The following is a 65671-nucleotide window of genomic DNA, read 5'->3' as shown; positions in this document are numbered from 1 at the left end:
ACAGGCCAGAATTGAGCACATGTGTTGGGGTGAACTGACCTCTTATACTCTTTTGCCCAGGAAGAGGCGGAACTAGTGAGTTTTAAGTTTCCTTTTTTCTAAATTCTCTGGAATTTCCCATGCTGGGCTTGGGGGTGCTGAGGTAATTAGTCAGCTCTTCTATTGTTCTACACCTTGGGACAATAGGAGTCAATTGGTCCTAGATTATATCAGGAAGCACAGACTGGCTTTAGGCAAAGTAACTCTTACAGTCTCTGCCTTCAGTATTCAGATTTGAATGAGGCTTGATTGATTCAGGATGAGGTAAGTGGTTTTAGGACAGTCATGACAAAAGGGAGGGAAATGCAGAGAAGCAACCCTTTGTTGCTTACTTGGCTTCCAGAAGAGATAGGGAAATGCAGAATCTGATACTGAGGTGGCTTTCCATATTCTTTGTCTTAACAGTATCTTTGCAAGGTGTGGTAATCAAGATCATGCCCACAAACAAAATGAGACCTCCAGGTATGCTGGAGTAACTCATTCTCTTGATTAGATTTTGTAAAGCAGACCTGTGACCTTTGGACATGCTGCTACCTACACCCATAGGAGTGCTTTTGGCAACTGGCTTTTGCCAATATGATTTTAAAGCAGAAATATATATAAATAATATTCTGGGGGTCCTTTGGGTCATTACAGAGGAGATGGCAAAATACTAACGGGGGATGGAGAAAAGGCAGAACTACTCAACACTTTCTTTGCTTCAGTCTTTTCTCAAAAAGGAAACGGTGCTCATCCAGAAGAAAATGAAACAGAAGATACAGTAGGAGAAATTCAGCACAAAATAAATAAAGAGGTAGTGCAGGAATACCTGGCTACTTTAAATGAATTCAAATCTCCAGGGCCTGATGAACTACATCCCAGGATATTAAAAGAACTGGTAGAAGTAATCTCAGAACCACTTGCTATAATCTTTGAGAACTCCTGGAGAACAAGAGAAGTCCCAGTGGACTGGAGGAGGACTAATGTTATCCCCATCTTTTAAAAGGGAGAAAAGGAGGACCCTAATAATTACCATCCAGTCACCCTGACATCAATACCAGGGAAGATTCTGGAGCAGATCGGTCTGCCAGCACTTAGAAGAAAATACTGTGATCACAAAAAATTTCTAAAAAACAAGTCATGTCAGACTAATCTTATCTCTTTTTTTGATAGAGTGACAAGCTTGGTAAATGAAGGGAATGCTGTGGACGTAGCATACCTTGATTTTAGTAAAACTTTTGACAAGGTGCCCCATAATATTCTCGCAAGTAAGTTAGTGAAATGTGGACTAGACAATGCTACTATTAGATGGATTTGTAATTGTCTGACTGATCGAACTCAAAGTGTGCTCATTAATGGCTCATCTTCATCCTGGAAAGAAGTGACTAGTGGGGTGCCACAGGGTTCTGTACTGGGCCCAGTGCTATTCAATATTTTCAATATTCAATATTTTTATCAATGACTTGGATGATGGAATAGAGGGCATGCTAATCAAATTTGCAGATGACACCAAAATGGGGAGGGGGGTAGCTCATATGCAAGAATCAGAATTAAAAATGACCTGGACAGATTAGAGAGCTGGGCCAAAACAAACAAAATGAATTTCAACAGAGATAAATGTAAGATACTATACTTAGGCAGAAAAAATTAAATTCACAGATAAGGGATGGGTGACACCTAGCTTGACAACACTACTTGCAAAAGGGATCTGGGAGTCTTAGTAGACCATAAACTAAACATGAGTCAGCAGTGTGATGCAGTGGCCAAGAAAGCCAATGTGATTTTGGCTGTATCAGTAGGAGTATAGTGTCAAAATCTAGAGATATAATTGTACGTCTCTGTTCTGGTTAGACCTCACTTGGAATATTGTGTACAGTTCTGGGCATCACAATTCAAGAAGGATATTGACAGGCTGGAACGGGTCCAGAGGAGGCAACCAAAATGGTAAAAGGTCTGGAATCCATGCCCTATGAAGAGAGGCTTAGGGAGCTGGGGATGTTTAGTCTGGAGAAATGAAGGTTAAGGGTGGGGGGACATGAGAGCTATGTTTAAATATTTGAAGGGATGCCATGTCGAAGAGGAAGCAAGCTTGTTTTCTGCTGCCTCAGAGACTAGGACACTGAGTAATGGATTCAAGGTGCAGGAAAAGAGTTTCCACCTAAAAATTAGGAAGAACTTCCTGACCGTCAGGGCTGTTTGAAAGTGGAATCCACTGCCTCGTAGAATTGTGGTGTCTCCTTTGCAGATTTTTAAACAGAAGCTGGATGAGCATATATCGGGAGTGCTTTGATTGTGTGTTCTTGCATTGCAGGGGTTGGACTTGATGGCCCTTGGGGTCTCTTCCAACTCTATGATTCTATGATTTCATGCCTATGACAAATTAGCGGTTACTCAGGGCAGCTGAAGACACAAAGATAATTAAAAGGTGAAGGCCTTCCTGTTATTTCAGCCCCAGTATAGCGGGGAGACTTCATCTCCTAAACGTCTCTGTGTGCAATGCAGCTATTAAAAATGCAGGAGATCCACCATAAAAAATGTCTATCTTATCCAGAATCTAAAATGCAGCCATAATGGTATACACAAAATAAGATTGCCAACAGTGATGTAGGCTCTAGCTTTTTGTGTACATGGTTGTAAAGCTTTTACCTGTAAACTGTGCCTATATTGTTAAATGCAAGAGAATATGGCAGTAATTATACCATCTTGTCCCCACCATCTTTTTCTTTCTTCTATACCTTAAGAGAACAGTGGAGTATACCAGGATTATCTCAAGCCGGTGAAGAAGAAAGGAGGTGACATAGCTCCAACTGCTCTCACTGCCTTACAGCCCAATGTGGTGACCAAGGATGGTGCTGCTACTGTGCCTCTTCCAGAGGAGAGCCAGACAGTGGAAGGAGATAGCAAAACAAACAAATAAATGCTGGCTGCTGGAGAATCCTCCTGTGACAGACCGCAGAGGAAAAGTTAATTTTAAAGTGCAGATCTGTCAGAAGCCATTGTTTACATTCAGAGTGAGACACAGAGGCCTGGGAACATGGAGGCCAGCTGATTGGCTGTGGCAACCCCGCTCTCTGATTGGGTAAAATTTTGATGATGCTCAGGAGGGAGTAGGATAGCTCCCTGTGGAAAACAATTTGAGAGGTTTTTGGAGTGTGAAGTTCCTGAAATAAAGACCTATCTGCCTTTGCTGTGACAAAACATAATAACTCTGAGGAAAGTAGTGGCAGTTAGTGTGTGATTCTGGCTAGCTCAACTGTGTGACAGCCCTGTGTACTGTGGTTTAAGCAATATTACACAGACTGGAGCGTGCTGGTGGTTAGGCTATTGAGGCCCCAGGCCAGTGGTAGGATTCAGCAGATTTGCACCACTTTGGCAGAACCGGTTGTTAAAATGGTGCTTGTAAACTGCCAGTTGTTAAATTATTTGAATCCCACCATCGGAACCGGTTGTTAAATTATTTGAATCCCACCACTGGCCCAGGCTGAGAGGTGTATGTGTGTGTGTGTGTGTGTGTGTGTGTGTGTGTGTGTGTGTGTGTGTGTGTGTGTGTGTGTGTGTGTGCAGATGGATGGATAGATAGATAGATAGATAGATAGATAGATAGATAGATAGATAGATAGATAGATAGATAGATAGATAGATAGATAGATAAGCAGCAAGGGATATATCTTCCAGAAAGAGGGAATAAGAATCCTAAAGACCAGTTAGTCTGCTATGTGGGGTTTTGCCTTATTTTCCTCTAAAGAGACTGTGTTATGTTTATTTTGGGATTGAAATTAATTTACGAAGCCTGGTGTTGAAGTTAATCTACCAAGCCTGATAGAACCCAGGGTGTATATCCTAGCCAGAGTACCATCTGAAGCATAAGGAACTGTACCATCTTAGGAAACATCTTATTACCATATAAGCTTACAGAAACTGAGAAAACTTGCACCTGAAAACAAATACTGCTTATCTGCTTAAGCTCTTTGTAAATATATATTTCTGCTGTCACCTCCATTCCTTCATACAAGTTATCCATCTCCCATTCACACATCCTGTCTGTTAAATAAATCTTTTATTCTGTTTAAGTTATCTCTGGCTTAGCATTATTATTTTGTCTTATGTAAATGGATTTGCCAGGAAAAGCTCTAACATAATGGGCATACTTCACCTTCTGAGAAGCATAACAGGGTTGAGAGAAAGTGTTTCTTATCACCAAATGCTACCATATTAAAAGCAGCTCAGTCACTAAGGTGAGAAAAACAGGAAAAATCTAACAAGCCTTGTCAGTGAGTAGTTTTCCTGCCTAGGTGATATTGGAAGGTGTGGGAGGTTCGTCACACCCTCATAGCCCAAAACAGATTTAAGTAACCCTTTCGGGTGGTGTAAGTCCGACTCCTGCACCAGGGCATTCTTGGGCTGAAAGCCCGGTGGAAGCCAACTAAGGTCGGCTCCACCCCCAATAGCACTGCTAGGCTGCCCCTAGCTATGCTGATGGCCAGGTTTAGGTCTCTGCATCTCCAGAGCTGGAACGTGCTTCCGGGCTGAGCGCCACAGAGCTCTGTGGCACCCACCCACCTCTCTGTTTGCCCTACCCACCAGCATAAGTGGTGGGGTGGGCAAACACATTTGGCCCCACGCTGGTTCCAAAAGCCGATCCCACCCCCCTTCACCCCCCCATAATGGGCTGCCTGACTCTCTAAATATAGTTTTTGCAATAAAGATCTGTAACATTACAAATGATTGAAATCTCAAAAGAGATCTAGCCAGCTATATGGTACAGCTTGTAAGTCTGAGCATTTATGTCACCATGAATTGCAGCACTAGTGGGTCACTTGGTTCTTCTTGCATACAGAACCCCAACCCTAAGTGGTGGATTACTCTTACTTAAGAAGTATGACAATAATTGGTAATGGACAAGGATTTTACATAACTACTTCTTTTGATCTATTTGAATTTCTAGTCAACCAGATTCTGTTTTTATATATTAGTAGCTGGTAAGGTTTTGAACATGTAGTAATAATGAGATTGATTGTTCTGAGATTAATTGCTGCTAATCACGTTTTATTTAAATTACTAATTATTTACTCACAGATCCTAAGTAGGACTGTTTTTATTTATTTAGATATGTATACCTTACTTTTCTCTCTAAAGGGGACCTAAACAGCCTGCATCATTATTCTTTTCTTCTCCATTTTATTTTCCCAACAACAAACCCGTAAAATAGGTTAAGCTGAGAGGCAATGATTGGCCAAGGTTGCCCAGTGAGCTTCTCAGACAGAGTGGGGATTCAATCCCAGGTGTCTCAGACCCTAGTCTGACACTCTAACCACTCTACATCATGCTGGATAAATGACAGAACTCCAGGATTGCTTCTGAGTTGGTGGCTTCTGCAGGGATGAGCGTCAACTAGAACTTAGCCTTGACCTATATAAACTGGTAATAAAAGAACTATAAGTATAGAAAAAAATCAAGTCATTATATAGTAAATGAAGTCCTGGATAGGTATATCCATTCAAATACTCTCTTAACGATTACTTTGAATGACTTTAAGGCAATTAGCATCTCCCAGCCTAACCTGTCTCTCAGGATTGAACCGATGATAAAATGATAGGTTATGTGGGGGGCTTGTACAGTAACGTGAAGCAATTTGACAAAGAGAATACAAATATGATTGATGGATTTTTTAAAAACAACCAACCTTGGTCTATTTTCATTCTTAAGGGAAGTTAGAGAAAATAATGCCATATTATTTTTTATTTATGTAGACCTTCATACTGGTAGGAGCCTACTTTTCAAAAAATAAAATCTGGCCTTTGAAAGATTGTGTTGCTAGGGCTGTGCTTCTTGCTCCCATTAGTGCTGACTACTGAAGATGACATGTATTTTTATTGTAAAATATATTTGCAAACTAACTTGTCACAGAGTAGAATCAAAATTTAGCTTTGCTGTGACTCATCTTTTTTCATTATTATCTCTCTGGAAGATAGCTCACAAAACAATACCTTTGGAAATATGCTGTCCTGCTTGGTAGTTCATTTTTTTATCGGGACATTGAGGCTCATATTTCAAACATTACCTTTTTAAAATTCCAGCCAATATCCAATGCAAATCATAAATGTAAAAATGTAAAAAGCATAGCAAGAAGAAATAAACAAATAAATGGACAAACTCAAAACATCATTCCCTGTTGTTGTAATCCCTTATCTAAAATAAAAAGCATCCTAAGAAAAACTGTATCATATTGCTCTGGAAAACTGTTTTCACAAACCAAGATTTGACAGTTATCTATTATGCCAGCAACTGCAACCCCAATCCACAGAACAGCAGCAAAGCAAATGCCATTAAAATTAATACCTGGATACATAAACTTGCAGAAAGTTGCAATCCTAAGCATCACTAGGAAAGCAAATCACAGTGAAATAAGTGGAATATACAAGTAACTATGTTAAAACCAAGATCTGTATCTCAGTGATTACAATTTTAAATTCTTAATCATGAAATAGAGTATGTAGTCTGATCTGTTTTACTTTAAAAACCCACTGTGCTCAATAAGGTTTGCTCCCAAGAAAATGGATATGGGATTGCTATTACCACAGTAAACGCTGGTAGAATAGCAGTCTACCCCAAACTCTCTTCTGATGCAAATGTGGATTCAGGTTCCCCTCAGTTTATTCCTCGTGGAAGGTTTTTGAGCATTTGGTTGTCCAGATAAGGCTGGCCACCACAGGTTCTCTAGATCATGGCCACTGTGTCTTCAGACCCAACTACGGTATTAAACCTGCACTTATGGCTTTTAACACTCTGCATTGAACTCAACAGGATGAGGTAATAGCCTATTAGTCCCTGGTCTGTGATGGTTCTGACAGTGACATGTCCATTACATAGCCAGTGGTAATGATCACAACTGAGCGGTTCCACTAGTTCTCCAGCAGAGATTTTGGAGGATGACAATTGTCAGTCACCTATTATCTCCACCTTCTTCGGTCTTTGTCTTTTTCTATTCAAAACCTATATGTGAGGCTGGCGGCAAGATTATACATAGATGCAGTCTCATACCATCATCCCTTTATTCTCTCACTTTTCATTGAGTCCACATCTTGTATTCTGTACAGATATGATATACAGCACTGATGGGTTCAGGCTTCCATGTCAAATCAGCTCAAGTCATGCATGTTCACTGTTTTGGAGCATCCATGGATTTTATTGCTGTTATCACAATACCTGAACTACAGCAAATTCACTTGGGATAGCTGTGTAACGTACTGCAAGGAAAAAGACTTATAGAATTTCACAATTAATAAATTGATGGAGGGAGATCTCATAACATGGCATATATAGCTCAAATAAGTCCAGGCTTTAATAAATCTTTTTAAAATTTTATTTTAAAAATTTTAAAAAATTTTATTTATTGAAGAATAAGTACATAAATATGCAATAAAACAAAGATTACAAATGTCTGACTGTTTTTCTTATAAGAAAATTGCAAAAACAATGTTACAATCACAATGTCTGACTATAGCATTTTGGGAATTTCAAAAATTACATAATGTTGACTGTTGGATTGGGAATGAATAAAAACCAGGTTTGTGAGACATAAAAGAGAGTGTATCGTATGTGAAAGGATAAGAAAGAAAGATTAGATAAAGGTGAAGGAAGAAGAAAGGAAGAGAAGAGGGTTTGATAAATCCATCAAGTCGGTAAGCTGCCACAGGACTCCCTTTTGTAGATGGTAGCAGACAGTAGGAGTACAATTTCATCCAGCAAGAAGGTTATTGAAAACAACCATATGCAGATAAGCAAGGGCTCCAGTACCTTTAAAGGCTGTCCAGAGAAAGGCATTGCAACAAATGTTGGTCATCACTAGGACTGCCAACAGACCTGGAGAAAAATGTCCTGTTCCTTTAATTCATTTATTGAAACATTATACCCTGCCTGTCTTCATGGTCCAAAATGGCTAATAATAATAAAGTATTTCCAGTTAAAACCAGAACATAACAACATACCCTGTATCTCTTTAACATGTGAAAAATTGCAGTGAAGCTTGAAATGGCATGGAGATAAATGGAATCCTATAAAGCCTCCATTAAGGAGTCAGGACAGGATTTTTTTTTCTATAGACAAATGGCAATACTGTTCATCATACAGAATGAGAAAACTTAAACCTAGATTGAGCCTCTGCTAAACAACTATTAAAGATGCAAGCATCATGGCGGCCTTCTTTATACCAAGCCCTATAGCCTATGGCTTTTACTTTAGGATTTGGACTTCAAAATTATGAAAGCTGGTGTGGTTGTGTGAAGGTCAATTACTATAATGTGCTTATTGTGGAACTAACACTGATTATTGTAGCACAGGGGGCAGGGCAGTTATTAGTTTAAATAGAAAATATCTTCCTATTAAGGGGTTTTTAACCCTAGTTTTCTTGTGCTTGTTGCTGTTTCCTGCATGGGACATTTTACCAAAATGGTCTTTGTTGCATTGGAGCTGGAATTCTAGGTGGTGTAATAATATACATAAGATTGGAGAAAACTCAAGGATAAACTGGCAGTATCTTCAATGGGAACGAGAAAGAAAAAATAATTTAAAAGTCAATGGGAGCTTATTGGCCCAGATTCAATTAATCTGTTTGAGAGGTGCAGCAGGGACAGTTTTTCCATTTAATTTTTTACACCACTCATTTATTTTTCTGTTACAAAAACACTACTTTGCTGCCAGATTACATTATCCATGTGGCAGAATAGGGATCCCCCCCCCTTTCATTTGTAAACCAAGAAGAAACATATACCAAGAGAACACAAGCATAACCTTAACGGCTACAAAGCTGTCTTTCTATAGAACAGAAAAAGGGCCAGCCTTCCTACTACCAAGGGTGAGATATCCCACTTCAAACATCAGTTTTCTGTATTGCAGATATATTTTATACAATGGATTGCTGTACAGAGATTAGTTAGTGATAAGTAAGGGTGATAATCTTTTACTGAGTAGCAACTTCCCACGCTGTATATATATCCACTTGATTATGCATGCTTTCTTCACCATTTTGCAGAACAACCTTTGGAATCCCTTTGTCCCCATCCCACCCCCCACCCCATTTCTAACAGGTGAAGAAGTATGGCAAAATTTTCTTTCCAGATGAACAACACAGCTAACCAGCTGAAGTAAGATGACACCTGGTCTTTATCTATATTAGTGCCAAATTCATCTCCACACCTGTGAAAATGTTCATCTCATTTCTGTTTTTAAAAGAGGCTGAGCTTTCTTGTTCCCGCTCTCAATCCTAGCAGAAGGGCAGCACATTATCAATTATTTAATGCAGTGTATTTTTATTACTATGATGTCATGTTGGCTTTTCTGCCTCGACATCATCTAGTTAAACAGGTATGTTCTGTCACTTTGTCACCTGACACACACAAAACCCACTTCTATTTAAAGCCACAAAATTTACGTTTATTTCTGCTGTAATAAACCAGCACAGCTACTCCTCTGGAATTATGTGGCACTGTTGCAACTGAATGGATGATGACTTGATTCATTTTGTGAGCTGCAGATTTAAAATCCTTTGGGGGCAGGTGCTGGCCCTTTAACATTCCAAGCACGTTAGGAATTTTATGGGGGAAACTTTCCTGATCCTTGCACATCCAAATTAGAACAAGTTCCACTTGCTGAATTTCTACCTACCAGTGAGCAGTAAAAGGCACAGAACCCTTGTGAGAAGTCACCTAGAAATCCTAGCAAAGTGACAACAGAAGTTAAGTCGATACACTTTAGACAATCATGATGGGGACAACTATTCACCTGATCACTCTGGTGGCCGTGTAGCAAAGAAAGGCACGACAGGCTCTATCTAGAAAAGCTGGCAAGCTAAACATTTGCAGAATCCCCAACAAGCCCAGTCACAATGAACGATCACAACTTGCGCATTCCCACCCTCCGGAAGCAGGCTGCTAAAAACCCTTCTTCCTGAAGAAAGACGTTTTCACCCACGAATCCGAAGCTGGCAGGATAGAGGGCGGGGTCACCGGTGGGCGGGTAGGAACGTACCACCACTCCAGGAAGGGGAGGCAGCCATCACGGTGCACGTCAGTCTTCGGCAAAATCGCTGTCCTTTCCACAAGGGTTCCTACGCTGAGTAGCAGCCAGACAACCATGCCGTGCTGAAAAGACTTTGGCTTCACCCGGAGGGCTTCAGCAAGTACATCGCTCCCCCCATTTGAAGACGCGGTGGTTCGGCCCAACGGGCAACCGCTTCCTCTTCCAGCTCGCTCGTCTCCCCAGATCTTTGCCGCCGCCGCCGCCTCAGAGGCGGAGGGAGGTTGGGGAAAGGAGTCTTTGGCGACGTGGAGGCCTTTTTCAGGCGGGCCCCAAGATGTCGGTGGCATTTGCAGCCCCCAGGCAGCGGGGGAAAGGGGAGATAACACCGGCTGCTATCCAAAAGGTGGGATTTGGGGCCTAGTCCAGGAGGCTGGTGGGTCCGGAGCGGGGGCTCAACTGCGCCCTCGTTTTTGCCCGGGGTGGGAGGGAGTAGGGCTGGGGAAAACAGTGTCCGGCAGGCCTGTCGTCATTGTGGGTCTCCACCCTACCCCGATGGTCTCGTGCGGAAGAAGGCGGAGATTGCTGGGAAGTTACATGCCCAGAGGTGGCAAAAGTAATACTTGCTGTTTCATGTCCCTTTTTCTCCTCCCCCCTCCCTCCCTTGAACGTGGTTAGATCCAAAGTGGTTAGATCCAAGTATTCCATGTATTTTATTCAAAATGTAATGGAACAGAAGCAGCTTTTAAAGAGTGGCAAAGTGTATTCTCTCAATACCGCTTGCAACAACCTTGGAAGGTAGTCCCACTTTATCATTCTTTCATCTCCTGCCATATTAAGGAGTGCGATTTCCAGTGGGGTGTCCTGGCTTTAAGCAAAACAGAAAACAGAGGACAATAATAAATGTTAGTCTGTGGGTTGGGAAGGAGAGTGGGTGGCCTGAGCCCAATCCCTTGAATTTATAGCTTCCTCCAGTTCTGTGTAGATTACTCATGTTAAAATGTAATTACTTGCTAAAAACAGTCCATCTTGCTTTTAACCTTTCGTCCAATAGAGGAAAAAAGAGAGATTGTATGAGGCTACTGGCTAAAGCAGTCAAATATTGGTAGAGGATGAAAAAGGATAACAGGGTACTGGGAAGTGAAGGCGTCAGTAGAATCCAGGTAATATAGGAATTGCTGCTTTAGATTAAAGAAAACTGCAAGAGTCCAGTGTCACGTAAAAAGACAAAAAAAATTCTGGCAGGCTACGAGCTTTCCTGAGTCGCAGCTCACTTCAGGTTTTTTCTAGACAGTAAAGAAATCTTTCCTCATGCACAGTGAAGGTGTCAGCGGTGACTCATATGACTTTTCTCTTGGTACAGAGAGGGAAAGGGGAGCTGTCTAAAAAAGGCATAATCTTCAACAAGGTGCCAGAAACAATTACTTTGTATTTTTTCCTTAAAATGCTACAAGTTCCTGTGTATTATGTATTTTGAGTGTTGGTGTACTCCTTAAAGTCTTAAGGTTATTGATAAAAGGTATAACTGTTGCTTTTCTTTCTTGTGTGCTGGCGATTTATGTCTCAAATAAGGACCCACTTGGAAGCCACTCAGAGATTAACTAGCAGCATTTAAACAAAAATATTTATTTATTGTATCTTTTTTGAGACCCCCTTGGAAAAAACTGGGTAAGAAATACCATCTTTTTTGTGAGAATATGAGACGTCCAGTTTTGCAAGGTTCCTTTGACTGCATAAGAAGCTTTTTAAATCTGAGTAACCTGTTGACTAGAGTAGAAATCTACCCCAAATAAAAACGTTAGAAGGTAAGATTCGTTGACAGAAACAACTGTTAGATGTCGTTTTTGGAACTTTGTTCATTTATGTTGAGAAACTGGCATTAAAGGGGGAATACTTTTTGATCCTTTACGTAAGTGGCTATCTGCTTAGAGTTGCTGTGTTAGAATTATGTTCTGTGTAAAGAGGAAGGGAAAAAATGCACTGTCTTGTCATAACTTGACAAACCTATTTAGAATGAAAGTTTAAGGCCATTATTTTATGTTTAATATAAATCAGTGTGATCTAGTGGTCAAGTCATTGGGCTACTAGGGTGTGGAAGATCTGTATTCACATCCCCACTCTGCCATAATGCTCCCTGAGCCTCTTAGGAGCCACCCCTTTCTCTCAGCCTAACTTGTCCCAGAGAGTTAAGATAATCCTGTACAGAGAAGGAAGAACTGTGTATATTGTTGGGCCCATTGGCAGAAGCTTTAGATAACAACATGCTATGTAGACAAAGGCATTGTATATTGGAAGCTAAGGAGGGTTGCCATGGTTAGTATTTGGATGGGAGACGATCAAGGAATACTGTTGTCATCCATTAAGGCAAGCAATGGCAAACCACCTCTGAACATCTCTTGCCTTGAACAAAGCCTGTGGGGTTGCCATAAGTAAGCTGTGGCGTATGGCAAAAAAGGTAGGAGATTTTTGGGATTGGAGTCCATATTTGAAGGCTGCATCTGTATTGTACAAGATTTGCTATTTGCAAGTAAAACCTGCCTGTAGCAATACTTGTATGACTGGAAATACTGCTGTAGAAAATGTGTAGGAGTTGTGGCTTTTGGTTTTGCTTAGTTCATGAAAGTATTTAATAGGTTGCCTTAAGAGGAATTCTTGTTGTTACATGTCACAAATCTTAGGACTGCTACTTTTGAACTTTACCCATTGAAGTGGGTAGCATTATTGCAGGGCTGTTTTTTGAACAACTGATTGAGAGAGGATTGTTCCTCAGAAGATAATTTTTATCCCTGGTACAGTATAATAGCTGAAAAATTGAGTTTGGAATCAGGAGGTATACAGCATCCTAACCTTTGTCATGACCTAAGTGGCTTTAGTCATTTTATCAGCCTAAGTGTTTATGCTGCCCCTTTCCCCTTCCATCTGCTAGAGGTGTACTAATAACGGCCAGTGTTATAGCTTGTAGTAAGGATTTCAATCAGGTAATATACATGTGGTACTTGAAACAGACTAAAATTCTGCGTAAGCGCTAACTGTTAAAGCTCAATCCAGACACTGGGGCGGCTGAGAACAGTCCTGCTGCTGTACTGTCTTCAGCGGTCATCCTGGTGTCATGGGGAGGCAGCAAGAAGCTGAAAAATCCCAATAGCCTGAAAGTCCTCCATAGGGCTTAACAGAGTTATGCCACCCAAATGGTTGACTCATGTCTGTTGACCATCCCACAAACTTTCCTGGAGCCAAATCCTGGTGGAAGCCAACTAGTGACACCTCAGCCTCCGGGAATGTCCCCGGAATGCCCCCTGCTGCACTGGCTTTCATGTAAGGCCGGTGCAACTGTGAAAGCGGCTGCTGCAAATGGGTCAGATGCTGTGGAACTCTACATGCCCACCTGCCTCGCTGTTTTCCCTACTGGCTGGCATAAGTTCTACTTATGCCAGCCAGGAGAGCAGATGCGTTGGTGTGAGCTTGCCCCACCTCCTATGACCATTATGCTCCCCTGATCTGGATTGGGCTGCCCACTCTAACAGATGCCTACATAAAAATAACAGAGGAAGTGATGCCATAAGCAGTTTTATGGTATAAACCTGTTTCCACAAAAATATGACAGGAGATGTGTGAATTAATACGCCACATTTTTCTGGACCTTTTTTGTGGAGGAATGCTCCACTAGGGTCCTAGTGCTTATCTCACCTCCCACTTTAAGACGAAATAATGTATTTAAGTGATGCCTTTGTCAAAATCATTATCCTTTGCAATGTTAAAAGAGCACTTTGATTTAAAAAAGCACTTATTGTGCTCTGGATGGCTAAGCAACATTTTTGCTTTTCCACAGTTGCACCTGCCATTTTGTTTTTTGCAACAGTATGGTGCCTACAAAACGATGGGGCAAACTGTAGAAAAGTGCAAGTGCTGCTGATGGCCATCTGGAGCACTGTAAAGTTTAATTCATCAACGTGCTTCATTTAACATTGCAAAAGATAATGGTTTTGACAAAGGCAGCGATTCATTATGACATCAAGTTTGCTTGCGGTGCCTAAAACTTTGATAGCCTTCAGCCTGTAAAGCTTGTGGCAGGTTTTAAAAGAAGAAGGGGAAAGAGATCCGCCCTTAAAAGGAATGCCCTGCACAATGTAGTTAGCATTGATGATTCTGGGCTGCTTATTTGGGGCGCTGGCTTAGGGTTAGAAAAAAGTTGTCAAGGGTGGATTCTGCACAGCATATTTATAACGGGTTGCAGTCACTATAAAGGAATCACCTGTGCGTCCTTCACCTGTTCAGGCAGTGATTGGAGCCCATGGAAACAATCTGGTTTATTTTTGTGCCTTTGTTCAGAGATGCTTCTCTTTAAAAAAAATATTCCTGCAACACCTGCATGTCTGTGGGGATTCATTTCTGTATGCCTGTGCAGCTTACTGCACAGGCATACAGAAATGAACCCCCACAGCCATGCCGATTGTCCTGTGATCGGCTGCACCTGCATAACTGCACATGTGCAACACAAAAGGAAAAAAAGAGAAAGACCTCCCTGCAACAGCCAGGCAATAATGAATATGTTGCTGTAGATCGGTCATACTCGCAGCCAGGAGAGAAAACGTGGTTGGAAGACTTTGTACCCTTTCAGGCGCTAAGAGAATCTGCCCGTAACCTGCACAGAATGGTGGGTGGGTAGATTCTCCCTGACAATGTATGGTGCAAAACTTAAAGGGGACAGGTGGAAGGAAAATAAAGCATCTCCTGCCCAGTTGTGTTTGCACGAGAGCACCTCCAACCTGGGATTGTGCAGAGGGATTGCTGGTTTAGCAACTTTTGAAAATCCCAGGTTGAGGAGAATAAAATGGGACAAAGTTCCCCCCCTCCCAAACAGTTTATGTAACATCCTACACCCGTTATATTTGGCCTGTGCGAAATCAAGGTCTACTATAGTCCTAAAACAGGTAATAGTTATAAGGAAGGGTCTTTTGTGAAATAAGACTATTTGAAAAATTTATTGCTTCTAAATGGAGAAAGGTTTTCTTATCAACCCACCAGCATTTTAAATAAAATGAATAAACACTATTGCAATAATATCTAAAATAAATAAGAGAATATAATTCAATAGCACAATGTTACATTTTGTTTGCGGTGTTCTAAGAATCTGGTTTATTATTTCAGATGTTGGATGAAAATAATCACCTTATTCAGTGTATAATGGATTACCAGAATAAAGGGAAGACATCAGAATGTTCTCAGTAAGTTTCTAATTTGACTGTAGTTGAAGATTACTCTCTGAAGAATCCTCTGCACATGTGGAAGTGGTCGGCTGCACAAGCAAGCGGGTGGATTGTGTGTGGGGAAGTCTGCACCAATGCAGGCTGCATTGTTACTGTAAGCTGTGTAACTGACACATGACTTTTGGTCAAGCAGCTTGCCAAAATTTTGATTCTGTCACACGATACAGACAATTGTGGACTTTCAGATTGATAAACTATTGGCTAGGCAATTTAGGGCAACAGTTTGCACTTCATCAATACTGTTATCACAACAGCATAGGAAATCTATGGAAATAACAGAACAGCTCTTAGTTGATAGTACAGTTTAGAACATCTAAACAGGGAGAACTAGTTTTGAAGGGAGTGAATTTCATCTGTTGGGTGTTGCATCCTGACATATGTTTTACATGCGCAGGGTCCCAGGTTCAGTCCCCAGCTTTTCAAGTTAAAAGGATCAGGTAATAAGTGACGTGCAGGACATCTGTCTGAAATCTTAGAGAGCTACTGCCAGCCTGAGTAGACAATAATGACCGTGGACCAATGCTCTGTTTCAGTAGCCAAGCCATGCATACCACTAAAATAAGCTTGTTTTCGTCAAGTCTGTCTCTCATAATTGACTGAGACAATGTTGGGTGGCACCCTGTGCAACCCCCACACCCTCGATTATAAAAATAAAAGGGAAAATCCAAAGAAGCTTGTGGGTTGTAACATTTCTGGAGGTGGTTTCTGTGTCTAGCGGCAGGGCGGCATTGCACCATTTCAGATATTGGGGGGAGAAGAGGTTTCATCACATGGAGGATTTAAATTTTAGAGGATTTGAATTTTAGAAACAGCACCACCTGTCTGGTTCTGGTTATCAGTTAGCTTTGAAGTTGAAGAGGCACCTTAGCTTCCATTGACAGTAGGTGAACTGCTGCATTCTCCACCAGCTGAGGTTTTTGAACTGTTCCTGAGGACAGCATAAAGCACACTGTATTATGGTTCCCTAAACAGAAGTTTACAATTAAAATAGGTATTGTGTGGTTTTAGATAATGGTCAAATAAGAAATTTTAACTGTCCTTGCTTTAGACATTCTCTCCTCTGTTCTTTGACAGGTATCAGCAGTTATTGCATACGAACTTGGTCTATCTAGCTACAATAGCAGACTCCAATCAAAATATGCAATCAATATTGCCACCAGTGAGTACCTCAAAAATGTTGCGTGGTACATAAAGATATACTTGAACAAGTAAAAGATACTTGAACAAGGACAGTATTTAGCAGATATAGGTACTGGCTGTTCTGCATGACTTCTTACTAATTGAATGAAACTGCTGTGTAGACCTTTGCCTGTGTTTTCCATTTACAAGGTATATCACTAAAAGAAAATGTCATAATTACTTATTTATTGATCTAAATCAAAATGCTCAAGTAACTTTTAATTTGTCAAGAGTATGTTTTGGGTGCACCAGCAAACTTGCCAGTTTTTTATTAATATTGCAATGTACTGTTTTGAATAACATGTTTTGGTATAGATTTTCCACAAATATTAACTCAGATTCATTAATAAGACCTATAGTTCAAATTCCACTTCTAAGAGGGGTAAACACTCCTTTATTCTAGAGTAGTAGAAGAAGAGGAGTTTGGATTTATATCCCCCCTTTCTCTCCTGTAGGAGACCCAAAGGGGCTTACAATCTCCTTGCCCTTCCCCCCTCACAACAAACACCCTGTGAGGTACGTGGGGCTGAGAGAGCTCCGAGAAGCTGTGACTAGCCCAAGGTCACCCAGATGGCGTGTGTGGGAGTGTACAGGTTAATCTGAATTCCCCAGATATACGAGCTCTTAACCTCCTACGTCACTGCTGCTCCCTAAAGTTCATGATTTACACTGCCACAAGCCATAGCCACCTGTTGAATACATGTAGAAAAGAAAGGTATTATAACTGCTTTAGAGTTTTTATATTGTGTTAAAAGAAGCTACTAGGTGCTATTTTTGTGACTGCTTTTGTATGTATTGCTCTTTGCTATGGTCTCAGCTTGCGTTTCTTGTCCCAGACTCATCATCTGCTTTCAGTCTTAGCATTAATCTGGCCCAGTGTGAACATGATCATCTCCCCTCTTCCTGTTACAGCTTATGTGTCATGTGCTTGCAGCTCAGTTGGTTCTGAGTCTGCAAAGACTGAACATTGCTAAGGACCAGTCATATGGAATGTTGAGCCTGTTAGGGAGCAGCAGTGGCGTGGGAGGTTAAGAGCTCGTGTATCTAATCTGGAGGAACCGGGTTTGATTCCCAGCTCTGCTGCCTGAGCTGTGGAGGCTTATCTGGGGAATTCAGATTAGCCTGTGTACTCCCACACACGCCAGCTGGGTGACCTTGGGCTAGTCACAGCTTCTCGGAGCTCTCTCAGCCCCACCTACCTCACAGGGTGTTTGTTGTGAGGGGGGAAGGGCAAGGAGATTGTAAGCGCCTTTGGGTCTCCTGCAGGAAAGAAAGGGGGGATATAAATCCAAACTCTTCCTCTTCTTCTTGTAAGTGTGAGCTTGGAGCAAATAATATCCATCATGAAAGTTAATACCAGTATACCATCACCACCAATATTTTCAAAATATGCAACTTAAAATGCTTAGCATCAGTGTTACCCCCAATCACTAAGCAGTTTCCCCGCCAGCCTTTAAACAGTTCTGGAGGATGGTGACCTTTTACAAACATTGGAGGGGAAATGTTTCACCAGATATTGGAACGAAAAATGTTTCACTCAATGGTCCTGTTGTAGTAGATCATATGCAAGTATATAGTCATGTATTGAGAATATATTAAGAATAAGATATTAAGAATAAGGGTGTCTAAACATGCAGATGAAATCATCACTGTGTGTAAAAAGCCATGAAAAGTCATTTTAGCATCTATATGTTTCTGATATACCACCCCTGTCACAAAGTGGGTTTGCCGCACTGTGTGCCTGGTGAGACTTTGAAACTGCCTCCAGGTTAGCCTTGAGGTTGCAAAGACATCAGTTATGGTTGCTTGATCTTGGGCTGGCACAAAACACATTGAAATTGTTTTAAAGCATCCTTGCTCACATTCACTATGAATGGATGCAGCAGCATTTTGAAGCTGCAAGCCTGATTATTCAGATCAAGCTCCAAGATATGGCAATTACAAGTCCCTTCAAGATTAGCAGGTCCTCTTTCTACCATTGATCCTTTACAGTTGCCAGATGCTAAACACAGAGTCTGCAGTCCTGAATGGATGGAAGGAAAACTGTTTGGTGCCATGTGACAATGTTTCTCATTAAGTTAATGACATTAAATGTCTAGCAGTAGAAAAAGAACCACCACTGAGGGAAACCATAATAAAGAACATCTTGGAATTAACAAGCAGTTGCCCACTGCCATTTGCCAGGACTGCCCTGTTCAGCTTGTGTCAGCAGCTCACTCAAAATTATGGCCAGTAGTATCAAAATATCCTAGATTAAAACAAGCATGTTCAAATGAAGGGTGGTGCGAAGAGGCAAAAAACCCCTAGAATTCCTGTTTGGTCATTTGTTGAACTTTTCCCTTGTATTTAACATAAAACAAGAGGTGCAGAAAATTATATATTCAAAGAAAAAAGCAGATGAGTTACATACAGTGCTTTGATAATAATCAAATGCACTATACTCAGATACGTCATCAGATGCAGTGACTTCTGATTCTGTAATCCTAATGAACTTCATTGTTCATTGGCTGTCACACTGTATCATTGCATTTTTAAATGTTGTAATATGCTTTGAGTCTTATTGAGAAAGGTGAGCTAAGTAAATCATGCATTTTTATTCTTACTGTAGGCTTTTGAGAAAGGTTACCAGTGTAATAGTCCTGTTGCGGGGTGGGGAGAAGTGAAATGACGGCCCTTGGCCAACAGCCCAGTGAGTTCATGTCTGAGTGAGATTGAGTGGGAGGCTTCCCTCATTGGAAGAATAAATGTGTAGATAAGGATTTTTACATATGTGCTGAATATGTTACATACGTTATAAATGTTAAGTATTGTAATACTAATAACAGTTTTTAAAAACCTAAACTAAATGTGTCCCTTTGCAAGGGATGAGTCCCAGAACTGATGTGTGTATTCAGACTTTTCACTGACCTGTGCTAGGCCTTTAATGGCAAATGGAGAAATCTGAAATTGTGTGAAAAGGGTAGGGTGGATAAAAATCAGTATTTTTTAAATTGAAAATTGGACTTTTAAAATTTAAATTGGATTTTTTGATTTAAAGACAATTTCATTAAATTATTTTTTGAGGAAAATTTTGTCTACAGATTGTTATCTTTTTAATATACATTAAAGTCCAAAGATTATTCTTCTTGAAATAAGGATTAGTTTTTAGTAGAATGAGCGTGATATCTATATCTATAAACGCAAAATACCACTGACTGACTCACTGACTCATCAAAAGAACTCAAAAACCACCAAACCTACAAAGTTGAAATTTGGCACACCGGTTCATTATGTGATTTAGGTACTCACTAAGAAAGGATTTTTCAAAATATTCAGTTTTACTCGAGTTATTACACATTTACTGTTTTCACTGCTCATCTCTGGCCATCTGTGTGAACATTCTAAGGGCAAACCAACCGCTCAGACCACAGACATGCTGCACAAACATTCTAAGGGTGACAGTTAAACACAGCCAGCTTCATGTCCTTCACCAAGGTGCGCCAAATGCACTCTAACACTGCTCTCCACAACCATGTGAACCTATCCCTTCTGCTGAAACCGCTACAGGGAGAAGAGGAATTAAACACAGAAAGCGCTTTACACACTACATTATAAAAAGACAACTACAGGAAGCTGCTGCAAAATATGTGAAAACAATCCCATCAGTCCACACACAGGCAGTGAGAAAATATGCTGCATGTCACCCCAAAGTTCACAAACAGGCTGTAAAGAAGTATGTTGAATGTCACCCCGAAATTCATAGAGAGCCTGTGATGAAGTATGTGTAGCAAAGCACAGGTGCCCTGCTAGTGTTCATATAATGTTTAATTTTTTTGGTAAATTAATTCAGTTAATCCATTTGTAACATCATGTTCTTCCAGAGTTTTCAATAAGATTAATTTGGACAGTTTTACTGTCTAGAACACAGGTGTCAAACTCACAGCCCTCCAGATGTTCAACTCCCATCAGCCCTTGCCAGTATAGCCAATGTTCATATTGGGAGGGACTGATGGGAACTGTAGTTCCCATCTGGAGGGCTGCGAGTTTGACACCTCTGGTCTAGAATATTTTATCACACGTGCTTAGTTTTGCAGTTCTCAAAACTGAACTTGTGTCTGCAGAGATGACATGCCTCTTGGTCACAGCAGAGATGCTATAAAATAAACATACAGAGTTGAGAAAAAGACTTTAATCCCATTGTTCCTTTGCAAATCTGTGTGCACAGAATCACCTCCTTACCTCTTAATTTATTGTCGAAGGCTTTCACAGCCGGAATCACTGGAGTGTTGTGGGTTTCCGGGCTGTATGGCCGTGTTCCAGTTGCATTTTTCTCCTGACGTTTGGCCTGCATCTGTGACTGGCATCTTCAGAGGATCTCAGATAGGCGAAACATCAGGAGAAAATGCTACTGGAACACGGCCATACAGCCCGGAAACCCCACAGTACTTCTTAATTGCTATGTTCCAAGTTCAACCAATAACAGCTTCTGCACAGAGATCTAGGGAGGAGGGAGTGGCCAGCATTAAAAATGAAAGTGAAGCCTTTTGAGCAAAGTACTTCACAAGTCTCAGGATCTTTGTTTATATGGCCTGAGGTTTATCTTCTTATTCTCTCCTTGGAAGAGAAAATCTATAATGGTTGCAGGTCATAAAAGGGGCCCAGTTTGGGAATATTTTAATTACCGGTAAGTTCCTCTACTTATGGGCAAGGCAGGCATGCAAACTCTACAGCAAAAAAAAGTTTGACCCAGATGAAACAGGAGATAGTTCACCTTGGGATAATTTCATAATTAACTATCTATCTAATAGTATAAGCAAATCTGTAATTTTTGGTATAACTGTAAAACGAATCTGAAAAGTTATTCTGAAAATGAAATTTCATGTGGTTGTAAATATTAAGATTATACCAAGAAGAATGAGCTTCATGCAGAAAACCATGTTATACAGAAACTCAGTTTGATTTAAATCAAATCTACCCTGGTAAAGAAACATTGTCACTGTGTTAGAAATAGACTAAATAATTGCAAGAATGACTAGGATCTCTGGCTTAATATCTGTCCTTAGTGTTATATGAAATATGAAACAGTGAAAGAAAATCTTTAAAAATAATTTCATAGCAGGAAAAGTATTTGAGGTTCAAGCGCTTGTTAATTATGACAGTATGCATGTAGGTCAAACTGGAAGAGAGAGCTGGAAGAGAGAGCTGTGGAATAAGTTTTGAAAAATTGGATATGATGCAGTAAGCGTAGTTAAATGTGCCTGAAGAAACAATGGATGCTTTTACTGCTTACCTCTTTACAGTTGTCATATAGGCAGTTGTACCACATGCAATGTATTTGTTGTACTGACTGCTTATGTTTCACTGAATTGCCTTTCAGCCACCCACTCAGAATATGCCAATGGGTCCAGGGGGGATGAATCAGAGCGGCCCTCCCCCACCTCCTCGCTCTCACAATATGGGTTCAGATGGGATGGTAGGTGGGGGCCCTCCTGCGCCACACATGCAGAGCCAGATGAACGGCCAGATGCCTGGTAAGTTTCTCTCCTAGAAGACATTAAGACCAGGGTTGCTCAGCAACTGAAACAACATGTGGGCTCAGGGGATGGAAGGTTGTTGATGACAAAACTGCTTTGAATGCCCCTGAGTACAAGCTCTTTTAGTGTTTGTTAGCTACAGCGCTACGTGACCTGTATTCTGTGTTTATCAGGCTGCCCTTGGGCTTTGATGTAGCTGACACACAGCATTCCTCTGAACAGAACTGGCTAATTTTAGTCTGCTGAAAACCATGCCGTGCAGCTGTGTGTAGAAGGCTTATTGAAGGAAGGCATTGGCCTATGGCTGAATAAATATAAATTGTTTAAGGAAATCATTTAAAACTATTACAGTTCTGTGAGCGAGACAGTTAAGATTTTTAAAGACTGCCTACTAGCTGCAGCTCTCAAGGCTGTGTACAAGTAAACATGCAACTATGCCAAAAAAAAGCGGTAAAACTTCTAAACATTCACAGAGTAGATTAAAATGTAATACGTAAGTAAATAAAATAAAGTTTGGTAGCAGACAAAGATAAATCCATTAAGGAGAAAACAACTATCAGCTTGCTTAAGAAGATGCAGACTCCAGATGGTTCAGTAAATAAAAATATGTTGATGTGATGCCAAGCCTCTTCTGGTGGGCTGGAGTTCTGTACCAAAGTTCTATTACCAGAAAACCCCTGTCCCACACAGTCATTCACCTCTGCTACAGAATGGGGACACACAGAGCATGGCCTCCAAAATAGATCTTACAGTTCAGTCAGCTTCATGTAGGATATGCCCAGATTTTTAATCTTTTGAAATTAATAGCTGAAAGCTGTGGTCCAAACTGACGTAGCACAGTGTTAAGCAATAGAATAGGGTCCGTCTCCCCCCCTCCCCCGCAGTATTGTTACAGCAGCCCTCAAAATAAATAAATGGTCTATGTAGAAAATCAGCAAGACTTATCAGCTGGTATATCAGTATGGCAAAAACTGCAGAGAGATCTGCAGTGGTGATTCTTCAGACTTGAACAGTAGTGAGGGGTAAGCTGTAAATGTAGATGTCTGGTTGTAGATCTGTTAGAATCTAATTTGGCTGTTACTACGTGATGTGTCAATGCTAACTATTGCTGTGGTCCAGTATGATTTTCACCTTCCCCATTATTTATCCATGGAAGCAATGAGTGAAAAGTGCTCAAGCTCATCTTCTCCCTTCCATAAAAGGTCTAGCTATGTACACTGTAGCTCATGCCATAAGGCTGTATGTGAAAGACTGGTAGTGGCAAATAATTTCTTCTTATGAGAAGAATGTCTACCATTTCCTGTCGTCTTATGAAGAATGCCCACCAGCCTTCCGAAGAGCACCATGATCCCTTCAAATAGTCTGATCTTTTAAGTTCTTTCATTTTACTCAACAGTGGAGTGGTATGTCAAACATATATGTAAAATTGTGTTTGATTTTGGAAATGCTTCATGTCACTGTCATATTTATTTGTTTTAAACATGATTGATTATACAGATAATTGTGAAATTAATTTTTATTTTGCTGAGCTGCCTGACTGAATTTTAAGTAAGTGTCATATTAACCTTGGAATTGTGGGTTTTAAGAAACTGGATTAAAAATGTTTTTCTTCAAAGGACCTAACCACATGACTATGCAGGGACCTGGGCCAAACCAGCTCAACATGACAAACAGTTCTATGAACATGCCTTCAAGTAGCCATGGCTCCATGGGAGGTTATAATCATTCAGTGCCATCTTCTCAAAGCATACCTGGACAAAATCAGATGACAATGAGCCAAGGACAGCCTATGGCCAATTATGGTCCCAGACCAAATATAAGTATGCAACCAAACCAAGGTAAAGTCAGAAATGAATGCTTTCTTCCATTAATTTCTGAAAATCACAAAAACTCCTTTAAAATGTTCTTTCGGATCTCACTGAATACTAGTACTCTGTTGCAATTTAGAATGCATTGTTGATATCTTAGCAAGTGAACATACAAGAAATGGGGAAAGCCAGACTGGTAAGAAAAAATAAAATACAATAGTCATTTACAGGGTTTGTTTGCAAACATTAGAAGGTGGATGGAAAATTAGAGAGAGGGAAAGGATTTACAAAAGGGTTTTCCAGAACTAAACAATGCAATCTTAAGAAGCCCCACTGAATATAACTGAGCAAACCTGCTTAGAATATAAGAGCATTTTCGGATATAACTGTTCAAAAAGTATGCCAGCAGCAGCAATTCAAATGTGACTATCGAGTAGTATTCTTAGAATTGTAGGAGTTTCCTTATCAGAAAGATAGTTTATCAGCAGACTTTAGTCTTAGCAGTCTGGTTTAGTAATCATGTGCAGAAATTTGACAGAGAACCAGGTGGAGTATATTTGCAGTTTCAATTGCAGTCTTTGAATTCTTATGCTAAACTAGGTCCATGTAGTCAGTTGAAATAATTTCTTCTACATTCAGCACACTTTAAGTCTGTTCTTCAATTTTTGCAACTTCTATATAACTGCCTAAATGTCTCCATTGAACAACTACTTTTTGCATGTTAGCCCTGAATGCCATTGGTGACGCTTCTCAGTGGAACAGATTTTAAATCTTAATGTGCTTCTAAATTACTTTTTAAAAAAATTCAGTGATTAATTAATTGGCAAGCAGTGGTTTTGATGTATTGTCTTGATAACTGTGGCCTTTTTTTACAATAGGCCCAATGATGCATCAGCAGCCTCCTTCGCAGCAATACAGTATGCCGCAGGGAGGTGGGCAACATTATCAAGGACAGCAGCCACCAATGGGAATCATGGGCCAAGTTAACCAAGGAAACCATATGATGGGACAGAGGCAGATTCCTCCATACAGGCCACCCCAGCAAGGTAAGATTAGAAATTAACAATTTTCATTTTCAGTTAATCAACACACAGGCTAAATATTCAGAAAGTATTTTGTCTCCATCCAGTTGCATTATTTCTATATCTCTTTTTCAACTACTGAGATAAGCTTACAAAAGTGATTAGTGCAGAACACATTTGTAGAAGCCCACCTAGTTCCAGTATCTCTTAATGTAATATATGTGGATAATTTTAAACTAGCAATGCCTATAGCTTTTGTAAAGCTTTCCTGTGCTAGCATTTGGACTCAAATCTTATTTCCCCCAGCAAGTGGCTATTGATGAGCTTGTGCTAATTACCTTTTCCTAAAAATAGTTCTTGCAGCTAAAAAGTCAGTGGATTTCATTTCAACATTTTGCTCTTCATAAGCTTTTGCTGAATAAAAATGAAAAGATGTCTTGAATTAATATTTGGATACTGTACTTTCTACAGTAAGAATAGAATACATTATTTACATGGTCTTGGCAGCTTGAACACTACAGGCAGATTCTCTACAACAGATGTCTCTTTAAAAAGCAAACGTGTATATTGTGTGTTTTGGAAATTTGTTTCACATACTGAGTGTTAAATGCATCAGGATTCTGTATGTAATACATAATGTATTCTCAGAAAACATTAAATATGCTTTCTGAAACACAGTGACATGGGTGGGGGAACGCTATAGAAATAGACTGTTTCTCATATTAAAGTGAGAAATGAGTAAGAATGATAACGGACAAAATAAGTTATTTACATATTGACTGGTTGTGGTTTTTCAGGCCCACCACAGCAGTACTCAGGCCAGGAAGACTATTATGGGGACCAATACAGTCATGGTGGACAAGGTCCTCCAGAAGGCATGAACCAGCAATATTACCCTGATGGTAATCTCTCGTAATGTTAACTTTCCCATTTTACACACCTGCCCATTATACATAAAACTACTGCATATATAATTTCTAGTAACTGGTCACTTGAACACTTATTATATTTTATTAAAGCTTGCAAGTTCAGTAATTGGAAATACAAAGCATAACTTTATTGTACAGTTCACTGAAACTACAAAAATTATTTTACATTTCACTGAAACTACAGTTCTGATACTATTTTCATGTTTTTATAAGGACCCCCTCATTTGGTTAGAAATATAGCAAATTCTTTTCAATATCTAGAAGAGTTCATGCAGCCATGTAACTCATCTACTTTACAAGATTAAAAGATGAATAGTTTTAAATGTAAACACTGGTAGTAGAAATCTTACAAAAGATCAGTATGCTTTCAAAAATAATTTGGAATTTTTCTCCCTCTATTTTAAATGAATATGATAACGTATTGGTACTCATAACAACACATAATTAGGCTCAGGATTTTGATGTTTAGTCGTCTTTTACATGTGATTATCAAATTAAAAATCCTTATATGAAATATAAGGAGATATCAAAGTGCTGTTGAATAAATAAGATTTTGAACTTAGAACGCATTATAAACATGGATTAATAGCTAACATGTTATTTGTTAATTAGTTCATGAAGTTCAGTCTGCATGGGTACATGACTACCTATTTGCAAAGTAATACTCATTTTAGAGTGACTACTGGAATATTGTATTGTTTAAGTGCTCAGGTTGTTTTTTTCTGAGTTTTTAACTGTCTGTTACCATTAGTCACTACCATGCTCATGGTTTACTTAACTTACATGTCACCAAATCAACACTTTTTGAGCTAGTTTAACTTCAGCCAGTTAGTATACGGTAAGACAGTTCCACAAAAGTTGTCTTGCAAATACTGTTAATGAACCACAGCGGCAGCTTCATTCTCCTAAGTCATACTATGTCATTCCTTAGTCCTTGGTGTTACACATAAGCAACACTGAAAATGTAATATCTTGAATCTTAAGTAATTTGTATGAACATTTTCTAAAATTAACTTGCAGCCTACATGTATTTAAGGGACCCAATAGTTTTATTATATTTGACAAATATATACTGTTCTCCAGTAATGGGTGCTTTACACATGATCTATGAATATACCCTGTTTCCCCAAAAATAAGACCTATCCTGAAAATAAACTCTAGCATGGTTTTTGGGGATTTTTGGAGAATGCTTGAAATATAAGCCCTACTCCAAAAATAAGCCTTAGTTACAGATTCCCCGGCGTAGCTGATCTGGTCATGTGGGGGGTGCAAAATCATGGGAAAAAAAATAAGACATCCTCTGAAAATAAGCCCTAACGCATCTTTTAGAGCAAAAATTAATAAGACCCTGTCTTATTTTCAGGGAAACATGGGTAGCTGTAATTCTAGAATGACATTCTTCAACAAGCACAACAGTATCAGCATACAGAGATGATACACTGTAAAGTAAAATAAAATGTGTAATGCCTGTAAATTGGGGAAATACATTTTGGGGGGAATGTTTTTTTTCTTTCAACGCCTGTTATGAATTTAGATACAGAACTGGCCATGAATTCATATGTTTTAGTAAATATAATGGCACTCTTGTCAAAAGTAAGTTTCCTTGTTAGACAACTAAATTCTGATTAGGAGCAAGGAAATGCTTAAGATTGTAAAGGCAATCCTGAGGAACAATCTTTTACCAGCAGCATCCTAATGGCAGATATTCATAGCATGTCCTGGTAATAGTAACATGATAAAAAAGAATTTGCAAGGAAATATTTCCACTTCCCTTCCCAATAAATTTGGAAGTAATTTTACATTGGAGGGAGGAATTAATATGCATTAGATACTTTTACGGTTAAAATGTATTTGGGTTATTCACAATTCCATTGAATTTTATTTGTAATAATTCACATTGCTTTTAACATATGTTTTTTGAATTGGAAATCAGTAGGACTTGTGTTAGACAAAGTATGATAATTGGTTTCTTTGATCCTAATTAAATTCAGGTTATTTACATTTGAAGGGCTTAAATGCTTTCATTTTTAAAAAATAAAGACAAAGTATTTCCCACTTCTAATACAGATTAGAAGAAGCTTAGGACCGTCCCTTGCTGTGATGTTGCTAAATCTACTTTCATTAGCCTTTTTTTTCTTGTCACATGTTAATTTAATATGAAAGAAAGTCCTATTGGTAAATCCTGCTAATTCAATTTCAAGGGTCTTTTTTATGTATTTCCAGCTGACACTGATTTTTTTCAGTAAGTTGCAATCTTTTTAGGGTTTTCACTCAGAGGCCATTAACGTTTCTTCCTGTTTCTTGTCGAATTGATGTAGGTCATAGTGATTACGGTTATCAGCAACCGTCGTATCCTGAACAAGGCTACGATAGGCCTTATGAGGATTCCTCCCAACATTACTACGAAGGAGGTATCTATATACCTTCACACACACATGCGCACATACATTCCTTTTCCTCTCCCCTTCCACAAAGGAAAAAAATTCTTGCACAACATAACTTATTTCCTGCCCATGCAAAGCTCTTGTAGACTATTAGTTGCTGGCTGTTGAGAATTGCAGGGAACTTGAAGCATTCAAAATAGTTTCTTGCAAACTTCTTAAACTATAACCTTGGTTTGTCATTTCTGACAGCAGTAAAATGACTAAAACACGTTAGCATTTTTTCAAAAGTATCTTTTTATTTAAACATAAATCCCATTGGTCCAGTTATATATTTTGTGCGTATGTATACATACAAATATAGTGCCTTTAGGAAACAGCTTGCTGATTTTTGTGTAGCTAGTCTGTGCTCTGTAGCTGTCTTTAATTTTGTCCTTTTTTCATTTAGCATAGTCATGGCCTTATCAAGTCATGGCATCATGTCCCAGTAAACTTAATGCTCGTATGGCAGAGATGCTGAGAATACTGCAGTGTAGCCTTGCAAAAGCTGGCTTTAACTGCAGTTTGTTTGGCCGAATTCCTTCTGTTTTGGTTTGTGTTTTCTTTTGTTTTTCTTTCCAGTTTTTGAGATCAAGACTTGCATTTTCATTTTGTTTTTGTGGTGTTGGCTGTGCATCTTTAAAATACATACACTGGAATCAGGGGAAGGGCCTTTAATTGTTTCTGCTTACAATGCTTTCAGGAAATTCACAATATGCTCAACAGCAAGATGCGTATCAAGGACCGCCTCAGCAGCAAGGATATCAACAGCAACAGTACCCAAGTCAGCAAGGCTACCCTGGACAGCAGCAAGGTTATGGTAAGTAATGGAGGACAGGTTGCCTTGGGAAATAAGGAGGTCGAGCAGGTATTTTATGAACTTCCTTTCATGCCCATAGTGTCCTTATGGAAAGGTTAAGACATGCATATAGACGCACTCCACTTTGATGGCAATTTTTATCAGTCCAAATGGAATTGCCTTAGAAGGGTGTGAAATTACGGCAACTATTTGCCAGTAATGTATAGCACATCAGTTCACATGCATTCCCCCTCCCCATGGACAAATAACACCCCTGGAGCCATTTTGGATCAGGAGAAGGCCGAGGCCCCTTCTCCATGCATATTATGGTCCTGATCCAGATCAAGCCCCTGTAGTACTCGGGACATAAGTTTCCAGCAGCTGACATCTAACTAAGTAGAATGAGAGTCCAGTTGCAGAGGAACCCATACTCAGCTCAAGGGGGCAAAATATGGCTGGTTTTGCCCTCAATCTTGTTGATTTCAGTGAAGTTCTCTCAGCATAAGTTTAGGGTCACAACATCAGAGTTCTTTTAAAAATGTAAGTATCCTGTAAGTTCTGACATTGAACCACTGTCATAACTATATTGTAATCAATATTCTGTTGTTTTTATAGTATAGTAACAACTATAAAAATGATTGCTTCCTATGTTTAGAGGTTTAACAGTACGGTCCTAAGGAGAGTTATACTCTTCTCAGTCTACTGAAGTGAGTGCACTTAGAAGGATGTAACTTTACTAAGGCTTGCACTGTAAATCAACAAAACTTTAAACGGCAATGTATATTGATGTCACTGGTCAGCACATCTGCAATTATAATTGTTCAGTTAAATACTGAAATAACACCCAGTTGTGTAATTTGTTTTACAGATCTAATAGTTTTCATACTTTGTGTTTGGGCATTTCATAATAAAATATAAATCAACATATAACAAAGAAAAAAGATCAGTGCCTGACTTCTTTGAACCATTATGTAATGTGGTTCTGAAATTCAGTGGATTTTAGAAATGGTAAAAATGTAGACTCTACAGCCTGTGTCCAGGAACCTCCCTAGTCTTTTATGTCAGTTAAATGCAACTGTATGGTTTGAATTTATGCCTGCTTGTGAAGGGGAGAGGGCAATTTCCACCAGTTTTCACTGAAACCCCTTCTCCCCATATCACATTTTACACTGTTCCTAAGCAATCCTGACACTTAGAAGTGGATTTTGGCATAGTAGGCTGAAATGAGAAGGGAGAGCCAACGAACCATGTTCTGCAGGTAGAGTTCTGTGTACAGATTATTCATCCAAGTCTATGTGAACGAACTTCAGCACATCATACAATTCATTATTATTGTTCTGTATTAAGTAGTGACTTTTTTGCATTGTCTATAGTCTACCTTTCTCAGCTTGGCCTCAAGACACATTACACAGAGTGAGTCAATACAAATTAAATAAATGACTTGGTTTTTATGAATGATGTCTAAAAGAAAAATAGAATCAGCTCACCAAGCGAGAATCTTTGGCAACCAAATTTAAAACAATCTAAATCCGATGCCTTTTTAAAACAACCCTCTAATGACCAGCTGCAGATTGATTTCCCCACCCAAAATAGATTTTCTGCCTTGGAAAACGTAGAAAATGAAACCATAGAAGAACCTAGAGAACAGCAATCTCTAATTAATTTAAACACTTCCACAGGCAACAACTATTCAGGTGATAGATCGCAGAGTGGTGGTGGTGGTGGTCAGCCTCGAGAGAAAGAGGGTTTGGATCTTTTATTTACTTTTGACAATTTCTTTTCAAAACTTTAGGCTGAAATTGCAGACCAGTGCCTGTTAACAGTAAGATCTTTTCAGCATATTGAAAAAAGGCTTGCCTCGGTAATTATCCATTTAACTGAGATTAAAGAATCCTGTACTGGTATCCATCTGCTCAAATGCATGGATAAAAAGTTTACTGAAATACATAATGATATAAGAAACATCTTATTACAATATATACAAGCCATCTACACGTTTTAAAGTACCAACTACAGCCCTCCCAATAATGGAGGTAGTAAAATCCAGAAATGTTCCTACACACACCTGAAAGCAAACAAGGGGAACTTGAAATTGCTCATCAACCAAATAATACTGGATATTTTACCATTTAGTGGAAGGATACCACGTTGGAATTCAGCTTACACAATAAATCAACACCTCAGACAGATTTTGAAAAAAATATTTTAGAGTCTCTGCAGTAGAACAGCTCTACAGATGAAAACATCACTGCAGAGTTAAAGTGACCCTCAGTGATTTATCTGAATTTTGTTTTTTAATGTCGAAAAGGCCATTTTAAAGAATTATGGAGCATATCTTTCTAGACTTTTAAAAACTCTTTTATTAACCCGTTAATTAAACTAAATACTTCAAGGACTGATGACACCTCAAAGATTGAACTTTCAGCAGCACAACCCAACATACCAATCTCTAAGAGTGCAGAGAACGCTCAAAGATGCAAAGGCACAGAGCGACTGTGATATTCTAGAGAATGATATTAGATCATCTTTTGAATTTTTACCTCGAAGTGAACAAGAGGTGGTTCTGCATCGAATAGATCGGATGAGAACTCAGCTTTATGAAAAATACGACCAGAGAAAGACTCAATTATCTACAGTGAGAAATTCGATGGAAGAATCAACAAACAAAAATGGCATGGATTCACAGCTGGAAATGGAAATGGCTGAATGCTCTCAGGAAGCCCACAGTCAGTGGGAAATGAAAGAGGCTGTATCTCCTCAATTGCCTTGATGATGATGCCTTGATGATGATGCATCCTTGCAGATCCCACAAGAGTCACGTAATCCTGACAAGTCCATATCTGCTGAATATGTAGAAAACACATTCTTGAGAAGTGACCGTTCCAACAATGGATTTTTCAATGATGAAAGAACTTTAGACCTTCTATCTGTAGAAAATTGACACCAGGCACATGTTTCTCTTCTCCTGGAATGTAGCTGGTTGGTGCAACAAGGCAAAAAAATCCTGATTAGCTATTTAAAGCATTTTGATATTATTTGTATACAGGAACCTGGATGACCTGTGATCCAAAACTTCACAACTACAATGTATTTTCTCTTCTCACATACAAGGGCAAGCCCAATTGATGTCATCAGGCCGGCCTGGCAATATTAATTACTTTTAGTTAAGGCTATTTTTTAAAGCCACTTATGTGTTGCGAGCAGTTTGCTCAGGCCATGCTACTAAATTGGGATAAACATATTTTTATATTGGTAAATTTATACCTACCTCCATGTAGCAATAAGGTCAAGAGCGATTTACAATGGAACCAATTTTTCAAATGTCTGGAAAATCTCTTGAATATTCCCTTAATATAGTGTTTGTAGGTGATTTGAATGCTAGGATAGGCAGGAAGGAAGATTCCTACCAACAACTATTAGGTTTCAAATTAGAATCTGTGCCATGGTATTTTTCTTTGCCTATTCTAGATATTCTGAAGTCATTCTTTACCTATTCTAGATATTCTGAAGACATTGTTTTAAATTCAGCTGGCTTTCACTTGGCTCAACTGTGTTTAAATTTTCACATAGTAAACCTTACAGGTCTAACTAAGTTTTCTAGTACCGGAGCGTTCACATACTTTTCTTCACGAAGCAGTAGCACCCCGATCATATTTTAATATTGGAATCTTATATAAATTTAATTGGAAGTTTCCAAATTGATCATCAAATTTGGCGTGACCAACCTCTCTCTTATTCTACCAATTCCAACACCAGAAAATCATTCCCATCTTCAGACTGTTCCCCCTAGGCTGGTCTGGAGCAATACTACTGAATATAAAATACGTGAAATCATTTTCTCTTCAAGTATAACTGGATTGAAGTCTTTTTTATTATCTGCCTCTTCTGTAACCGACTTCTGTAACTAATTTGAGAATTTAATTGATACCATCATAAATGCTGTTTTCAAACAAGTCACTCCTTATGCACCTTGAGTTAATGTAGCAGGTACCTCCCCTTTTGATAATAAATGTAAAATACTTAAAACGACTCTTAGAAAGATCTACACCAATTTTATAAAGCAAGGTATAAATGCTTTGCCTAATCAGTATTTTTCTTTAAGGAATTCTTTGCTTACACATATTTGTAATAACCAGCAAAGATTAATACAGTCCCAATGGGAGGCCCTTATTTTGGCAACAAAGGAAAAGAAAACTAGAGAATTTTGATCTATTGTTGCCAAAGGATTTCGTACACCATCTCTTCCAACCGATATTGATCCTCAGGGGTGGCATTCATGTTTTTGTAATCTATTTCAGGAATCCCAAGATGATTTTTTGCCTCAAGATTTATCTCATCTGGCTGAGATACCAGCGTATTACTTGATGAGATTAATATCTTAATCTCCCAACTTTAATAAATCCCCTGGCCCCAGTCAAGCGCCTGCTGAACTGTATAAAACCTTCGTGGATTGGTGGACTCCAATCTTAGCCAAGTTGTTTAACCTAGTCAACAGCCTGGGCATAATCCCAAATTCTTGGACAAATACCTATATAATGCCAGTTTTTAAGAAAGGTGATCCCCATGAGCCATGTAATTACAGACCCATAAGTTTATTATCGATAACAGGGAAACTGTATGCAAAATAACTGCTAAATCATTCAAATGCCTGGTCAGAAGTGCATAATATTTGGAGCCTAGAACAAGTTGGATTCAGAAAAGACTCTACCACATTAGACCGTTGAATACTGTTAAATGTGCTAATATCTCAATACCAGATGCAAAATTATATCAAAATCTATCATGCCTTCTTGGACCTCAAAGGAGCTTTTGATACAGTAAATAGATCTCTCATCTGGCCCAAACTAAGAAATATGGGTCTTGACGAAAGACTCCTCATTTTGATACGAGTTTTCCACTTTAAAATAACCTGTCAAGTAAAATGTGCATCAATTGTCAAACTTACCCCTAAACTTCCAATCAGTTCAGGCATGAAACAGGATTGTGCGTTGGCACCAACCTTGTTCAATTTATTTTTGAATTATCTTGTCTCTAGACACAAAGATTCAAGTATGCACTGTTAATGATAGGCAAAATTGCTGTACCAATTATTCTTATGTCGACAATGCAATCCTATTTTCTAGAGCAGGGGTCTGCAACCCCCAGCTCCAGAGCCGCATGTGGCTCTTTCAACCTTATACTGCGGCTCCACATGGCCTGGAGGTTGGAGGGTAGCGTGGGTGTGTCCCTCCAGCTCTCCAGAGCAGTTCTGGAAGGAAAGGTGAGTGGAGGGGCCAAACTGGAGGCGGCTCCATGCGTAAGGGCGCCACTTTTCACGTCCCCTCCACTCACCTCTCCTTCCAGTGCTGTTCTGGTGGGCTGGAGAGACATGCCCACGCTGCCTGCCGACTCCTGGAAGCCGGAGGGTAGCGTGGGCTGCCTGCTCCGTCAGGCAGTTGGGGGTTTCCCTGCCCGGTGCCTCTGCCTCCCAGCGCTGGAAGGAAAGGTAAGTGGAGGGGCCGAACTGGAGGATGTGGAGCCGGCGCCCCAGCTCAGTAGATCTTCGGGGCCATGGAAAATGGGTCCAAATGGCTCTTTGGGTGGTAAAGGTTGCCTACCCCTGTTCTAGATCTAAAGTAGGATGAACTCATCTCTTAACTAAATGCAGTGTGTATTGTTTGGAAAATTCACTTAATTTAAACTTAAAAAAAAACATTATGGTTGGTTGTGGTGGGTTTTTCTGGCTGTAACCCGGAAATTATGGTTATTTCCAATGTGTTCCAACCCACTAGATGGACTTTTTATGTAGCCGTAATTGAGCAGGTCAAAACATTTAAATACATCGGAGTAATTTTGCATCAAAATTTACACTGGACGACACATAGAGACACAGCAATTAAAGATGCAACACTACACTGTCACCTTTATTGAGGTTTGTTTTTTTTTTGCTAAAGGTCATGCCTATATTCCTGCAGTACTCCAAAGCATATAATACTAAAACCACTCAGCAACTAATATATGGGATTCCTTTTTGGATTAACACATGGAATGAAACTGTAGAGAGAGTGCAGTCCTGTTTCTTATATAAAATTTTTGGAGTTCCACACAGTGTCCCACATGTGGTATTGTGCCTGGAGGCTGGACACCATTTGTTGGAAACTAGAGCATGGCTTCGTACTTTAAAATATTGGGTCAAGCTTTTCTTTAATACTTTAGACAGTGCTCTAATGTATGTTATGCTCCCCGAGCTCCAAAAAACTGAATGGTGGAAGCACATTATGCAAAAATTAGCCTATCTAGGCTTACACCTTAATTGTTTAAAATGTTGACTCCTAGAGAGATATTAAGTAAAATCAAAATATTCCTTTTTGATCAGGAACAGCAGTGGCTCTTTAGCCATGCAGATTCGATCTGTTCACCATTATATTTTGGAATCACTTAAATCCAGCCAAATAGCGTCCTACCTTCATCTGTTGGTTGAACCAAAACAAAGATGGGCCTTTACTAGGATCAAATGTAACGTTTATCCATCAGCTGAATATTAGTCGATTTACTAAAGCACCGTATACTGATAGAGTTTGCATAGTATGCCCATCATGCCCATCATCTATTGAATCTCTAGAACATATTTTGTTTGATTGTCCGAAATATGCTTCACTCCGAGATGGTTGTCCTTCATTCGCCTGCATCTGTGGCTGGCATCTTCAGAGGTGTATCACAGATGGAAGTCTGTTAACAGATTTCCAAGATGCCAGCCACAGATGCAGGTGAAACGTTAAGAACAAAATCCACCAGACCACGGCCGCACAGCCCAGAAATCCACCACAACAAGTTGAATCTGGCTGTGAAAGGCTTTGACAATACAAGGTAAGTGTGTTTGGAAAGTGAAAAAGTGCACATTGAAATAGAAAAACTGGCATCAAATTTGATTTTACAAATACAGTGGAACCTCAGTTTTCATTGCCTTCAGTTTTCATCAGTTTCGGTTTTCATCGATTTTTTCAGTGAAAAATTTGTCTCGGTTTTTATCGATTTACCTCGGTTTTCATCAATTAGCAGTAAGGTGCAGGGATTTGTGGAGAAAAATCACCCAGACAAAGCTGTTGCAGACCGTGTCTGCAACTTGTTTAATGACAATGTCTTGCCCCATTTCAGACAAATCTTAAAGAGGCGTCAGAAACAGACCTTTTTGGACTGCTTTCTGGTGCGACATTGGTCCACTGGCTCTGAAACTGGTCCTAGTGTTATTGTTTGTTACTGTTTTCATCATTAAACACTATGTTTATTTACCAAAAAATGTGTTTTTGGTATGTTTTTGGAGTGCCTAGAACGGATTAATTGGATTTACATTGATTCCTATGAAAAAGTTTGCCTCGGTTTTCATCGGTTTTGGTTTTCATCGATTCTTTTCGGACGAATTACCAACGAAAACCGAGGTTCCACTGTATTTATTTAGTTTGGATACACCTTCAGATTTGAACTGTTCATTTTGCAATATTACAGATTTTGCTTTCTAACTTTGGGCAAAGAGGCAAAATATGTAGGAGGAGATGATACTTTGTTTCTGCATTTGTGGTTATTACATTTAGATATGTTATGTCTGTTTTGGTCCATAAAATATTTCAGGTCCTTCACAAAGTGGTCCCGGACCCCAGTATTCCAACTATCCCCAAGGGCAAGGTCAACAGTATGGGGGATATAGGCCTGCACAGCCTGGCCCCCCGCAGCCACCACAGCAGAGGCCTTATGGATATGATCAGGTATTATTTTTATATTACCGTATATACTCATGTATAAGTCGACCCGTATATAAGTCGAGGCACCTAATTTTACCACCAAAAACTGAGAAAACTTATTGACTCATGTATAAGTCTAGGGTGGTAACTTGAAAGCAGGCGGGGGCAGGAAAGAGCCAGGGTGCCCGCTCCCTACCAGATCGCTCTCCCCCCCCCGCCTCCTGGATCCCCACAGCAGCCCCAGCCCTTAGCTGCTCTGGCGTTTCCTTGCTTAAGCAATATTTGTAGCATTGCCCTTTTAAGAAAGATAGAGACAAGCTGCCCGGAGCGACAGCTTCCCTGAAACCGAGCCTGTAGAGCCTGCGGGGAAAGAAAAACATAACTGAGTGAGGGGAATGACAGGCAGCAGCGGCTGCGGGTGGTCCACATATAAGTCGAGGAGGTCTTTTTCAGCACAAAAAAGGTGCTGAAAAACTCGACTTATCTGTGAGTATAAATGGTATGTTAGTCTCTCATGGTTTATTGTTCAAATGTTTTCATTAATAATCTTGAACATTATTTGTATACTATTGCATAATAATAATAATAACAACAACAACAACAACAACAACAGCCGCAGAAGGCCATTGCTTTCACATCCTACATGTGAACTCCCAAAGGCACCTGGTGGGCCACTGCGAGTAGCAGAGAGCTGGACTAGATGGACTCTGGTCTGATCCAGCTGGCTTGTTCTTATGTTCTTATGTTCTTAACAAAAATAATAATGTGAAAATTAACTATAAGGTATCTCCTTTCTTCTCATTGCTTGTTTATTGATAACTAAGTTTAACTCTTCAGTTATCAGTACAAGTAGGCATGCCAGAAACCTTTGACAAAAGTAAAATCTAAGCTAATATATTGCTTCTACACTCCCCCTACCCCCCGCCAGTGCAACAGACAGCGACTTAGATCTAGCTAAGTATTTCCATGAGCAGAAGCATTTCCACCTGCACAGTGAAATTTTCTTGCCTTCCTGCTCCCTCTGCAGCTCAAAATGCACCCCCCAATACTGTTCTTCTGGAAGTTGACCACCCCTACCCCCATTAACAGCATTATGGGGAGTATCTTGGGCTGCAGCAGGTGGGGACAAGGGAGAGAAAGTTGCAGTATGTGGGCAAAAATGATTGGCTGGATGGATCCAAGCTATTTTGTATTTTTTCAGAGTGTTTTTGTAGGCTCGAGTATCACATATTACTATTTGTGCTTCCTATTTTGTTGAGTGTACCCCATGATATTCTCATCAGGAGACTCAGAAGAGAAAATCTCAAAAACTGGGATTTTTCAATATCATATGTTTAAGTTAGAAATTACTTTAGTACAAGTGAAACGTGATTTTTGTTTTTGTTGGATATTCTAGTGAGACCCGCATCTGGACAACAAAGTATTATCTATATATATTTCAGTCTTCTCAAATAACTTGTTCAAGATCTGGACTATGATATAGATGTATGCATGTCACAGTTCATTATAGAAAGTTCTTTTTATCTATTCACAAATTTAGTATTATAAATTCAAGGTGTCTAAATTTTGATCAGCTAGAAAAAAAATTCTACCTATGACAACTACTCTGTCTTATGCCATTATTCATAACAATATTATAAAAATTTCACTGGCAGTTCTGTTGAACAGGTAATTATCAGAAGTTAGGTCTAAAGCATCCCTTTCTTTTAATAGTTGTCCATACTAGTTTGAGGAAAATAATACACTAAAATAAGTTTTATGCAGTGGAGTTTTCTGTTGAATTTTGCAATGACTAATCAGCTTAAGAAGACATGAACATTCAATAAAGTTTTCAAATGTTTGAATAAACCTTGTCCATTCTAGGCTGTGGCCTTCCATCCTTTGTTTTATTTTGTTTCTGAGCAAAATAGGAAAACTGCATTCTATTTACACTGTCTTGTTTCATTTCTAGGGACAGTATGGCAATTACCAGCAATGAAAAACGCCATTTGAGTACAGTAGCCGGTATCTGTTAGCAGCCATATTGTCTCATCAGCACTGTGGACATCTTCTTGTGAAGAGAATCTTCCATTCTACCTAGTTTTTGAAACAAAAATACTCTCCCACGTTGTTGATAAATAGCTGTTTTATAGTATATTGCCTGCTTAGGCTAGTTATGAACTGAAGTTATAGTCTTTCTGGAAAACAAATTTCACATCTCTACTCTAGATGGCAATATTGGACAGAAGATACATTGACAAACAATGTTTTGCAATGAGCTTAGAACTGTATATCAAACTGTTACAGATTGAAATGTTATGAACAGCATTGTACGTTTATGAAGGTTAAGGGAATTTAATATTTTTCCACAGATTTTTTTTGTAAGGGGGAAATTTTTACAGCGGCAATATTTTGTATATTATGTTTTTCATATGGAATATGCAAGGCAGTACACTACGCACTGGGCAAGGTTAGAAACCTATATAGATAGATTGAGGCATGATGAATTCTTGATCACGTTGGTCCCAAACTGTACAAGGAGGACAACTGGAAAAGGATGCTGCTGGATATACACCCTTAGCAGACCCAGTATGCAGAATGAACCAGTTATTTAAATGGCAAGATGATCATGGGCAATATGACACAGTCTATAAAGAAATAATTTTGAAAGATTTTGCGTGAAATTATTTTGTAAAAAAATGGTTTCTAGCTGTGGCAGTTTTTGGGGGCGGGAGGTAACAGGAATACGTTTGGGTTGAATTTGTAAGTATCTTGCAATGGTTTTACGTAAACCAAGCTGTAATTTTTTTTAATTACAGTAACAAGGAATTTGAAAAGTGTTCATTTAACCTGGCTTGAATATACAAAGTATTTAAAAACAAATATAGATTGACACATATTTTATTTCATAAGTGTATTTAACTTTTAGTAGGATAATTTGTATGTAACAAGAATAGTATAGAGGCTTTTGTAAAATTCTGTCTAAACTTTCTTTACTGAGAGTTAATATTGTTAAGAAAGGAATAATTTGTTGTGTCTGTCCATTTAGTACTGGTTAATATGAGACCAAGATTACATTTTAGTGGGGTTTGAAAAATGCCAAATTCTGTTGTGAACATAATGCTTATAGTGTTGCATGTGAAGCAGCCACCATCCAGATCAACAGCATAGCCATTGAGGAGACCAGCTGCTTGAACCTGTCTTGCAGTTGTGTTCCAGATGCACTACTGAATACTGTGTTGCAAAGGAATGTGAGCATTCAGACTTCGAAAGAATCCAACTAAAATCAGTCCTGAACATTCATGAGATTTTTCTATATTTTAACACAGAAATAGTGTTGATGTATTTAATTGTCTGAATTAATGACTTAAAAATATTCATTCTTCCATAATGTTAAACAGAGAACAAATTTGTTTTTACATTGGTCGCAGATTTAAATCACGTTTTGAACTAAAACCCAAGGAGTATTGGTACGAATGAAACGTTTCAATATTCTGTGCCAATTTTCCACTACTGCGTACTTCATTGCTATTTAAAACTGTACTTCATCAACTCTAACAGAAGAATAAATTATTTGTGATTTTAATTTCCTCATTTGCTCTTTTAAATTAGATCTCTGTCGCTCTGGTATTTCATTTGGAGACTTTGCTGCAGATTTTTATTTTGTAGTAGTTGGGCCAGGGTAACCAAATGGTATTTGTATTCTAGAACTTTATCGAAATTCTCTTGCCATAGCCAAGTTAATTAGAATTAACTGTTCAGTAATCAGCATGTTGTTATGTGTAGGCTGTTTGTTATACAATTCTCTCTGAAAATGATGGTCCATGAGGCTATAATCAAGATGACTGAATTAGATAAATGAGTTGAGACAAAAAATATACTGAACCCAACCTACTATAGATATGTTATCTCATTTAAAATCAGCTCAACTGACATTAAGAAATAATTTGTCTTTCCAACCGGTCTTGTGTTGTCTTATTCTCATTTTTAATGGAAACTAAAATTGCAGTTTTAATAAGCAGAATTTCCTCCAGGGCTTCTCTCCTAGGGAACAATGCATTTTCAAGGTTTAATTGTTTTATAACGTCCTATTTTGTAAAAGTTTTTAATTGGTGGTGGCAAACATTACCTTATTCCTCTGATATTGTGTTAAAAGAACAAAGACAGTGGTTCCCTTTTATTGTTGGCATTTCCTCTGAAACACAAGCAAAGTATAAAATCAAGGGAGAAAAAATGTTACAAAATGGCGAAACGTTATGTTCTACATGACACCAGTAACTATGCTTCAGTAAGTGAAAATCTATCCCAAGGGATTCTGTCAGGAGAGTCTCTCTAAATTATGACATTCTGGGCAGAAGGAAATTAGAAGTAACACTCCATTTGAAAAGAAGTTAAGGGATGTAATTTTTATTCTTGCTCAGGAATTTGTGTTCTTTTCCAGACAGTCAGTATAGGACTGGAGAGACCTTGATGAAGCTGGGTGACCTTTGGCTACTCACTCTCTTATCTTAACCTCTTTCTGAAGTTTGTTGTGAGGATAAAATGAAAAGACTTTCCTTCAAGGAAAGATCAGGGGAAAATGTAATGGATAATCATTGTTGCTACTGTTATCATCAGTTATGAAATTCTGTAGCATGACCTTATACATTGGCTTGGTAAAGCCATTGCACAAATCTATAGTTTATTAAACTAGTTGTTGTTGGTGTAATCATCCAGAGGCTACTCTGACTACAGATATTAAGAATATATAAGACTCCAGAAATCATGACTTGAAGTGCGTTTATTAATCACAGTTAGTCTTGACTATGGTTTTGTATAATATATGACTTTTGACTGTGCTGCCTTTGCTCCAGGAGGTTATAGTAATTGGGTTTCTGCAGGGCAAGCAATAGAGGCAACAAAACCAGGATTTATCAATGTAAATCAGAATTTGAATGATTGTCCACAAGCCAAATCATGGTTTGTCAAAGTAGCATTGCTAAAGAAAACCAGGATTTTGCGTTATGCTTGAACTAGGATATTTCGTGGGAAAAGCTTATGTATATTGAACAGCAATTATTTTCTGAACACAGCATTTTCAGAATTGCTTCAACAGTAGTATTAATAAGCAGCAAACTGCAAGGAGTTGCAGGTTCACCTAATTTTCCCCCGTGTACCACTCCCCACACAGTTTCCTTCTGACAGCCCCATATCTTCTCCCATTTCCCTGCATGCTTTTCTCCTTCCCATTCACAAACCAATCTCATTTTTATCTACCCTGCCAGTCCTTAGCTCTATTTATTATTTATTTACTTCAATTATACTTGAACCCCTCCCACACACACACACCATGAACCAGAACACCTTACATAATTCTGTTTTATTCTCACAATAATCCTGTGAGGTACATTAGAGTAACTGACACAAGGTTACTCAACAGGTTTCTTTAGTAAAGGAGACTTTTAATCCTAGATTCCAGTGTAACGCTACAACACATCGGCTTTCAAATTTCCATCCTTTCCCCTGGCAACCTGTCCCTGGGAAATATCTGGCAATGTTGCAAAGCTCATGCAGTATCAAGTCACTCTGGTAGACACTACTGGGCCCAGACAAGCTGTGTGGTATTATGTCATCTGGTGGCGTACCTGAGTGAATTTTGCACATTGCATGGTAGCAAGCTATCCAGTGCAAGCTATCCAGTGCACATTGCATAATGGCAAGCTATCCAGTGCTTGTTAGTACACCTAACCCAGATGATGGAGGGGAGGAATTTGGATTTATACCCTACTCTTCTCAACCAAAAGTCTTAAAACGGCTTACAAAGGCCTTCCCTTTCTCATCACATTAAAAGAAATACTGAGACAATATTGTCAACTGTACCTTCTTTAATGAAGTCTTGAATTTGGAACACAGCAACAATATTCCTGCAGTGTGTAAAGCAAATTGTAGGACATAGTTTACTTCAACAGATCCAAAAACTAGATGGAAAAGTTAGTAGGCATAGATATGAGTTGTGTAAGGTATACTAGAGCATAGATGGCCAACATCCATGTAGGGAAGTGCATTCAGAAACCAAATCTGAACTGGATCACTTCTATTTTTTTAGTATATTAAAGATAATAATTAAAAACAGTGATAGTAATCTTAAAAAATGATTGGCACATTGCTATTTGCTTTTCACAGTGGCACAAGGTCAGGAAAATAAAAGTAATAAGGGGAGAAAGTCATTTAGCAGATGATCTGACAAGGGCATTTTCTCACCAGAAGAGTTAACAGATACCATTGCCAAAGAGGATCATTTCCATAAGTGAGCCTCTGCTTGATGTTTCACTTTTTTTTGCCAATAATTGCATTAAGGAAATTGCTTCTATAATGTAAAAGCAGAAGTCATGCCTGTTGTATTCCTGTTCTGTTCTCAGCTCTGGTGCTGTGCCTGCACCTAAGGGTTATACATTTTTCTTATAGCCTCTGAAGGCAAGCATTATTGATGGGGTAGACTGGGAGCATAGCCTACGTCATTCCCCACTACTACCACTCTGCACTGCAGCAGAAGATCAAATGTTCTGCTTGTATCCAAATGCAGGGGAGGAGGATAAAACTAAAGGCTGTGTTAAATCCTTTCTTTTCTTGACAATCTGTCAGTCCTCTACATGACGGCCAAGCTATCCCGCAACTTGGGAAGGCATTGGATTGCAATTCTCCCTTCCGAATAAAAGGTGGGAAGAAACTGTACATACGAGAGATCACTGATGAAGAAAAAATCTGAAACCTTAATACGTGAGAGATAAGTGATGATCAAATTTCTGAGGTCTCAATTTCATGTAAAAGTATTTTCTCCCTTATTCAAATCATTCTCTTCCCCAGTTATAGTCCAGAAAAGGTGGGGGGGGGGGGTACAACCATCTATTCATATGTAAAGAAAGCAGGGGTGGCTAATATTTTAAAGTGTGTAAGCAACAGTTGCTAATGTTTGTGTCCCCTCACAAACACACTAATACTTGAAGCATTTTTCTAGCAGTCCCACTCCAGTGGCGTATTTACCTAGGGATGAGGGGCATTCTCTGTCCATGGACGCCACTAATCTGGTCACGGGGGGGGGGACAAAATCACCCCCCCCATCTGACCAGGAAGTCCTGTTGCCTCATCGTCTTCAGGTGTCCTCAGCCCCGCCCATGTCATCATGGGCAGGGCCAAGGGCACTTTAGGACACCTCCCGCCAGCCTGCCCCCCCCCCGACTCCCAGCCGGCAGCCAGCAGTCCCTTCTCTCCCGTCTGGGGAAAGCAGAAATGACTGCCATCCCCTGTCCTTTGAGAGTTGCTTTTATAAGCACTGAGGCCAGGGGTGGGGCTTGGAGAGGATGGGGGACAGCAGCCAGAGGGGAGGGCAGGAGGAACTCCCAACTACCAGTGGGGGGAGGAGCTGCATCCCACCCCAGGCACAGTGAGGGGAAGCACCTGGAGACAATTTGTCTCTGGGTGCCATTTTACCTCAATACGCCTCTGTCCCACTCAGAATGAGAATGATCAAATCAGCTGAGACTAGCATAATGAGCAATATTGGGTAGAGGAGATAGAATTTAGTTCCCTTTTCCTATAAACTCCACTTTGGTTTAAAATATATCTCTTCACTCACCCCCTTTGAGGATTTGGCAAAAAAGAAGAGAAAAAAATCACACGTTCACACCTTTCGATAATTGCTCTGCAAGTAAAAATGTTAATTACTTGTAAACAAGGGACCCTTTCTCCTATATGCCTGAAGTCTGCTGTGGCTATCGTTATTGGGGACTATCGTTATCTGATGAGTTCATCCCAATGAGTTAGGAAGGGAAAAATTAAAGTAGAAATGAAAACCAAATTTAATTAAGAACCAAAAAGCAATCAGAAGCAAGTCTTTATTGGCATAGACAACAGTACAACAATAATAAAAAATGGATTAAAAAGCATATACAATACAGGAAATGAATGTTAGGTCGAAGGAAATCTACTGGCGTTTGGTAATTTCCAGGAGAAAGTCTGCCACTATCATACAGAGAGAAGGATCAGGGTTGTCCAACAAGTGGTGTAATCTAATTAAATCGGGGAGATGGGGTAAATGTAAAGGAGTAAGATTCACATACTTGGATCTGATTTCCTTGAATCTGAGACAGTGTAGTAATTGGTGGGCCAGAGATTCAACTGAGCCGTCGTTACATGGGCACAATCTTTTAGCCTTTTCTTGCTTATTAAATCTGCCATGCAACAAGGCAGAAGGCATAACATTAAACCTGGCAAGCATTATGGCTCTCAAAGGAGCGGGGTTTATTAAGCAATACAGGTAGTGTGCCAAGTGGCCCCGTTCAAATGGGAGAGAAAAATACAGGGGGGAACATGTTTTCTTGGCTGCGGTGATTAGGGTAGAGAACTCTCTATCCAATAGTTGACCTTTTAATTTCCTATAAGCTTCTGAATAGGAGAAAGGGCAAAGTGAATCCACTGACAGTCCAATAGAGGCCATTTTTTCTTCAATTATGGAAAACCAGGGGTTGGAATGGGTGTCAGAGAGCAGACAGTGGACCAGGGAATTACAATCCGAGAGAAAATGGATTCGCAGCCAGAATCTAAAAGTCCTCAGCCAAGCGGCTGATTTCAGGGAGTTTTGACCTAACTCCAGACAAAGGCCTGCATAGGGCATGCAATTTGGGAGTCCAGTTATCTTGTGAAAAAAATTGGATTGAAGAGAATTCAAGGAGTGGTTAATAGCTTGAATCCAAATTGGGACTCCGTAAAGCAATCTCGAGGCGACTTTGGCATTGAAAAATTTGAGGGCAGGATGGATAAAGGAGTGGCCACTGCTGTAAAAGAAACGTAGTAATGCTGACATACTGTTAGATGTAGCTAGGAGAGCAGCCTTTCTCGGGGTTGCCCATGAAAGGTTAAAGGAGAATGAGAGGCCAAGGTATTTATAGCACTTAACCTGTTCAATTTGGGTGATTTTCATTGCCCATGTGAGCTTCTTAAAGCTCCTAGAGAAGACCAATACCTTGGTTTTTTCATAATTAATTGTCAGTCTGTTGGATTCACAGTAATCCACACAGCGCTTCATTAAGCGTCTGAGACCAACTCTGGATCGAGAGAGAAGGACAGCGTCATCTGCATAGAGCAGAATTGATACATGGGGTGTACCCAGTTTTGGGCCATGGCTGTTCACTGTTGAGAGAGCAGAGGGGAGGTCACTTAAGAAAAGATTGAAAAGAGTGGGGGCCAAGATGCAGCCCTGTTTGACCCCTTTGGAAATTGGAATACTGTCTGTCAAAAGGCCTTCGTGGGAACACTTGATCCGGCAACTGGTATTTGTGTGCAGTTGCCTAATTAAGAAAAAGAGTCTGGCATCAATGTTGAGGGCAGCCAGTTTTGCCCAGAGAAGTTTTCTCGGCACAGAGTCAAAGGCAGCCTTTAAATCAATAAAGGCAGCGTAGAGTTTGTTATCTGCATTGATTGAGTGTTTACTGGCTAGGTGTAATAGCTCCAAGGCGTGGTCCAGAGGAGATTTCCCCTTGCGAAAGCCTATTTGTTCAGCCCCCACTGCACCAGAGTGGGAAAGCCACAGCTGAAGTTTCTTCAGTAGCAATTTAGCATAAGCCTTCCCTATCACTGAGAGGATGCTGATGGGGCGGAAGTTGGCAGGCTCTGAGTGACTTCCTTTTTTATGGATGGGAAACACAGTCGCAGACAGCCAAGTCTTGGGTAGTATACCTGAGCTGTTTACTTGAGTAAAAAGAGTGGCCAGGATAGGGGCCCACCAATCAGTATGAAATTTCAGAATCTCTGGAATTATAGAATTAGGGCCAGGGGCTTTCCTTCCTTTGAGGTCCTCTAACAGCTCAACTACTTCTTGAGATAAGAACATAAGAACATAAGAACTAGCCTGCTGGATCAGACCAGAGTCCATCTAGTCCAGCATTCTGCTACTCGCAGTGGCCCACCAGGTGCCTTTGGGAGCTCACATGCAGGATGTGAAAGCAATGGCCTGCTGCTGCTCCTGAGCACCTGGTCTGCTAAGGCATTTGCAATCTGAGATCAAGGAGGATCAAGATTGCTAGCCATAGATTGACTTCTCCTCCATAAATCTGTCCAAGCCCTTTTTAAAGCTATCCAGGTTAGTGGCCATCACCACCTCCTGTGGCAGCATATTCCAAACACCAATCACACGTTGCGTGAAGAAGTGTTTCCTTTTATTAGTCCTAATTTTTCTTCCCCCCAGCATTTTCAATGAATGCCCCCTGGTTCTAGTATTGTGAGAAAGAGAGAAAACTTTCTCTCTGTCAACATTTTCTACCCCATGCATAATTTTATAGACTTCAATCATATCCCCCCTCAGACGTCTCCTCTCCAAACTAAAGAGTCCCAAACGCGGCACCCTCTCCTCATAAGGAAGGTGCTCCAATCCTTCAATCATCCTCAAGCGTTGCCCTTCTCTGCACTTTTTCTATCTCTTCGATATCCTTTTTTTGAGATGTATGTGACCAGAACTGAACACAAGTACTCCAAGTCTGCGGTCGCACCACTCGCTTTATATAAGGGCATGACAATCTTTGCAGTTTTATTATCAACTCTCTTTCCTAATTATCCCCAGCATAGAGGTTTGCCTTTTTTCACAGCTGCCATGCATTGAGTTGACATTCCCATGGAACTATCAACTAAAAGACAGCCCAAATCCCTTTCCTGGTCTGTGACTGTTGGGGCACCTGAAAGCCCTGTAAGCGATGTATGTGAAGTTTGGATTTTTTGCCCCTATGTGCATCACTTTACATTTAGCTACATTGAACTGCATTTGCCATTTCTTAGCCCACTCACCTAATTTATCAAGGTCCGCTTGGAGCTCTTCGCAATCCTTCGTGGTTCTTACCACCCTACATAATTTGGTATCATCTGCAAACTTGGCCACCACACCACCCACCCCTACTTCCAGGTCATTTATGAATAAGTTAAAGAGCACTGGTCCCAAAACGGATCCTTGGGGGACACCACTCCCTACATCTCTCCATTGTGAGAACTTCCCATTTATACCCACCCTTTGTGGAGACAGGAGGCCAACTTGGCAAATCTAAAGGGATAGGTGAAGAAGCTCCATTGCTTAAAATATCATCATTACAAAGTTTGCAAAAATAGTCATGCCAAATATCAGGGGTAATACAGGTAGGGGTAGGAGGCTTGCTTCGGTTAAAATTATTCAGGACAGCCCAGAGTAGCTTGGAATTGTTAGAAGTTACTGCAGAGTGGAGATGTTCCCATTGAGTGTTCACATGTTCCATATGGTTCTTCCTAATTAGCTGGCGAAAGTTGTTTCTACAATTTATTAGTAGGACAAGGAGGTCCTGGTCTCCTGAAGCCCTAAAGTTCCGATATAAGGAGCGAATTTGACTATTGTGCTCCATGCACTCTCTATCAAACCAAGGTGTTCTCTTTCTGTTTTTGCTGGGATTCCCCACGTTGGACGTCGAAAGACCAACCACAATTTGTTTAAGAAGATGTTCGAAGCTGGTAATAGTCTCCCGGGGGGAATCTGCAGTGAGGACAGAAGATTTAAGGCTAGTTAAGCGAGGGGAAATGAGTAAGTTTTGAGTGGCTAAGGCCAGTTTGGGTGTCCAAACTAGTCTGGGGGGGCGGTTCATTTGGTGGTGAGGAAGCTGCATGTCTGGCCTCTTGATGTGATAAAACAAGTCTAAGGGGGAGGTGATCAACCAGCAGAAGATCTCCAATCTGGAAGGATAAAACAGATGATCTCAACCCTGGGGAAATGAGGAGATAGTCAATGACACTGCAGCCATGAGGAGAAACAAAGGTATAATCTTGAGCATGGGCGTAGCACTTTAAGCCGTTAAGCCAAAGTTTGTTGTGCTTGATGGCCAAGTGAATGAGTTTCCTACCAGCAGCATTGGAATGAGTATCCTTGGAGTCACGAAGGGCAGGAAGTAAAAGTGAGTGGTAGGGTTCATCATCAAAACCTTTCTGCTCAAAAAGGGAAGCTAAATTTGCACCTACTCTTGCATTAAAGTCCCCCATTAGAACAATCTCAGAGGAGGGATGACTACATTCAAGCTCCTCAATATCGATGGATAGGTTATCCCAAATTTCACACAAGGTAGCTTTCTGAAGATCAGGAGGAACATAAATATTAACAAGGACTAGAGAAAGATCTTCCCAAAGAATTTGAACAGCCTGAGCTGTCTGAGAGAAGGAGGGTAGGGCCTGTGCCTGGATTGACTGTGAAACTAGAATGCAAAGACCACCGGAATAGCGACCAGACCTAGACAATTTGGTTGCTGGAAGGCAGAAGGGCAAAGGGTTGCTGGAAGGCAGAAAGCAAATATGATAATTGGCCCATGTTTCCTGAAGGAGAATCACATCAGCCTCTCTAAGGTAGTCACAGAAGAGCGGGTTTCTGAGTTTGTTCCCCCATCCTGAAATATTCCATGATGGGATGAAGAGGCCAGCTGGAGGTTAGTGTCATTCGGTGTGCTCTAAGTCCATGATTCCAGGAATGTCAGGAAGGATGCAGCCATTTCTGGAAGGTAAGGCTGTTCTTGTGATAGGGGGCGGTGCCAAGGATCTCGACTTCAGCATAGAGTTCTCGACCAAGAGGATCTCTGGAGGGCACGAATTAGAAGGACTTATTGGTGCAACGGGACACTCAGGCACAGAGCAGAATGCTGAGGCCTGACCCTCTAGAGCCAGAGACGAAGACTGCATTAGCTGAATGAGTTTGGAGGTAGTAGAGCCTAGATTAGCAATGACAGCTCAAAAAGCAATCAAAATATGTTTTCAAACTACAATGGACCCAAAAGAACCCAATTGTCAGAAACTACTGTTAATACCTCCACAGCACCCAGTACCAAAACAGCAAATAACTTTATTAGAACATGGTCTGGGCATGGCCTCAGCATATGCCATAACTAGCCACAGCCAGCAATCAACGAGTGAAACTAAAGCAAAGGCTTTCTCCTTAAAGGATCACACATTAAAATAACTGTACAATACCATAAGGGAATATCAACAAAGTTACAATTCCTCACAATATAATCGCCACTGCGTGTAAAATTTTGCTCGCTTTCTGATGAACCTCTGCACTGTAAGTTAACAATTCACAGGTATGTCAAATAGGAAGGTGTTGGAATAAACTATTACAAAGCTGTAGGCAGATTTCAATCAGATCATTCTTTTCCCTTAACATACTGAAACTGCACATTTCTGGGTATGCTCTAAGCAAGAGCTGTAATAATTCCATGAGATTTCAGAAAACTTATAAAAAGTACAGTTTCTGAATTTTCTCCAGAAAGAAAGGAAGGAAAAGTTTCAGCTCCTTCAGAGCACTATAAGGTGAGTCCAATAAACACATCTACAGTATACTGCACCAGTTTCCACATTTCCCTCTTCACTACCTCCTCAACAAGAACGCCTGTTTTAATGTATACAAGTTAGTACTTAGTCTTCACTCCCACGTAAACACAATCATTTTGCAAACATGTTCTAATATTAATTACCCCCTTGGCACTAAAAGTCAAGATTTCCTGATGCGGCCCACTAATGTAAAATGCATTAGTGCAAATGCTGGCTCCAAGAGTTTAGATTTTTAAAATAAATTGTAATTGCTTTTTTGTGAAGATGGGGGAAGAAAGCACAGGAAAGATGCTGCCGAGTCTGAAAAACTGGTGTTTTTTAGCAAACGACTATCACCACCCTGATTTTGACATCACAAAATACGTATATCTCTCCTTGATTTCACACTTCTCCACATGAATCGACTCAGATCTAGTGAACTGGGTTTGATTCCCCACTCTTCCACATGAAGTGTGCTGGAGGACCTTGGGCTAGTCCCGGTTCTTGTTGAACTGTCTCAGCCCTACCTACCTTACAGGGTGCCTGTTGTGGAGGTGGGGAAGGGAAGGTGATTGTAAGCCACTTATAGACTCATTTTAGGAGAGAAAAGTGAGGTATAAAAACCAACTGTTCTTCCTCTTCTTTGAGGAATGCCCAGGGCACAACTCACTGGTTGATTTTGCATCAAGCCATCCCAGTGGGGTATTAATAATTCTCGCAGAATCAAGTGCTATTTCTTGGGACTCCAAACATGAATCCTACTTGTTCAGGCTGCTTAACTCATGCCAGTACCACAGTACCTTCCAAGTGAGCTGACCAAGGCCAGAAAACTGAGATAGTGCAAGGGATGGAGGCACATCTGCCCTCTTCAATGCAGTTGTTTAGAAGTACTGTCACTGTTTTGGAATTACACCTGTCCAAGCTCAATTTTTGTAATCAAGTGTTAGAAAAATTATAGAATAATGATTTCACTATGGAAAGCAGCAAGACCTCTTTCTCAAGAATTCATTATAACATTTTCTTCCCTAAATATGAACCCCAATTATAAGCATGTTTACACAGGCTTGTGCCATTGAACACTGTGGGACTCGCTTCCAAGTATTGTGGCGCAGACTCTTAGGCTTGATTTAAATGAGGTGCTAGCAAAGCACTGTGGGAGTACAAAATGGGGTGAATGAATTTTTTCTCCTTCACAGTATCATGTTAGAAGATTCTCCGCACATTTAACTCAGGCCTTAGACTGCTCCATTGCTTTTATCATTTTAGCCACACAACAAAATCTTAACTACCAGCCCTCTGGTCATATAGCACAGCTTCTGTTCAGAGGTTAACTCTTGCTGTGGTCAACATATTTATAATCAATTGTGTGTAGTCTTGCAGACCCTGATATAGAGTTGACTGATATAAAGTTCACTGGATATTTGGCACTTGGCACCTTTTGATAATCCTATCAGTAAAGTATGTCTGCTTCTACAGAGTGATCCAAACGTGATCAGAAGAATCTTATGTTTTTTTAAAAACATACTTTAATATCAGGAAATTTGAGGGAAATCCCTAAATATTGTGTTTATTTTTCTCATTTTTGTGGTAGAGGAAAAACTATGAAGGCTGGTTGGGCAGCTCAGGCTGCACCCCCCCCCCCCATTGGGAGATCATTACAGTGTCTGGATAGACAGGTGAATTAGAGGCCCAAGGAGTTAGAAGAATTTATTTTCTTTCCCATCGGAGTTCTGTTTTTGGGTTATTTTTAGTCTGATCAGACACAGAAGAGGGAGCAGATAGTGCCAAAGCTCAGATTAGGAATGGAAAGCAAAGCCGGAACTGCTCCGAAAATCAGTAGGTGCTTAGACACAACTGTGCAGAGTGTCATAGACATGCCTATTAAAAGACCATCTTCATGCTTGGAAGAGCAGAACGAAGCAGTTAAAACCTTGGGCTCTGCCAATTTCCCCCCAAAGTTTTTGTATGAAAATAGTATTTACGTTGAGTTCTACAGTTCCAGTTTCTAGGCATAAGGTGGGTGTTGGAGACGCTTCGCTAGTGATGCAAGTGACAGAACAGAGCAAGGAGACATGCCTGCAGATGAAGAGTCGCCGCACAGAAATGAAGAGGAAATCTTTCCTGATAATATCTGCAGAATTATACGAGAATGCTGCCTGAGCATCTTGCCGAGGGTGCAACCACAACAACTCCTTCTTTATTAAGAAACTGCCAAAAGAACAAAGTAGATGCTTGATAAATGCAGCTCTTTATAGCAAACTTCATTGAATCAAAAGGGGAATCTAACGTGCCCAAATTAAAGTGTGCTAGAGCACATGTTTTGCATGTGGAAAGTTCCTGGTTCAGTAGTCTGGTTCAAAAGAATTTCTGCAGTTGGAAAAGAATCTAAGACTTCAAAATGCACCATGACAAATGGTAATTGTATTTTATGTATTTATGTTTGAAAACTGCTAACCTACTTTTACTCCAATGGGAACCAAGGCAGCTTATGGACCTCTGGGATCATAATAAATATCAACAAGTCAGAACATCACAAATAGATGAAAGGTCAACAACTAGTCATCAACCTTTTCATCAGTAACACTGTGTAATCTTAGTTAACATGTTGAAAGGCATGCCAAAACAATTCCACCATAAGGATTTTTCTATCGGGCGAGGGATTTGGCGCAAAATAAATCACTTCCTGTAGATTATTCCAGAGCATCAGAAGTGTCACTTCAGAACAAAGGTCATTCCTTGTCCTGGCTGTTATAATTTTAAAAAATGTTTATTAAATGTTGACATAAGTATACCTTTTTCATGCATTACTTTGAGTTGAAGAGGACTAAGAAAAGAAACTTACTAAGTAAGAAACTGGCTACAGTATGCTAGTAAAAAAAGCTTTCTTTGTGTCTTGGAAAACATGGATATTAAATGCAATTATTTGTCTGTTAAATTAAATTTCACAGGCAGCAGATAACTAGGTGATTAGCCTTCAGTAAGAATTTACGAGGAAATATTGTCACACCCAAAATAGAGTCCATTCAATAAATCCAGGAATTCCAGGAATTCCTCCACTGTTTTCAGGACAGATAGAGGCAGGCAGTATGGAGAGAGGGTACTGAGCTCTGGCAATTTTTGGACTATTGCCCAGACAACCATAGACTATCTCCTAACCCAAACACTGCTGGTGCCAAGCTGCCTCAAGATCCCCTGTGCACCACCTTTAAAAAAAAACCTGGGTCTATTTTATCCTGGGGTGTCCATCTGCATGGCTGCCCACTTTTTGAAGGAATCCATTGAAAACTGAGAGGAAATGCTCCAGTTTGCTCCACACAAGCCCTGGACTTCTGTATTTACTTTGGAAGCTTATCGGAGCATGCCTGGTGTCCGGTGTTCTGATTGGCTGTTGTTTTTTCAGTGGCAGCTGCAAACATCTCTTGAGTGTGCCTGGTGTCCTGCATTCTGATTGGCTGTTGTTTTTGAGTGGCAGCTTGAGTGGACGTCAGGCAGGGAGATCAGGTGGCTGGGTGGGAAAAATAAGCCGGTCCTGCTCCCAATTGGTTTTTGCACAGTAGCAGGCACAAGCAGAGTCACACTGAGATTTTTTAAAAGAACCTCCAAACTGGCGATTTTTTAAAATCCTGGACTAAGGTAAATATCATGGTCAACACCGGGGCAGGCTCGCTTTAGCACCGGGAACCATGCGGAATTCTCAGCTGCACACGGATATTTTTTCTTGCTCAACCCAGAATATTTTGACTCTGCAGAAACAGCCTTTGCAGCACCGGAGGGGAGGGGACTCCTATGACATGGGAGCTTGCTGGGACCACCTGGGCTTACCCCCAGCCCCAACACTGTTGGTACTAAGTGCCTGTGAGCTATGGTTACCCTTTTCTTTTCCTATAGGAAGCAACAAGGAGAAAGGGGTGAGAAGGAGAGGGCAGAGGAAAAGAAGGGCAGTAGTGGCAGTCCAAAAATCACAGTGCTCAATGCCTTGCTTCCCTGGCTGCCATCTTGTTTCCATCTTAGTGATGAGGATAAGAAAGAGGTGAGGGAGGGCAGCAGTAGCAACCCAAACACTGCCATTGTTCAGCATCTGCTTTCTCTGACTATTGTTTTCTTTTTCATTCCAGTGTTCTCTCTCATCCAGAAAAAGCAGCTGACATCTCCTTTTCACAGCCACCACTGCTGTTGCTTGCCTACCTTATCTCCTGCACAGAGGACAGGAGTTTTGGAAAGGAGAAAGCAGCAGCAGGGCCTCCATCTTCTGGCTGCTGCTGCTGCTCATCTGCTTTCTCTCTCTAATGAATGTAGCACCTAAAAAGGAAAAAGCATTGCTACTGCTTCTCCTTCTAGCTGTTACCAACTTGTTCCTTGTCTAGCGTCTTTTCTGCCTTCAGTTTACCACCATCGGCATTCACCATGGAAACCTCACTTGCACAGACAGTACTTTTGTGGTTTGGGGGTTGTAACCCTCCAGTTTTTTTTAATGTTTGTGCCTTTTCTGCTCACCTGGTAGTTTCTTCAGGACTGCACTTGGCCCCATTATAGAGTTTTTCAATCCAAGTGGGACCAGATTTAGAATTAGATATAACCAGCAGGGGACCTGCAAAGACTTGCAGAAGGTAGCTTATTTCCCCCTCTCCCACTATTTTCTCTTAATGTTACCTAAAAGCCTCTGTAGCCTCAACCCTTTTCCTGCATCCTTCTCTCTTCCCCATCCACCAACCAACCTACCATTATTTGTCCCTCTGTCTGCAGGTCTCCTTCCTACTCCCTGGAGGTCTCTCCCTGGGAAAACTGTACATAGTTTTGCCAATTGGTCTGGGCTGTCCCAGTTGTGTGATGGGGGACTTGTAAGGACTTGTGGAGCACTTCACTTCCCCCTGCATCCACTTCTTGATGCTATTCTCTTTTTCATCCTCCTGGCAGTTCCCATGCCCTCACCTCTCCCTGCTTTTTTCCCTCCTCACATTGACCAACTAACCTTTTACTTGTCCCCAACTTATTTACTTCATTTGTACCTCACCTTCCTCCACAATGGGGACATGATTCCCCTCTCCCCCATTTTATCCTCACAACAGCCGTGTCAGATAGGTTAAACTGTGACAGGTCCAAGGTAACCAAGTGACCTTCCATGGCAGAATGGGGATTTTAACCCAGGTCTCCCAGATCCTATTACGAAACTTTAACCACTGTTGTTGTGGTAAAATAGTAGCAAGTAGCCCGGTCTGGATAAGTCATGCAAGTTGGGTAGTAGCAAGGGACCCAGTAGTTACTACTGGGTCCCTGGCCCAATGAGTCTTTTCTTAAAGGTCAAAACAGCCCTGGAAAGGGCCCTGCCCCTTCACCCTGCCTTTTAGTGACAGCCAACAAGGTTGTGGTTGTGCAGCAACAGTCACTGGGGGCATTAATTCCTTAATACACACACTGCATCTATTATTTCAGTGTATTTTAGTTCCTCCACACATGTACATCTTTTATTTTAGATTTTTCTGCATACCTGGTGCTTTTGTCAGATTTGTGGAAAGATCTGTGTTGTCTATTCATGGTTATGTTCTCTAGATTTAAGTATCCACAGATTTGGCCATGTTGAGAATTAGGTATATTGTTGATTCTTGATATTTCTGTGACTGCTTAATAGAGCAACCCTATGCAGAGTTACTCCAGTCTAAGCCTACTGAAATCAACTGGTTTAGGCTGGAGTAATTTTGCATAGGATTACACTGTGCTAACTATTCTGTTCAGTAAAATTAATTCTGATTTCATGGACTCACACTTGTGCTTTGTGACTTTGTCAAAAGACACAATTATAGCCATTTGTGTATGTCATTGTCCCAATTGGGGGCATTTCCTTAAGCCATGCAGACATCCCAAAGCTGGATGTGAAAGGTGGTAGATAGAAGATTTTGTTCCTTATGCTCATGCCACCCTAATGTGATATTGGGGTCAAATAGGAACATATCTGGGTCTTCCTGGTATGTATGTCAAAGCCATCAAAGAAGAATGTGCACATGTAGATTTGGCCTCAGTTCTGTAATTAGTTAATCAATCTGTGTGCAGTACGATGTAGCAACTTCCCCATGGATAGTTCCATTTTGCATAACTAAATAAACTGAGAAAAGAAAGTCATTCACAAAAGTGGAATCAAGGAGCCTGGGATTTTTGTAGATGTTGTTTTAAATGTGTGTTCCAGTTAGACTGTGTTCCTGTTAGGTCATAGCAAAGACGAGCACCATATGATATCCAAGTCAGATTATCCACCTTTCTATACTGAATATTTATCTAACATTCTAATATTTTGAGCACATGACAATGATAATTATGCCATAAGTTGAGGATAAAGATGCATAGTCGCCATAAGAAAGATGTCTGTTTACATTGTACTTTGTACACTAGTACTCTTTAAACAAAATTATTGATATTAGCCATTTATACGGCACGTTGTGAAAATGTCAGCTGTCATTTTATGCTCATGTTGCTACTGCTCAATATATCATTTGGTTTTTTCTATTGTTTTCTTCCAGCGTACCTGATGTATGGACAAGAGGGTGAGTGAGGTCAAGGTGAGGTTAGATACAGACTACAGAGAATTAGGAAAAAACTACCAACTGGCCTTCAATGCTAGTGAATTTTTCCCACAGTTTTATGGATGCAGGTAGTCTTTGTGTAATGACTAATGTAATTCTGTTTACATTTTTTTTCTCAGACAGTCTTCCAAAGAGAGCTTGAGCAGAGATCTGTTTGAGCTTAACTACACTGTAGCAGAATACTTGTAGGCAAAGAGGGAATTCTACTGGGACATTTTTACACAGGCCCGAGTGAGGACTCTAATTCAAAGGAAGTTTCAGTGAATGGCTTCCCAAATCATAATAAGCAACTCATTCAAGAGGTGTATTTCTATTAGGTATGAGGTCCCCATCATTTTTAAAAAGCAAAAGTATTTTTGTCATTCAAAATTAACATTTAGAACCTCACATTCTTAGCATTTTCTAGAATGTAGCATTACATTTTCAACTATGAAATTACCCAGAGCAGTTCCTAGAGTAGATATGCTAATATCTTACTCAATTGCCATTTCTGCCCTGAATATTTATGTTTGACCTAGAAGAGGATGGGGGCCATCCAATTCAACTCACTGCCCCGAAGTAGAATCCTCTATTAATTAATCCATATCCACATGGAGACAATCCTTTTCAGAAACATTCTTTTTAGTCATGGTATAGTGAACTACAAGAAATTGCAGGTACTCCATGTCAAATATAGTTGCAGACAAGAAAATGCTGTATAATCATTTGGCTGAAGAAAGCAGATTCAGACACATGTCAAAGCTGGGAGAAAGTGCTGCTTAAAGTTCCCTATGAAGCAACCTATATGGGACTTTACAGTATACTTCTCTTTTAGAAGCTGAGAGATTACATCTAACTAGAGGGAAAATTCTACCTTGGTCTAACTATTGCAATTAGTTGCATGCTGAATTGTGGTGGAGGGAAAAAAGGAGGAGACTACAAAAGGAATGTAGGGGAAAAAACAACCCTAATTTTAAAGGGGTACTCAGGCACAAGAATTAGGAAAAAAAGACTTAATGAATATCCCCACTTTTACAATCAAAATTGTTCTTTTCTCCCACAGCTTTTCCTGAATAATGCAATCAAGATTGCACTGGAGGGATCCGATGGGCTTCCAATAAGTTAGGAGAAGGCCTTTAGAAGAGTCATTCCACTGGAATAATTAGTTAGAACAGTGACATAAACTACTTTCCTGTTCCGCGACCCTTCAATAGGTTCCTCATGTTGTGAGTGGAAGCTAACCATGTAGGTATTTGTGTCTTGGGTTCCTGGGAACCATCAAGAAATATGTGTTTTCCCTATGGTGCCAGAAGGCCTGTGAAAGGGTCATTCAGCCCCCAAAGGAGTTGCAACCCACAGGTTGAGAACCGCTGAGTTAGAAGCTTCCTCCAATAGAATATTTCTTACTTTAGTGGAAAAGAACTGAAGTATCTGAAGCATGCTGAACAGGTATCTGAAGGAGGTATGATGCACAAAACCTCACACTCTGCCAGAAATATGGTTAATCTTTAAGGTGCTGTTGGACTCTTGCCCTTTCCCACTAAAAAAGAAGAGTTTATGATTGTAAACCAGAAAGAATAGCTCTGTTCCTTGAATTTATTTTTGACCAGGTTGAGATTTAGACCTGCTTCCACTGATGCCATTTAGCCTTCAAATGACTTTCCTGTTCTTCCTGAGTATTTCTAGACAGAGTAGCATCATCTAAACAAAACACTGGACTCCATGCTGGCTCTTAAAAATTAGTAACATCATTCTTTCAAAGGCACTGGGTGCTAAAGCAAGACCATAGGGAATGCATTTAAAATGAAATAATCTGTCATGTGTAATAAAAACTGTGAAAGTACTTGTAGTTTTCATGCAAAATAACCAGGTGATGCACACTCTGCAAATCAAGAGTAGAAAAAATTTCTGCTCTATAATTTAACAAATCTATATGTGAAAGCAGACTGCTGTCAGTCACATGGATTTTGCTTACTTTTTTTGGTAACTACTATAGGTGAACTCATTCATCAAAATGGATCATGTCAATAACCTAGGTCCTTAAACTCCTGTAATACAGCAGTTGTCAGTGAAAATGATTAGTATTGTAGTTTCATTCAGTTACCCGATTATGTTGCATTTTAATGTTGTGGACAAGGGCACCTGGACAAGTATGTTTTTATTTGAACATGCCTTGATCGTAAATAATGCTAGTAGCTTCACTGCAGTGGCCTTTCAGGGACAAACATGTCTGTTAACTACCATGAGGTTTTAAGTAGAAACAATATTTCTGACAAGAACAGAAGTGCCTTTATGGATAACACACAGTACCACAGATATAAAACATGCACCAAAGTTCACATGGACAAGCAGGCAGCCACTTGTAGGATTTTACAAGTTTTATTTTTATTTATTCCACTTTTATACCGCCCTCCCCCAAAGGGCTCAGGGCGGTTTACAACATAGAATTCTGAATAAAGTTAGAATTCTGAATAAAGTTCTAATAATGGGCACTTTTCTACAGTGATGTAAGTACATTGAATTGGGTTGTTTCAGAGAAATAGCTGACCCAGTTCCAGACATTAGTTAAATAGCTATGAGTTTGCTGAGACTATGGGGAAAGACAAACACTGCACATGGCCCCATCCCAATAAATGCTCAGTGCAGATTTTGTCATCACTGCAAACAGTAGCATCTGATGTTACGGTTGCTCTTAGATGTGCTGGCTGCTACATCAGATCTTAGCAATATTGTCATTCTTCTTGCAGGGATTGCATGGAACTAACTTTGCAGGACAAGTTGTTACATTGTATAGAGCCACAAGAAAAATGTATGCACTTTGAATTTGCTGACAGTGTGATTTTTCCATGTGTTTTCAATTGTCATTGGTCTTTTTACAGAGGAGCCATAATTTGAAATTGCACCTAATCCCACGGTTTAAAATTACTGTCATATGGCTGTCGCGACTGGGTTGCAGTGGAAAGTGCAGTTCACGGCTGAAGTGTGGCGCAGGGTTGTTTTCTCAATAAGCTGATCTCTGATCATCTCATCTGCCATATTTCCCAAATTCACATGCAACAATTAGTGGCCTCAGAGCAGCAATAAACTGTAATGATGGTTCCCCTGGTTTCTGTTCATGTTGGCAAAATTTGTAGCGATTAGACACCATGTTCACTGTGGGGGGAAAAAAACCTTAACACAGTGTGTGCAGATCCATACTTCTTATCTCCAAGGAAAAGAGTGTAAAATATGCAATGCCTGCATTCTCCAAAGGAGGAGACAGCAATGCAATTGTTTCAGAAATATCTCTATTATTCATTCCAAGCATGTATTTCTCATGCTTCTGAATCCAAGCAATGAAAACAATTGGAAGCTCCCCAGAGCTTTGAAGAGAGGTTGCCAGTTTGGTTCAGTGCCAGTGGAATCAACTTTGTAGTCACAATGTGGTGCCAGGTATAGGCCAAGTTCCTTCAAAGTTTATTTGCAAAATGAATGCTCCACAAGTCTGCATTAAGTTGGTTCCGATCTCAAACTACATCTCCCAGCAAGCAATGTTCCCAGGCCAGTCTTACTGGGTACATATAAGAGCACCACATAAATTCAATTGCTATCCATTTTATTACACTTATACCTTATGATTCTGGACATAGTGAAGAGCATCCATATAATAATTGCTCCTGAAGTGAGGGGCAAAGGTTCCCTCCTTTACTGCTTATTTTCAGTGTTACGACTGCCCATCTACCACTGAAACTCTCCTCCACCATCTCGAAGGTCTCCTGTGGAACTATAGTTAACCATAATGCTTTAACTAGTTTATGGATCAAAATGTAGGTAATGTTTTTCAAGATCCTTCAGTCAATCAATCAACATCCATGGATTGGCCGTTGTGGCCTGCCAGCCATAAATGTGGGCGAAACATTAGGAACAAAAACTACCAGGCCATAGCTGAAAAACCCACAGCAGCCAGTTGATTCTGGCTATGAAAGCCTTTGACAATACATTTCATGAGATTATCTGCCTCCTAATTATTCTGGCCTGATTCATTTGTGAATTGGACTGAGAAGTCTTTCATCTTCTTTATGAAACTGGCCCCTGGCTTCTAAGTCTGAGGCTGATCCAGAGTCATGTATATTTTGTGATTTTTTTTTACATATAAGCAATTATTAAAAACATAAACACTAAGATTTTCTCTTTGCTTGTGCTGTATGTGAATGCCCAGTCTCCATCCCAGACCCACGTACCTGCGGGACCGTCTTACCCCATATGTCCCGTATCAGTTTCTGTGTTCGGCAGAGGCCAACCTACTGGTGATTCCTGGCCCCTCAATGATACGGCTGGCTTCCACTCGGGCCAGAGCCTTTACTGCTCTGGCCCCCACCTGGTGGAACGCTCTCCCACCAGCTGTTCGGGCTCTGCGGGATCTGGTTGAGTTCCGCAGGGCCTGTAAGACAGAGCTGTTCCACTGGGCCTTTGGGGAGCCTAGCCGTTGATAGGGGCCCCCTCCCTCTCCTTCTCTCCTTTATTATAACATCAAGTGGATCCACCACCTCATCCCCCCTCTGGGGCTCTGGGTGAACTGAAGCTGGCGCCATCTTGTTTTAATGTTAGTTTAATGCTAAGTTTAATAATGTTGTATTTTTAATAAGATAGGGTTTATTATTAGAGCCATATTAACTTATATTTATTGGATTTTCATTTATTATTGTGCTCTGTTATATGTTGTTCACCCCCCTGAGCCCTTCAGGGGAGGGCGGTCTTTAAACCCAATAAATAATAATAATAATAATAATAATAATAATAATAATAATAATAATAATAATAATAATAATAATAATTATGACCATCAATCAAGCACTGCATCCAAGAAGTGATGTAGACAGACTCTACCTAGCAAGGTCAGAAGGAGGAAGAGGACTGCTCCACATCAAGCAATCAGTAGAGGAAGAGAAAAGAGGCCTGAAAGAATACATCCAAGAAAGTCAAGAGCCAGCATTGAAAGAAGTCCACAAGGCTGAGATGCTGAAAGCCAAAGAATCAAAAGAGTATAGAGTCCAACAGTTTAAAACACGAAAGGAGCAGTGGCTAAACAAGCCACTCCATGGGCAGTACTTTAAGAACATTGAAGGGAAGGTTGACAGCAAGAAAACATGGGAGTGGCTCAGAAGGGGAACTCTAAAGAAGGAAACTGAAGGCCTGATTTTTGCTGCCCAGGAGCAAGCATTACGGACAAATGCAATAAAGACACGAATCGAAAAGTCTTACAATGACTCAAAGTGCCGTCTCTGCAAAGAGGGTGATGAAACTGTGGAGCACATCATCTGCTGTTGTAAGAAAATAGCCCAAACCGACTATCTTGAACGTCACAATAGGCTAGCAGCAATGGTGCACTGGAACCTTTGCAAAAAGTACGGCCTGCCCTGTAGCAAGACCTGGTACGAGCACAAGCCAGAGAAGACCACAGAAAATGAAGAAGCAAAAATACTCTGGGACTTTAGAATACAAACAGACAGACACCTGGCACACAACACCCCAGACATAACAGTGATAGAGAAAAAACATGTTTGGATCATAGATGTTGCTGTGCCAGTTGACAGCAGGGGAGAGGACAAAGAGCTGGAAAAGATCACAAAATACAAGGACCTACAAATTGAAGTTGAACGATTGTGGCAAAAAAGAACAACAGTAATCCCACTAGTAGTCGGTGCTCTAGGAGGAATCCCAAGAAATCTTGAAAAACATCTGGAAAGCCTAAACTTGGACAGAACATCAGTCCACATGCTGCAGAAAGCAGCACTTCTAGGAACTGCACACATTCTACGCAAATACCTCTAATATCCTAGGTCCTTGGGAAGGACTCGATATTCAGAGATGAATTCCAGACACTTGTGCTGTGCTGTTATGTGTATAATAATAATAATAATAATAATAAGAATAAGAATAAGAATAAGAATAAGAATAAGAATAATAATAATAATAATAATAATAATAATAATAATAATAATAATAATAATAATAATAATAATAATAATAATAATAATAATAATAATAATAATAATAATAAAGTAATTGGGGTGCTAGTGTGATGTAATTTAGTTGGCATGAGTTCAGTTGTCTCATTTCCTAATTTCCACAAACTGTTCAAGAATTTTCTCAAGTATCTGACAAGCATTTTATTGTTGATTCCTCCCTCTCCCTTGCTCTTATGGTCTAACCATTTTCAAATCCCAAAGCTTCTTCCTTTAACAGGCAGCCTCTGCTTTAGTTTGGGGGAATTAGCTAGAGACAGAAAGTGAGAGTGAGTAACTGGGACCAATAACCTATGTATACCAAGACTATCTAGGCACGAACTTCAATGCGCAGGAAGTTGTACAATGAACAAGTTGAATTTTATTAATAAAAAACAAGGTGTGTGTGTATATGTACACACACACACATATATGAATGATCACACACACACACAAGGCATACAAAAGTTCACTAAGAGAAAAGGGTTGTTGGATGGGGTTTCAAGGATGGTCGATAGTTACTAGTCTTGAAGGGACATCCAGGGAATGCTACCCTGAAAAGGTTAAATTACCAACATTTCCAGGAGCAGAATGAGCCCACAAGTGAGAGTAAGTACACAGGCCCAGAACACACACACACACACACACACACACACACACACACACACACACACGCACAGAGAGAGAGAGAGAGAGAGAGAGAGAGACTATAAATGGCCAAAGGACCAATATTTATACCCCACAAATGCCCTTAATATCTCAAAACATTTGGCAAATTTCTGTGCCATGTAATTAAAACTCATGGCAAATTTGGCCATATAGCCTTTTAAAACTAAATATTATCATTGAAGAAAACTAAATATTATCATTGAAGAAATATTTTGGACTTATATAGTTTCATCTTTAAGTTTCCTTGTTTATATAGTCTCACCTTTAAGTTTCATTGTTTAATTATATTTACTTTTTTATAGCAAATTAAAAATGGTTAACAATGTTATGGTTTCCTTGGAATGTTCTCCATTTTATTATTCTGGAACTTGTGTCATTTTATTCCAAGTTTTACTATTGGCCTCTCCACTTTCTCAATCTACCAAAAAAAAAATGTTCAATGTTGACTGAATTTATAGCTGCCCGCAATGTGATGTCCCATACAACAGCAATAAGAAAAGCAATTTTAAAATAAACTTGAAAGAGAACTTTTTTTTTTCAAGTGCTGAATAAAGATCTCAACTCTGTGTCTTGGTTTCCTGGGCGCAGAGCAGTAGTTTAGTTCTTAATTCCCTCTCAAGTGACTTAATTGTACGTATTGCTTAATTATAGCAGTTGCTAACTCCATCCGCTAAGATGTAACACTGGGACCCAAACATCTGCAAGATTTAGGAAAGAGAAGGATGCTGCATAATAAGATATCAATTTTGGTGTTATTTTGTTTTTAGTCATGTGTTGAATAGAGCTAGTAAGTTGATGGAGCAATTAACTATATGTGCATGTGTATATTTATCAGGAGTAAACTATTACTTTATGCAAGTGTCAAAAGTTGTCTTTTTAACTTGCTTCAGCAGGCAATCCACTGCTATCACAACTACAACAGTTATGGCTGAGAGATATCAGTTTCTACTGGGTAACTGTGTACAACAGGTAAGATCTAAATAATCTTAATTCTAATCATTTCATATATTATATTTGAACCTACAGAATTATTCACATAGAGTTATGGATTCTAGAAGATTAACTGATTAACTTCAAATGTGGCATGCCTTGATCCATCTGAGGTAAGTAATCTGGGGGTATAATTAAAGTACAGTGAACAGCCAGGTTAATTTTCTATATTTTACTACCATGGGAGTGCTGTTTGAATTTTCTGATTTATATACTGTGTTGAGGGCTGGTGGCACTGGTGACTTTAGGGGAAGAATTGTGCCTTAGCAGAGCATCATTTTGTTATGCAGAAAGTCCCAGATTCAACGTCCAGCATCTTTAGTTGAAAAAGATTAGCTGGTAGGTGATGTGAAAGACCTCTGTTTGAGACCTTTGGGAGCCACTGCCAGCATGAATAGAAAAAACTGACCCTGATGGATCAATAGGCTGATTCAGTATGAAGCAGGTTATGTATACGCAGTCTTTGTAGAAATTTTGATTAAGTCAATACATTTAGGATGATTTTTTGAGATACTCAGTTATTTGCCAAACTAGGTCACAGAGGACCCATTTTAAGTTCTTCCAGTTTTGTTTTTAAAGGTTGATTAACAGCCCCATGCACATACTCTGAATACTAGTTTTAAACCCTATCTCATGAACACGCTTTGAATGCTAGTTTTAGACCTCAACTGTGCCCCAAAGCTGCAATTATTTATCATTTTATTTTAAATATTTTGACTGCTTTTCTAATAGGTCAAAGAATCAGCAAAGTATGACAATTTAAATTCAAAAGCACTGAACTTTAAATCAGTCAAATGCATGCCTGAAAGAGAATATTTAACATTTTTTCCTTGAAATTTAAAGAGAGTTGATTTACAAATATTTTCTGGACTGAAGCTCCAGAGCTTTTGGTGCCGTCATGTGAAAAGCCCTGCTGGTTGCTGCTGTTGTTGTCTGCCAAAAGGGCAGCAGGGTCTGATCTTAATTGGCTGATAAGGGGAAAGGCAGCCCTTCAAGGAAATAAATCCTAGGAATTTAAATATTAAAACAAGCATTATGGTTTTATTATTGTTATTGCACTGTATGTTGCTAGCTGCCCCAGAGCGCCATTCTGGGGGACAGGGTGGGATAAAAATCTATTCAATCAATCAATCAATCAATCAATCAATCAATCAATCAATCAATCAATCCTGAATGAACATGAAAGCAATGTAATAACCTATATATCTGCAGCAATTATCCCCAAAAGTCCCACCACTACTCTAGAATTCTAAACTAATCCTTGTGATTTTGGCCTCATGCAAATCCAACTGATTGTCAGCCAATCAGAGCCTATAACATTCCACTGGATGGGAGGGGATGAGCCAGCTTCAGTTTAATAAAATCGAAGAATTGTTTTTCCTCAGGGCATTTTGTGGTTCTGTGGCTCTGGATAAGACTGTCCATTTAGCTGCATTTTCTTTGGATTTTAGATAGGGTTTGGACTGGATTGGGGAAGAA

The 65671-nt window shown here is 39.9% G+C and overlaps 1 protein-coding gene across 5 annotated transcripts; it reads left to right on the top strand.

Annotated features, from left to right (window-relative positions):
• The first annotated feature begins 10069 nt into the window (after positions 1–10069).
• SS18 (SS18 subunit of BAF chromatin remodeling complex) lies at positions 10070–40249 on the top strand. Of its 5 annotated transcripts, XM_048507637.1 has the most exons (11): positions 10071–10438; positions 15181–15257; positions 16374–16458; positions 21835–21988; positions 23608–23829; positions 24678–24845; positions 25619–25723; positions 28069–28161; positions 28874–28990; positions 36575–36708; positions 38636–40249. In XM_048507637.1, exons 1-11 carry the CDS (start codon positions 10370–10372, stop codon positions 38660–38662), a joined length of 1251 nt encoding a protein of 416 aa, XP_048363594.1. In that variant the 5' UTR covers positions 10071–10369; the 3' UTR covers positions 38663–40249. The 5 variants fall into 5 exon arrangements, with proteins under 5 accessions (XP_048363596.1, XP_048363594.1, XP_048363595.1 ...); XM_048507639.1 differs by lacking the exon at positions 25619–25723 and having other exon boundaries at positions 10070–10438; XM_048507638.1 differs by lacking the exon at positions 28069–28161 and having other exon boundaries at positions 10074–10438.
• The last annotated feature ends 25422 nt before the right edge of the window (positions 40250–65671 follow it).

Source organism: Sphaerodactylus townsendi, linkage group LG09 (assembly GCF_021028975.2).
Source record: "Sphaerodactylus townsendi isolate TG3544 linkage group LG09, MPM_Stown_v2.3, whole genome shotgun sequence".
NCBI classification, from domain to species: Eukaryota; Metazoa; Chordata; class Lepidosauria; order Squamata; family Sphaerodactylidae; genus Sphaerodactylus; species Sphaerodactylus townsendi.
This window is presented reverse-complemented; position numbering and strand designations above follow the sequence as displayed.

Coding starts and splice junctions, on each gene's coding strand:
- SS18 (XM_048507637.1), top strand. CDS start 10,370: ATGTCGGTGGCATTTGCAGCCCCCAGGCAGCGGGGGAAAGGGGAGATA. Junction 21,989..23,607: donor GATGAACGGCCAGATGCCTG/GTAAGTTTCTCT, acceptor TTTTCTTCAAAG/GACCTAACCACATGACTATG. Junction 28,991..36,574: donor TGGACAGCAGCAAGGTTATG/GTAAGTAATGGA, acceptor AAAATATTTCAG/GTCCTTCACAAAGTGGTCCC.